Below are 61,457 nucleotides of genomic sequence, written 5' to 3'. Positions count from 1 at the left end.
TCAAGCACGAAGTTGAAAGTTGTCAAAGAAAGACGATATTACTTTTGGAGGAGAACTTCATCATTCTCCCATTTGCCTTAATATGTTTCCTTCATAAAAAGCCTTTGCAAGAAAAATATTATTTTTTTTACTTTGCTAATAAACACACATTTGACATATTCCTGTTTGAAAGGTCTTTCTGTTTGTGACAGGCTTCAAGATTTATGGCTTTACATGGTCCATCACATCATCCATGGAAGTGCCACTGAAGCGCTCCCTGCTTTAAAATCAAGAGTGTACGACTTAAAAGATCTTCTTTCCCCCCCCCAAGTACAGCTGAGGGGAATAAGGAAACAATTGCATTTGGAATAAAAACTACACCTAAATGACTTCTACACTAGACCAACACCTCAGTATTAAAGCTTCTCATTCCCAGGATTCTACATTTGGAATCTTCACACATTTCTTTTCCACTTTCACCTCCAATTATCCTTGTTTTTCCAACAATATCTGCATGGGTTCAGGCTTGACCTCCAGCTAAATACCTTCAGGGTTTGTCCTGTTACCCTATTCATTTCACTTTTACTATTAGACATGGGCTGCATTAGCAAACACAAAATATTTATTCACTTTAACAAAAGATTTTTACTTATATTTCATATATTCTCTATTTTTAAGGTTTTGTGGGCCCTAAAATATCCGACATGCCTCTGAGTCATGGTCTCATGACTCAAATTTATTCCAAAAAGTTCCCTTTCACAGACCAATCAATTAGGTCAAGGTATCTTTTGATGACACTTTTATATCGACCCTTGTGAAACAATAACACCCACTGTCCTTTCATGCGCCTTCGCCAAATAAACCGGCTGATTTGCATATAGTTTTGAAGTTATTTTAATTTGGTTGTTTACAATATAGTGGTGGGGATGCCTCTGATTTGGACTATATCCAGGCTACTTGCAAGGCCTATTTAGCCTGAAGAATCAGAAATGTGACACATAATGTTGTTTTGTGTGTATAAGCAGTCTTCCCCTTTCATCTTGTCTCGATGCCTGTTGGGTCTATTTCCTATCCTCCACAGCCTCTTTAATCCAATGCTGCAATGCATTCCTCACTGATGTAATTATTTTAGCCCACTGCCAGGATGTAACATAATTTTCTGTCCCAGAATGATTTTAGATGGCAAATTTCAAGTTTTCCTGCCGCGCTTGATCTTTCTTTAAACGAGCTTTGCTAAAAGATTTTTCTTTTTTGCCCTCTCAGATGTGGAACATGTGATTTCATAAATCACTTCTCGCTTCTGCTCCGGTTCAGTTTCTAGCCTGAGGGGGTGTACGAGAAGCTGACCGAGCTTGATGTGTAGTTTTATGGAAGACAGATGGAATGTATTTCATTACCCTTTGTATGTTACAGCGCCATGGTTATTGAATAGTGGGGCCACGCTGATATTTGGAGGGCTGGATACCTGGCACTCTGCTGAAAGAAAGTTGACACAATGGCTGCCTCTTGAAAATTAAGTGCAATAGTTTGAGGTGAAATGTGTTACGACTCCTTGCCAGAGTAGCTGATTTTTTTTTTTTACTGAAATTGAATTTTTGTGCAAGCAGAAATTAATTAGTGTGACATTTAGTTATTCTTCCTGAATTTATGAAGCATATGCATGGTTTTCAGATGCATATTAACACAAAAAAGAGCTGTATTGCAGTTGCGCAATATTTAAATGAACTGACTCTGAATTAGGGCTTAATTAGGGCAAAATAACTGTGCCATAAAAACTTATTTTCTTTGCACTTTTTGCATCTCCAGCAGCTTCAGATACAAAACCATACTGTACGATGAACATATTTCATGTACACAAACCAGTTTATGTGGGTGGAGGAAGCAAGGAAAGATACGAATAGGACGACTAAAAGAAGCCTAATTTCTCAGCTGTTTAGTTTTAATGAAGTAAACAGTTGTGTAGCTGAATGCAAGGTTAACACACTTAGTTACTATATATGCAGTTACTAAATAAAACTATATTAAAATGTTCATCTCTAAGAGTGCGGCCCCTCTGTAATTGGAGCACACCCTATTCACCCTTTTGAATAGGGAGAACACCACCTAGGTCATCCAGGGGTACTTCCCCCAATGTCCATGCAACATTGCAGAGTCGCGTTAATCATCACAACCCTACAACAGAGCCCAGAGGAAGCCTGGGCGGATTTCATCCACCCCAGGGCCCTGCCACCGAACTCTTTAACCACATCGGCAACCTCGTCCCCAGAGACTGGAAAGCCCGACCCAGAGTCCCCAGGCTCCACTTCCTCAATGGAAGGCATGTTGGTGGGATTCAGGAGGTCTTCGAAGTATTCTGCCCACTGGTCCACAATGTCCCGAGTCGAGGTCAGCAGCACACCATCCCCACTATAAACATTGTTGGTGCCAGACTGTTTCCCCCTCTTGAGACGCCAGATGGTGGACCAGAGTTGCTTCGAAGCCGTGCAGAAGTCTTTCTCCATGGCTTCTCTGAACTCCTTCCATGCCCGAGTTTTTGCCTCATCAACCACCTGAGCCATATGCCGATTGGACTGCTCATCAGCTGCTTCCAGAATCCCACAGGCCAAAAAGGCCCGATAGGACTCCTTCTTCAGCCTGACAGCATCCCTCACCGAAGGTGTCCACCAACAGGTTTGAGGGTTGCTGCAGTGACAGGCACCGACAACCTTGCGGCCACAGCTCCGATAAGCCGCCTTGACAATGGAGGCATTGAACATGGTCCACTCAGACTCAATATCTCCCACATCCCCCAGAACCTGTTCAACGCTTCCTCAGAGGTGGGGGTTAAAGCTTCGCCTCTCAGGAGACTCTGCCAGACGTTCCCTGCAGACCCTTGCAACACATTTGGGCCTGCCAGGTATGACCAGCCTCCTCCCCACCACCGGAGCCAACTCACCACAAGATAGTGGTCAGTGGACAGCTCCTCACCTCTCTTCACCTGAGTGTCCAAGACATGTGGTTGTAGATTGATGAAACAACAACAAAATCGATCATCAAACTGCATGGTTCTGGTTTGAGGCAGGACCAAAATCCAGACAAGAGTGCAGACAAGAGCTTGGGAACCTACTTGAATGAATGTTTAGTAGAAAACATAAGAAACCCTTACAAAATATAGAACCTAGAACTAAAGGAGAAAAGCCTTTAGCAAACAAACAACAGGGACAGGGCAACTAATCTAAAGGCATTCCATATAAATGAGCAAATGAAGAAGAAGAAAAAGAACCAGCAGAGAGGAATAAACTAAAATTATATCAAAGTAAAATTGATCAAAACCAGAAACACCAATTTAATTAAAAATCCACACACCTGAGGATTATGACAGATTTGTTGTGTCCTCTGCAGGGCTTGTGGCAAAAGGCAAACAAGCACTTCTATGGCTTTCAATGCAACATTTGTCCTGTCAACAGACTTTCCCACTAGAGCTGTGGATCTCTGGTATTATCCTTAGTCTTCATGACAAACCTCCGAAGCCTCAACAAAATGGTTGAACTAATACTGACACAGAGGCCCTATATTTACTAATTAGGTGACCTCCAAAGGAGCTTATGCTTTGGATATCATTTAAGTATATCAGAGTAGACAGGGTTGAACACCAAGTTTTCCACTAGCTGAAGGAAATTCAGTGACAGCTTTTAGATTATGACAGATTAGACAGTCGAACCTCTTTGGGTGTTATATAAAAACTGCAGTGGGTTATAAAAGGACCTGAAGAAATATTCAAGAGGTCCCATAAATTTTAATGTGATATTAGGCAGAGTTAACAGGTTGAGATATTTCAGCCTGGTGTTTCATCCTAAGTCCTAAAGAGCTCTGACTGTTGCTGGGACTGACGGGTCAGCTATGATCAACTGTAAAGATTTCAGAAATAACTGATATGAATTTCATGTTACTGTATTTTAATAAGCTGTCTATCCCTGCTCCAAGATCTGTACTCACAGCAATAACAGCCTTAACTATTTCAACTGACTGCACTAGGAAAGGTGCCTAAGATCTCCCTGGGGAACCTTGCAGAACATTTTCACCTCTTTTGCTTCTATAGAAAGTGTTTTTGACCCACCATCCTGTGCAGTCAAGGGAAAAAGAAAGTTTCCACTCAGCACTAGAACTGATTTTAACAGATGTAACTTGAAGTAATCTTTTGGTGTATAACAATCTCTCATTTTCTTTTGAAGGTATTTTTGTTCACTGTGTTTTAGACCAGTGTTGTAACCTTTGCAACCTAGTTTTCGACAACCATTATTTGGCAAGTTGTTTTAACATAAAATTGATTCTGTCTGAATACTTGTAATTATATTCCTCATATCTTAAAATGACTTTTAAACACAACTACATTTTGACGAATTATTAATGATAATTTAAGATGTCTGCATTTACATTTCTGACCAGACAGAATAATAAAACAAGATATCTTACATTTTAAAGGATCAAAATGCCTTTCAAGATGTCTCAAATGACATGACGAGATTTGCTAGTTGAAGGGTCACACATCCGTAACTACAGTTCAAGATATTTCAAATTTAATTATGGCTTGTCAAAAAACTACTAAACTATTTCAGCTTTTACTCAAGCTGAAACGGATTAGTCTTTTTTTTTATTGTTTTGCCATGAGCTTTAACATACCATACCTACCAGGGACTGCAGCTTTTCCCACATCTCCTAACATTGCACCTCCACACTTCAGGGAAAATCTGCTGGGATGAACAACCTGAAAAGACTGAAAGCTGTTTTAAATGTTTTCCACTCACTGTAGAATGATGGACTTGAAATTGTTTGAAAATAGCCTCCTAACCTTTCCCAGACTGAAAGGCAGAAACAATGACTGCAATTCTCTAAGGTTATTGGTCATGTCTTGCCTTCTTGACATGGTGTTGTTAACACACATGCAAGTTCAGGACCAGCCAGTCATCAAAACAACTCTGTTTAAAGAGGTGGTCACACCTGCTGATCATCATTTAATCAAATGCATTTGATCAGGAGTCTCTGACTGACACTTTACTTTTCATTAAACACTTTTAGTCATTCTTCACCTCTGACTTTCACCACAACATCCAACATTGTTGTGGTGAGTATGTGGTGTATAGCTAAGACTCTTTTTATGTTTCCTTGCAGTGCATTCTGCTCAGTCTCTTTATTTGGTTATCTTTTCCATAGTCTTCATAGTGATCCCTAGAGATAAACAAAAAAGAAAACATCTGAGCTTCAAGATGTAAATTAAAGCTCCTCTGCACTGCTTTCAACATAATTACTACAGTAATGCAAGATATAATTCTAGCAGAAACATCTGCAATTACATTTTATGACGGAAGTATATATATACTGTATATATACTGTATATATATATGTGTGGAGAGCTGCACCAGTGAGAGCTTGTTTTTCCATCTGTTATTTATTTGCCATGTTTTGCCTTTAACTGAAAGTAAAATTTTTCAACTTGTCTAATTTTTAGTTTTTCTTGAGTTGAATTGAATTCCTCAATTCAATTCCAAGTTTATTCATATAGCACAGTAACAACAATCTCAGCTAACTAAAGTTAGCATCACAGATAGAAATAAGCAAAAATAAAATTTGATTACAAAATTAGCAATAAAAATAATAGTAATGCATTTTCAGTCTAGACTAAAACTGACCTAAAGATTGAGCTGGCTTAATATAGAATATAATGAGCACAAAAGTAAATTTCACTTCCCACTTTTGTCTCCCAAGCAGCGATCCCCTCAGATACAGATAATTATTCTAGTCCAGGCAAATAGATGAGTCATTATGTTATTGTGATATGTTCCATGTGGGAACATGTGATATGTTATTATTATGTTATTGTGATATGTGGGATATGGCAGGCAGGATATGAATTTGAAAGTATAATCTTATTTATCACAATAGAGTCAAGCATGCTTTTCATGGTGCTTGATCACAACCAGAGCGGAAAAAATGAAAAAGACACACTAAGATTCTTACCCTCAGTGAAAACACCCACTCATACCAAAAAAAAAGAAAAAAAAAAAGAATTCAATGTGAGAAAAGCATGTACTGAAGGATCACTCCTGACAGCCCCAATCCGCTTTGAGCAGCGCTTTAGAAAAGGACTGCCTTCTCCTTTTTGGTGTTTTGTGAAAAAGCAATGATTGTGCCAGTGATGCAAATTTATCCAAAATGTATACGGTCAATTAGTGAAAAGAACCTTATCTGTGACATTAAATCAGAGGTCAATTGGGATAAAAACTTGCTTGTTATAATTTAATTTCCCCAATTCAAGATGTGCCCCCCTGTACTCCGAGAGCTTTTGCTGCCATATCCATTAGCTTTCATTTTAGCCATGCCAATGTTGTTTCAGGAGTCTCAATAAAGCCCCAGCTCCATCGCCATGGAATGGCAAATCTGATGCTGTTGAGAGACAGTAGTAATAGCGTGAGCCTGTTTTAGAAAACATGTTTCGCGATCATTTCCATGCCACATTAGTCTTGTCAAACCTTATACTTTAGCAAGATTAATGTGTTAAATTCTCTGAGACAGATTATAGGATGTCAACATGTCTGATTAAATATTGGTCACACCTTAAAAGTTTTTTTTCTTTTCAGTCAACACTACCAAAATAGCAAAAGCAATTCATAATTTAGCTTCAATAAGCAAAGTTTGATTGTTTGATAGTTGCTTGTAGTTACCATTAGTCAGTAATAAGACATATTTTAAGAAAGACACATCTTAGTAAATGTGCTTTGTTAACCATGCAGACATTTAATTACATTCCAAGGACTAAAGTACCAGATAGAGGTAATTTGTGATGAATCTAGTATCTTAATGTGTTAAAAAAACCCAGTCCCTTATAACTCCTAGTAATAATCTATGATTTACAAAATACATAAATCCCTTCAGTACCTTGCAAATATTTAGGGATCAAATATTTGATTTTAATTGATTAAAAAACCCAATATGCCATCTTTCACTGTGTTGTTACGGTTCCTTTATTTGATCAGAAATCACAGTCTAAATTCTGAATCAATAATGCCAATTTTATATACATAGTGACACCACTTTTCTGTCAAAACACAAAAGATTTTGATATGTCCTGAAGAAGATTTGACCTTTTTACTCTAATGTGCTATTAAAGATTTATTACTTGTCACTAAGGAAGCTGCTCCCTGTTTAGAATAGCCATAAACTGCTAATAATTCAACACCCTCCCTTTTCCGCTCTCTGGACTGTCGATCATATGACTGCAAGAGCAGTCATATGTCTTACAGATGATCAAATGCTTCAAATTGATTTTGAGAACAGAAATTAAAACAGCTTTTTAACAAACCAGTTCTAATAATCAGTATCAATATTAACGTTCTAATTCATCATTTTCGGATTTACAGTTGTTTTTTTTTCTGTTTTGTCAATCATGTATAATGCTCAGGTCTCAAATTATTTGCTTCTCTTTATTTATTTTTTCTCCCTTTCACTCTCAAGATTAAACAGCAGCAACAGTTTCTATTTAAGCATGGAAAAAGTTAGATGAAATTATAAATAATGAATGAAGTTATTTTATAATTGACATACAGGTAAAAGATGTAACATTTTTACTTTAATTTACCAAATAAAATCATATGATCTCATACTAAGTCATTATCAAGAGTCAGGCATTCGTATCTTAGTGAAACAGGTAACATCCGAGGTTTGGTGGTTGACCAAATCTACTGTAAATAACTCAAACAACAAAAGTACCAGGCAGACATTTACTAAAATCTCTGTGTTAAGTCAGCTCCAAAAAATACGCAAGCCTTGGTAACGTTTTTAGAGGATGTAATTTTTGAATAATTACCAAGATCTAGTATTAGGGCTTCATGAAGAAAGTACCACTAGATGGCACATAGAGATTTAATTTAGACAGAAATGCAGATGAAAACAAAGGTGGGCAGGAGTTAAATAAATTACTTCTGAAAACAAATGGTGCTCCTGTAACAGAGAGAAAAAATGTAACTTATAAGTGTAACCTTCCTCGCTTGGAAGGCTACTCTCCACAGGAAGGACATTTTTGTTTTTAAATTAAAAATACAAGTTAAAATGTGTTTTAACAAAATAATTCCTGACATAGTAGGTGTACTAAATCGGTGATGTGATGAAGGAGCATCAAATACTAAATAACTAGAAAAAAAAAAAAAAAAGAAGCTACATCAGCAAATTGAGGAAAGTTTGAAACACACTGACTTCCTGTTTGTCTGAAGTGGGCGGAGTTAACTGGCCCACCGGTCTCCATGACAAACGAACTGCTGACGACACAATGTTTTTCTTTTAGCTGTATAACCTGCGGTGTTTTCCCCATTAACCACCTTTTCACCCACTTTTCCCGTGCGGTGTTGGCACTATGGATGCGCTAATAGCCGGACAACTTCACTGAGGCATCAACGTTTCGGACTGAAAGTCAAGTTTTGCGTTTTTCAGGTTCGTGTTTTCTGCCTTGTGAAGTCCGTTAAGTGGGAACTAAACATGGGGAATTTTTGTCGTTTGTCTTAGGAACGAGAACAAATGATACCATTTTACTCATAAATACCGTGAAAAATGATCGTCCTGTAGCTATCGTGGCTTTTTTTCTGTGTACAGTATCGCTGAGCTTTTTGTCTTAAACTTTAGCACGGCTTTTGTAACTGGCTGCCATGTTTTGATAAACTGTGTTGTGACTGTCATTCAGCAGAGACAGCAGAGTTACAGCCATGGTGCAGCAGTACCAGTCCCCTGTTCGGGTCTACAAGCAGCCGTTTGAGTTAATAATGGCGGTGAGTATTTGGTTTTCCTTCAGGGCCATATTGGCTCTAACAGAGGACATCTGGGTTTATGTTCTAGACGTATTGCAGCGGACCAAACAGTTAGTAGGACATGTTTGTAGTCTTTTGTGCCTTCAGGGATATTAGTCCTAACCACTAAGTAAATGCTGGGAGACGAGTAAGTACATATGATTTATTTTTAAACCTTAGTAGCATGCCAATGTGTGCAGAGGATACTGCCTCACATGTACACATGGCTCTTTAAAAACTTGGCACACAAGGTTTCTGGTGACTTCATAAGTGGCTAAGATAATTGTTTCTCAATCAGTTTATCCTGAAGCCAGATGTTGGTTACAGAGCGTCCCTTCAAACTGGACGCTCTGTTTCCTAACTATGAAGAGCTGGCAAAGTGCAGGTGATGCAAGACTCAGATAACCAAAGAACAAGTCATAAAATCATTGATCAGGGCAGTCCTTTTCAGGTTTCATTGTGTAATGAGTTTTAGTTTGTTTCTGGAGGATTGAGGAGTATTATGTTGTATATTAGTATATTCAAATAAGAATCATAATATATGTTTTATAGTTTGTTGTTTTTTGGGGGGAAGAGGGAGGTGGCATACTGTTCCTAGTTTAAAATCCTAAAAGTCGACATATAAGTGTAGAAGAGGCTAGAGTTTTCTCCAGTTGGATGTAGCATAGTAACACAGTTTACAATCTGTTACTCCCTCCCCACCAGACATGTTGATGCACACTGCTTGTCAGCTGGCTGAAGGAAAGTCGTTAAGCCTTTCTCTCACATACAAGAAAGACAAATTCAGCGGTCTGAAATTATTTAAATCAACAGTCCTGATACACCCTACCTAGATTTAGATTAGATTTCAGCAGTTACAGCATTGTGTTGCAGTTACAGAAGGATATACCAGCATTCGAGAAAACTTGCTCTCAAATAGAAAGAAAACTCAATAGTCTTTCGACTGAAAGCTCATTACACTTTTCTCTTGAATACAAGAGAGACACAATTTTGTATGGAGAAGTATTACCAAGTTTAAAAGCATAGAAATATATGGTGTGGATACAAAAAGCCGTTTGTTTCTATTTTATTCATGTGTTTTTTCAACTAATTGTCCAGCAAATACATATTTTTACACCGTTACTGTCAGATCTGGTTTAAGGTTGTATGGGGTTTAAAAACCATTTAATTAGGAGGCCTTTCAACTGCCATCAAGCTTAGCAACTAAGTTAACATTTTTACATCATCCATTATAAATCTTGCATAGAATTATTCACGTTTACAGCTAGAACATAATTTCAAATGCATAACAAGCCAATTGTGTGTATATGTTAAGTTATAGAAAAGTGGAGCATGAAGAGAAATAGGACACTTCAAAGTTTTAACCTGTTCAACAAAATACTTTTCCATGAAGAAACTTCTTCACACATTGACTTTACTTTTAAATGCAAATAATTTCCATCTTTTTCACTGATGTGTCATGTAAGCAAACAAAAAAAGGACACATCTGTGATAGCTGTGAAAAAAAATTATTTTTACTTAACATATCTCACATCTATTCTGATTTCTCTACCTTTTTTCCCCCCCAGAGATTAAGCTTCTGTTTCTTTTAGCAATGCAAAAGCAGGACAGATGTTACAAAAATTTGGATTTCAAACTGAGGCAATTTTGTATATTACCCTTGTTTTACAGCCCGTTCTCAGTGTTTATGTTTTCTTAACGTTATATATTAAGCTGAAAGCTTATGTAATGTCCACAGTTTTGGAGCAAAGCCAATGTTGCTGCAGTCACCATTTATTCTGCACCTGCTGTAGGACTCCTTCGATACGAGTTAAACTTTAGAAATACAATTGCATGGTTACCATTTGCAAAAGGTGATTTTGATGCCTTTTCAAAGAAATCACTGCTCTAGGGTCCTCAGTGTGTCAGGTTATTGAAAATAGACTCAGTAGAAGCCCTTTAGAAAACTAATAACAGCTCCTACGAGGAGACAGCAGAAAAGAGAACAACCCGTCTACCACAGTCCACCGCTCCCATTTATCTCTCAGCTTTCTCATTATCCCCTGGCTAATCCTGCCACTGACAGTTATTACTCTAGCTAACAGGCCCAATCAGTGTCCTGGATATTACTGAATGTGCACACAGTGACATCCTGGTTGTCCTTTTCGTGACACCTCTTTATGACTCTCCCAGGCCTTTATAAAAAAGGAATCTCACTATTGTGGCCTTTTTTTTTTCTCCCACTTTTACAAAGATTTATACAAAAGGTTGGCACTTGTAGAATTGGATTTAATCAATAACACCCGAGGAATGAAACACTGTTTCAGGTCTTCAGTTAAATTCAGTAGATTATTTAGGCGGCTAGTGCAAACAATAAGAGAGTGAAAGATGGAGGCTGTTGTTGCTGAGAGCATTATAGACGTTTGAAATGTGTGACCTCTTTATATGTTTGTGGTTCGTAGTCTTTTAGAGCCTTGCAAAAGTATTCAAACCTCTTGATCTTTTTTTAAAATGTTCCATTTTTTCAGCATTATATGTGACTAGCCAACGCAAAGCAATTATGAAATCAAAGGAAAATTGAACTCAGTTTTCAACATTTCTGAATAGTAAATAGAAATCTTTAAAGTTAACTTAACTCTGATACATCAAGCTAAAATGAAGTACATCTAATTTCCGTTAGAAGTTGGTGAAGCGGAAAATAGACGTCATCTTTGTGTGATTTTTAATCTTGAATAATAATAAATGTTAATAAAGTTGATCCGAAGCTGTTTAGTTTTGGTGCATTTCTGAACAGATTTGTGAGCGTGGAGCTGCTCTGGGTCACCACACAGCAGAAAAAAAAATATTTTCAAGTTTTAAGGACCCCACGTTGGAAAGATGTCTGTCGCTTCACGAGGCTCCGGGCGTCTCTCTGCCTCTCAGTCATCTGTCAAAACTTTGTCGTGAGAAGCTGGACAGACACCTGCAGCTGTTCCCTCAGCTCCTGTTTCTGCTGTGACTCGATCAATATCGACAGGTGAGCCCTGCTCCCGTCGGCCTGGGCAGATGGTCGTGTGCTGCAGGCCCGTAATGCGTAGAGCAATCATTGCTTGTAAAATCTGGCACAGCTGCAGGTCGTCGCTGTGCACAGTGCATAAACTTTTATTATGCTTTTACATAAACGGTTAAAGCTACTTGCTGTTAAACGAGTCTGCACCTGACATTGGAATCACATGCTACCATGCTGTGCTGTCAGCAAATTGCAGCCCAGAGTGGAGCGCAGCGGGCAGACCCGGGGAATGATGCTACGTGCAAAAATGCAGCAATTGTCTTGTGTTTTAGGCTTACGCCAGACGGTTCCCAAAGTGCCCGCTGATCCCCATGTTTGTGGACAGCGAGAACCTCAGCCAAAGTGAAAGCAAAGACGGCTCTGTGGTGGTTACCGAGAGACGCTGTACGATCGACGTGGAAGCCCCTCGACTTCTCAAACGAGTATGTGTAATTACTCCCTCAACAGACCCGGCAGCCAAGAGTTAAGCACAACAGTTGATGTAATCGGATTGTTTTTCTTCAACAGTTTGATGCTTCTCTTTGTTCTGCATTTAGATTGCAGGTGTAGAATATCTGTACTTCATTCAGAAGAACACGCTGAATCGCAGAGACAGGACGCTTCACATCGAGGTCCACAATGAGACATTTTCCAGCAGAGTCATCGTCCGGGAATGTTGCAGCTACACGGTAAGCCGACCGAAACGCCTATTCAGGTCAACAAGAGCTTTATAAAGCCTTTTTTTTTTGCCTGTTTCACCTTTTTCTCTCTTTTTTATGTTTTGCACTTGAGTTTTGCACTACATACACTATTGTGTATGTAGCTTTGTTTTATGTTCCAATAACAATTCTGATCTTTATTGGCACAATCTCAGACCTCGTGGTCTTATCTCTTAAGGAGTTTGATTGAGTTACCTGCAGAAAAAAATAAAATCTTGTTAAATTTACTCCATCATCTAAATTTTTCATGTCTTCTAATTAACATCATAATTTCATTCAAAGTTTTTTATTTGTCCTCCTCTGCAGGTTCATCCCGAGAATGAGGACTGGACCTGCTTTGAACAAACAGCCAGCCTTGATATTAAATCCTTCTTTGGTTTCGAAAGCACAGCAGAGAAGATAGCCATGAAACAATATGCTAGCAGCATTAAAAAGGTTCGTTTACAAAACCGGCCTATGAATATTTGATCAGCCTTCTGTATTTGCTTCAATTATTTAATTATTTTGTTCTTCAAACCTAAACAAGCTCGTGTGCCCTCCACTTGTTCAAGGGTAAAGAAATAATTGAGTACCACCTCAAAGAGCTGGAGGAAGAAGGAATAACTCGCATGCCTCGCTGGATGCCCATGGTGGATAGAGGCCTCCTCTCTTCTGGCAAATCTGTCCCAGTGTGTGGCACCACTGTTGGGCTTCCTGGCAAAGACTTGGCCAATCCCACAGAGCTGATGACCAGTTCAAATGATGGTCAGTAAATGTGATATCTTATTAGTTTCATATGAGTGTGTCCGATTCATATGTGTGGAAATTATAGATCCATCCATTGACTTGTCCAGATCACTTTTGTTTGTTTGTCCATTGCTCCATCCCTTTTTTTTAACTGTCTATTTGATTAAAGTCTAATATACTTTTTTGACCTCAAAAGGAAATTAAATATAGCTGTAACAACGTTAATTGCAGTTATTATAGATGGTGATTGCTGTCGCTTGGAAAGATCTCCTGTAGCGATATGCATTGCAGCAAACTAGAAGAAACCTCTGACTGATTACACTTTATTTTTAATGAAGTCTCTCATTTTGTCCATCAGTTCATCTCGTTTTTCATCCATTTATTCATAAATTTGTCTCTCCATCAAGCTATGTTTTCTACCCGTCTGTCCATCCATCATTATGTCTGTACTAAAATCCTTATGGTTTTTCAGTTTTTTTGTCTTTCTTCTCATTTTCTTAAACAAAGAGAGAAATGAATTCATTCTTTTAAATGCTGGGATTTAGATTTGGGGCTGAGGACAAGCTTGGCTGTGATGTAGTTTAGACTTTAGACATGAGTAAAAGCACAGCTGAATCATGCAGCTTCTTGATAGAATGAATTACAATCGAGGGATTGCAGGGGTTTTAATAAGCCGACAAAACTGACCAATTACCTGTAAACTGTGTATGTAGTGCCTGGCATTTCTCTTTGATACATGCTGTATGTGCTAACTCGGTATTGTAAATGCGTTTTGACTTTTAGACAAGTTGGATGCAGACTACATCAGACGTTACCTTGGCGATTTAACGCCTCTGCAGGAGAGCTGTCTCATCCGACTGCGCCAGTGGCTCCAGGAAACCCACAAGGGCAAGGTCACATAAACACGAGCAGATTGTGCTGTTGTGTTTACACTTGAGCCAGTTTTACTGCTGACAGACTTCATTTAAGCATAAGATGTCAAGTTTTGATTTTGTGTGTATTTTAACAGTTTGGTTTCTGTCAGGTCTAAATACCTATTAGAGACAATTAAACAAATACAGGAAAGACAAGAGAGTTAGATTCTTTGTTTCTCGCGAGGAGAGCAGACAGAGATGTGTTTACAGTTACAAATCTCCGACCACTCTGCCACACATCTGTCTGTTCCTCTCTTTTATTGATCTTTAGGAACCCTGCCACAAGGGGCGCTGCAACTCTAAAAGGGTGGAGTCAAAGCATTCATCACATGGTTGCAGCGCTAAATAACATTCACTTCTAGACACATGTTATCTATACTCTAGATCCCTTTTGCTTCCAAGAACGGCGTTGAATAAGACACGTTGCATAGCTTCAAAGCAACGGCTTTGTATCACAAAGAAGCACAGAGCAGAGTTTATTGTCAGGCATGTAAAACTCTGCTGGGAGCAATTAACACCTCTGTCTTGTAGGAAGTCCTGCAGGGCAACAGCTGCTGAGAGTAGCTGTCACCCCTATTTCCCAGGGAAGTCTCAGGATAGAATCAAAGTTATTTAACACACAGAAACATTATCTAAATGTAACTACAAGGCTACATGATACAACAAATATTTGATAATTACTAATACAATTTACCTAACAGTTTCATTTGGCAAAAATATGAATAAACTGGTATCTGGTGTTACAGAGAACTTGCAGCTTTAAAAGATCTTGCAAAACTTTGTATTTTGTACAGGCAGAATGTTGACACAATAATTTTGATTAAGACAGATGAATAGTAAAAATATCTTTTTACACTGTAGGTCACATTAACCAAGTAACAGTATTATTTTGATGTTTTAAGCATTTTTTGTTTTTATCAGTTACTGTGTGCCCATTGTTGAAGTTGGTTTTGACTTCTGCTCTCTGTGTGCAGATCCCGAAGGATCAGCATGTGCTGCGCTTCCTCAAGGCTAGAGATTTCAACATGGACAAGGCCAGAGAGTTTCTGTGCCAGTCTCTGACCTGGAGGAAGCAGCACCAGGTGGACTTCCTGTTGGACACATGGGAGCGCCCACAGCTGCTTCAGGATTACTACACCGGAGGGTGGCACCACCACGACAGAGGTATATGGTTGTTAAAGAGTCGGCAGTTAATATTTAATTAAATTCGAATTCTATTATTTTTGCTTTTGCAGTAAATTCTGAGGCGGTGCATCATTTAGGCTGCAACCAATTTCATCTTCAAACAGTTCTGCTAATGAACTGAACTGGAATTAAATATCATATTTTGCACTTTTTTTATTAAGACAACTTCCTGCTGTCTTCAATAGTTTCTAACTGAAACAAAAATAAAATGGAATTATGAAAGGCGTCTTCTGTGTTTTACTAAATCTGTTCATTTCAAACTAGTTTTAGTTGGTGGGCTGGGTTATTCGCCAACACTCCAATCTACTTTTTCAAGGAACATGTTCAAGTGCAAATCAGAATGTTTTCTGCAATATCCATCCATACTTCCTTATTTGTTTTTTTTTTTCTATGTTTAGCTCTTTCTTTTGCACTTTAATGCTTTATGTAGTTTTATTATCAAATATACATTTTTCATCTATTGTTTTTGCATGAACATTTTTTCTTTACAAATTGTTACTCAATTCAGGCAGAGGGAGGTTGATTACTTTTGTCTCATCTGCAGTTCATTCGAGCCTGAAAAACATTCTGGGCAAAAATGATTCCTGTAGATGCTTATTGCTAAGCACTCTTGTTTTTCCACTTTTTATGTGCACATATTACATTTCTATTCATTTAGTTCTGCTCCTTGTGAAATGTGTTGTTCAGATGGCCGCCCTTTGTATGTTTTGCGTCTTGGTCAAATGGACACCAAGGGCTTGGTGCGAGCGTTGGGGGAAGAGGTTCTGCTGAGACAGGTAACAAGAACACACACACACACACACATATATAAGTTAAATTTAGACAAAAGCCGTTTATCAATACATGTTCACCGTGTAAACAGGTGCTTTCCATTAACGAGGAGGGACTGAAGCGTTGTGAGGAGAACACCAGAGTCTTTGGTCGACCCATCAGGTGTCCAAAAGAATAATTTATTCTAACATGTTGGGTGTCTCATTTGTTGATAGGTGTACTTTAGCTTGAATAAAGTTGCTAACTTTTGTGCGTGTGTGTGTGTGTGTGTGTGTGCGTGTTAGCTGCTGGACATGCCTGGTGGATCTGGAGGGTCTAAATATGCGTCACCTGTGGAGACCGGGAGTTAAAGCCCTCCTGAGAATGATCGAGGTGGTTGAGGCGAACTACCCTGAGACTCTGGGCCGCCTGCTCATTCTGCGAGCACCCAGGGTGTTTCCAGTCCTGTGGACTTTGGTGAGGAAAAAAAACAAACTTACTTTTGATGTGACTGAAGTTGTTAGCTACAGATTTAGAGTTTTTGTGAGCTGAAGTGCTTAATAGTCGGGTGGAAGCAAGTGACACAAAAGAAGAACAAAGAAATAAAATATTGTCAAATAAAGATAATTATAGCCACAGAATATGCAGGGACCGTGGCGTTATTTCATCATTGCCGAAGCAATATGCAGTTGAGAAGGATAATAATAGCACTAAACAAAAGAAACACCCATGAATATAACATTACACAAGAAAGCTGTATGATAATTTAGCAGTTTGGTTCATGTAAATGATGCATCCAGTTATTGATGAACAGATAATGAAATTATAAATGAGTATAGAGAATGCGCTACGATGCAGATGTGGGTGCTTTGTAACGCCATCATCCCACTAACTCATTTATTCCTCCCACATGAATTATTCATTGCTTATTGATTACTTTTTTTTCTCCCCTGAGTTCATAATGAGGGACCCTGCTGTTTCTTGCATATCCCAATACCTGTTGTGTTCTCGTTTCCAGGTCAGCCCCCTGATTGATGAGAACACTCGTAAGAAGTTTTTGGTCTACGCTGGGAGAGACTACCAGGGTCCCGGAGGTTTAGTGGACTACATAGACAGAGAGATCATCCCTGACTTTCTCGGGGGGGACTGTTTGGTAAATTTCTCTCTTGAATTGAATAGAACTCCCAGTTTAATTGAAACAGATTATAAATTGAGACTTAAGCTCTTTTTAGTTATAAAGGAGATAATTGGTGTTTTACCTATTGAACATATTGACATTTTGTCACATTTTAGTCCTGAAACTTTATCGTAGCTTCTTGCCAAACCAACTCCAGCTCATAACTGTTGAGTGAAAAACAAAAAGAAGTTTTTTTTTCAAATTCTTTTTGCACCACTTTGTTATCATTCGTCTTTGCAAAATAGTTCAGACCAAGTTTGCGATCGTCTACTCACTCTGTTCCACAAATTCTCAATCAGAATGTATGTCTTGACTTTGACTATGCCATTCTAACATGGGGATATACTCTGATCTAAAATATGTTGCATTTTTGGCTGCAGGTTGGGGTATTTGGGTTTCCCCAGACAGGTTTTTCTTCAGGATTGCTATATATTTAGCTAAACCCATCTTGCAGCTCTGACTAGTTCAAACAAGTCAGCATGATGCTGCCATCTTCATTTCTCATAGTGGAAAAGGTGTGTTTAAGTTTTTATTTGCTGCATACACTCTTTTCCAAGAAGACAAAAAACACTTCATTTATATGTCACCTCTGACCAGAGCAATTATCCAGTGCATTGTGTTGTTTGATCAAATAAAATAAAATACATGGATGCTTGTGTTTGTAGTGTTGAATGGGAGAAGGTTAAAGTTGTGTGATTACTTTCACTAAGTACTGCAAGATTAATTAATTATCATTAAATCCTAAAAAACCTTGGCTCTGAGACAAGATTGATCTGTATTTATTAGTGGTAATAAATACAAGTAGAAGAGGTTGTTCTTTTTTTTCCACCCAATGTTGATTTATAACTTGAGCTTCTCAGTCTTTTGAGAACGCCTTTGATTTATTTATCTTTTCATATTGAGCTAAAAGCTGTCAGTGGGTAGCAGGTCTGGACTGGGAGTTGCTCGCTTTTTTTTTTTTTTTACTATGTAGTGATTCTGTTATATTATCTGTCTGCATTTTATCCTACGACGCATTGCTTCAATAAACTACAGCCCCGGGCTTCAAAAGATTAGCAAACTGCATCTACAAAGTGTAGTAATGCAAAAGAGATGCTTTTTTTTTTTTTTTACTTTGTCCTCGGTAGAGTGACAGTATTCATAGATCAAATAAAAATTAGCTTTTTATTCAAAGCACCGCAAGATAGCTTTCTATTACTTTTTAAAATTAGCTTAGGCGTGCAGAAGCTCATTAGTGTCTAATGGCCTTGATTTTTATATTGTGTTATGTATTTATTTTTTTATAGTAATAGTTGACGGCGTTTTACCGAAACACCTGCCTACTTGTTTCTGCAGTGCACTTAATCTGTGAATTTCATCTATTTATGCCATTCAAACATTCAGACATACTGACCTTTTCTTAAATCAACCTTCTGAAACCTGTGAGGTGTTTTTTCTTTTTTTTCTTTCAAAAGCTCAACTGAATTGCCATGACTAAAACCCCTTTATTTGTGAGCAGCAGCATTAGCCTGAAATCACCTTGTGATTCTAGCTTTTAAGCAATAAGATAAGATTTATTTGTCATTGTCATCAACAGATTACAACAAGATTGAGATTTGCTCGACTCGAGTTAAAATGCAGGTTATGTGTATATACATAATATACAATACAGTACAGACCAAAAGTTTGGACACACTTTCTCATTGAATTCAATGAGAAAGTGTGTCCAAACTTTTGGTCTATACTGTACATACATGCATAATAAAGATAAAGAAATAATACGAGCGGCACCGGCCTCAACAACTTTGTTCTGAAGTATTTCGGAACAATAATGCTGCAGACAAAGGGAGGGAAGCCTTGAATCATTGAACTTACTGTTTTCGTTGTTGTATTTTATATATTTTCCACCAAGTAAAATACTTACAAACAAGCCACCACATCACTGTGTACTTATTGTGTTTTTATTTTCTTCTCTACTGTCTAGTGTGACATCCCTGAGGGCAGCGCTGTCCCCAAGTCCCTGTACCGGACAGCGGAGCAGCTGGAGAACGAAGAGAACTGCCTCTTGACCGACTCCATCTATAAGAGCGCCAGCATCTTCAAAGGAGCGCCTTATGAGGTGCACTGGCAACTTCTTCCACTTCCTTTGCCCAGCTTGGGTCCTGCACATTAAAGTTGGAACAATTCTGTTCATTTAGTTTGATTTGTGCATTTTATTCTAGACTACACTGCCACCAAGTGGAAAATAATGTACATTGCACAATTCCAAACCAAAAAAAAAACAGAATCCCTTTGCGGTTCTCATCTTCCACATCCTTTTTCAGGTGCTGATCGAGATCACAGAGGCCTCGTCTGTGATCACCTGGGACTTTGATGTGTGTAAAGGAGACGTGCTCTTCAACATTTATCATTCCAAGCGGGCCCCTCAGCCTCAGAAGAAAGACTCCCTGGGAGCTCACGGCATCGCCTCCCTCGGGGCGGTGAACGCTCAGCTGATTGATAAGAACTGGGTGCTGGGAAAAGATTACAGCATGGTGGAAAAAGCCCTCACCTGCAGGGAGGGAGAAAGTGTGCAGGTAGCAGATTTTCTGATAACTAATGCAGTGTTACATTTGTTGCATCACAAACCCACCACCAGCCAAATCCTCCTCCTGTCGAGACAGGGCTCCCACGTAACGCGCTGGCCCGGTTTCTACATCCTGCAGTGGCGCTTCCACAGCTCCGCAGCCTCGGCCGCCTCCAGTCTGGCTCGGGTGGACGACGTCCTGGCCACCCTGCAGGTCTCCTCCCACAAATGCAAGATCATGTATTACACCGAAGTACTGGGCTCCCATGACTTCAGGTAAACATACTTTGAACCTTAGTTGTGTTGTTTTACTTTACATTTTTATTTATCTTAGATGAACAAAAATAAATTTGGCTCAGATTTAGGTACTTAGGTACTTACTTTTGGGAAACCAAATAAATTTTCATGCGATTTGGTCTTATCCACACATAAACTCTGCTTATTATCACTTAAAACGATTAATAATAAAACCTCCGACCTAAGTGGAGATTTGAGAATTCTCATTTGTGTTTGTGTGTGTACATTGGAAACTGGAGATGTAGAGGTCCACATATTACAGTTTGTGATAAATATATCCACATACTTGCTTTGACATGATTCCCAATCAATATTGTCTTGTGTTTGATTAACTTTGTATTTTAATACGATCTTTAAAGGTTTTCCAGCCTCTCTTGTGTCCTCACAAATGAACCTCCTGGCACCATGTTTAATTCCTAACAGGAAGTCGTGGTTGTTTTGAAGCAATCTGATTGGCTGACAGGCTTTAGCTTTGCACTACACTGAATCGGGCCATTCAGACAGCCATGAAAAAGTTAGATATGTGTGGTATATGGGCAAAAACAAGAGATTTGGATTGCATTTGCCAGCTTTGTGAACGTACCCCGAAACACATTCAGTATGCAGGATTTACTGTTTATGCAACATTTAATGTTCTGGCTAATTACTTTGAAAGCTTTCTGAATATTTAAAGGATTTGGCCATGCAGTGACAGAAATTAAACTAAATGTTGAAGCTGATTGTTGTATCATATAAACGTCCTCATTTTAAAGGTGTATAGGAGGTTACCGTGGTGATTATGTGACTGAATTCTTCTTTTTTGTCATTTGCTGCTGTTTCAGGGGCTCCATGACCAGTCTGGAGTCTTGTCAGAGTGGTTTCTCACAGCTCAGTGCCGCCACCACTTCCTCTAACCGATCCTGTGCCAGCTCAACTGTTTCAAGGTAGCATCCATCCAAAGGCAAAAGGCACAAAAACTGATTTTTTTTTTCTACATTATTAGACCTGTTTCACATGTCTGTTTGACAGTAAAGTTTACTCATACTCTTAGATATTAATTATGACATGAATTTAACTCACTAGTAAATGTGTATTTACATAATATGACACTACAGGAAGGAGTTTTCGATGACATGACATGAAAGGCTGTTTGAACAGCTGGTCCTTTCGTGACGTTGCTGATATTGACCACTAGATGTCAGTGTTGTCTCTGACTTGGACGACACTCAGTTCTACGTTGTAGTAGCAGATCGCCTCTGCTTTTAATGTAATATGAAATAACTGTTGTAATAAAGCAAAAATTCATTCCCAGTGTTCTGAAGAGTGTCTGATTTAGTCATGTTGTGTTGGGTCTTATAATGTGAGAACAGGAATGAGTGTTTGGGGGTGGATTTCAAAGTGCATATAGCACACTCTACAGATTTCATGAGACTTTTTTTATGCTGCTTAGTGTTCCTAGGCAGCTCATTTGAATTCAGTCTCGCGCGGTCCCCTGTGATCTGGCACTGGGCCAGACAGTCGACTGATTTACATAAAACTTTAATTTCCATAAACTTATCAGATGCTTCCAGCTAAAACTTAATTGAATTTCCTTGTGTTATGTTTTTTTTTTTCCTTTCCACTTTCTCTGTTTGCAGCATTGTGTCATGTATCCACTCATCCTAACATTATTTAAAATCAGGTAACTCAGACTTTCTAACCACCCACTTGAACAAGATCCTTATCTAAGGCAGACATGACAGGAGATAAAGAAATAAAATGAACACATCATCAACTCTTTCTTTTAATATTATATAAACTTGTGTAACTATGTTTATTTACACAACAATAAACATTGTTGTGTAAATACAACCAAACCATTTTGTTATGTTGGTGAAATTTTATGACTAATCAACACACAAGAATTTATTTCTGAAAGCCTTATAGATAAATGTTGCATTCTTTATTCTGTTACCACTTAATAACATACATTGTATAAAACTGACTTTAGCGGAGACCTAATGTAAAATGTGATGTAAAGCATGTATCGTTTTCCTTCCACCTTATATTGGTGTGTCCCAATATAAATCCTAACAAAAGGAAAAAAAACCTTGATAAAATAAATGGTTGCTGGGTGACAAAATGTGGAAAAAGTTCAAGCAGTAGGGATACTTTTGCAAGGCTTTGCATACTCGAATATTTTTCACTGTGGTTTACTGGATACACGTTTATGAAGGAAAGCATTCAGACCTGCGTTGTTCACATCAAACATTGAGTCATTTCATTATAGCTGTACTCTGTGAATAGCAGTTGCAGTTATACAAGCGGGCTAAGCTTTGGTACCGTTATGCCTTGAGAAAAACATCATAATTAGCAATGTTTATAATAGTCATTCTAGTTTGTGTTAACATGGAAACACTAATTAGGGATCGCTAAGGTGTCAGAGACTAAATTCTTTTAGCTGTGCAGATTTTGTTGCAATCAAGAAATTAAAATGACAAATTGACCAAGTGGTGAACTTTGGAAAGAAGGGAGGTTCTTATTACTGTTTTGGATGTCTTTACTAACTTCATTAAAATAAGCCATATGTTTTTTTTTTCTTTTTGGTGATATTTTAGTTGTGTCATAGGAATATCTAAGGTTACCTATGTCTTCAGAGAATTTGTGAAAGCTTGAATAATATTATTATGCCTATTTTGTACTTAGCTGTTTCACAATTACATTATTTATCCTGGTAGGGTATTTTTGAAGAATTATGGAGATAAACACTGACCTTTTTTATATTGTATGTCAAAATAGCTCTAAAGAAGTTTGTTTTCACAATTTGACACCTTTGAATTGGTCTCTGTCTCTTTAAGGAGCTTCCTACCCTTTCCAACACGCCGCCTTCGTCACGTCATCATAACAAAGCTACTCCATTATGCCCTTTTCAACCATTCTTACAAACACTAGACTAAAAAGTAGTTTGTATGAGAAGCTCACTAGACCAGCTAATTGCTTCTGCCTCTAGTCGGGTGGAGCAGAGCGAGGAAGGGTAAATCCTTTTTTAACAGAACTGTATAGATTTACAAACAAAACTGCATAGGGTCCTTGAGCTATCAGCCATGTAGAAATCTCTCAGAATATCTCCCCGGCTCCTGCTGTCAATATTTAAACAGATCTAATTATCTGAACTTTGTTTCCTCAAAAAAAAAAAAAAAAAAAAAAAAATAGAACAAACCTGAAAATCCAATCTGCAAAATCTCGCTACTGTCCTGCATTAGCATTCCTCATAAGCTGCTAACTGAATAAACTTTCCCACCACAATGGGGAAAGTGAGTGTGTGGTGGAGCAAATTAAAATCAGTATTGAATAATACGGCTGTCGAGAATGCTAGATCTCTTAATTCTCTGCTGAGCGCAGCAGGCAGAAAGAACCCCCCACTGAAAACACGCTGCTGAAATATTCTCAGGCTCTTTGTTTCACATATAACCTGATATAACCTTCAGATTAAACACGGATGGAAATATGAAAATGTTTTCTGTTTTCTCAACTTTAGCATTGGGATTTGTCAACACAGGTTTTGTTTATTTTTATTTTTTTACATTTACAATCAAAACATACAATGTAACATGCAACATGCAAGTAAAAATGAAGGTTGTACTTTGCTAAACAGCTCGCCCTACAGGTGACCTCTGAACGGAAGCTGCAGCTGACCGATGGTTGCACTTAAAAGCACAAAAGGTCAAAACCAAGTTCAAGCTGAAAATCACTTATAAACTGCTTATCTGTCTAGTAGTTTCCCTCCGAATTCCCTCCATCCATCAAATGTTGTAGGGCAAATGGGATTATTCTAACTACATTTGATAATGGAAATGAAAATCGTGTCGGCCAGAAGGTTGTGGAGTCTCGCTGTAGTGTCCAGGCTCATTAAAACTTAAGCTGTGTCATTTGCTTCTTTCTGACAAACTTGACCTTCCCACTAATTGAAAAGGAGAGTTCTGGATTGGTGCACTAAATTATCTTTTGCAGGCTTGATACACTGGAGCTGAAACCATGCGCCACAGGACTGCTTCGCAGTTTAAACGCAAAACGTACAACAGCAACAAGTAAACGTGTGAGCCTCCTCTGAGGTCCAGTCTGTTTAATCTCACATCGTCAAGGCCGGAATTCATTTTCTGACTTGATGCATGGCAGGCTTTATTAATAAGTTCACAAACAAATAGAGACGGTCACATCTCTGTTTATTGCTGATGCTTCAAGGCATTCCTCATACCTTCCAACATTTTTCATTTTTCCCAACCAGAAACATCATCAATCTACTTTTGGTTTAGGGCATTTTGTCTGGTGAACTACTTTGCAGAGGAACTCTTTATAACTTGTTTTGATCTTATCTTTCTCAAAAGAAAATAGAAAAAATCAAACCTGATTTTATTTCTGTGGTATTTTCTCAGCTCACTGACCTCTACGGTTGACATTTCCATAGCTCTTTCTCTCTCTCTAAGTGGGTGCTGAGCTGTGTGGGTCACCGTGGGCCCTGGCCTCTTTAAATGTTACTGTGGGAACACACTCATTTATCCACTTGCTTGTTCGGACAGAATACCGAGTTTCACCAGCTTGTTGTGTGCCTTGGGTAATAATCCAAAATGTATTGCTAGGAAATATGCTTGTTCGATCAATCTAAAAAACTATTTTAGTTTTATTACGTGTGAAATGAAAACTAGAGAATAATCTTTCTGAAAGCTGAAGTTTTTAGGACAGGTTAAATTAATAGATTCTCTTTTATTTCCTGCAAATTCAGCTCTTTCAATAAGAAGTTTTTAAGTCACGGACTTGCCATCTTTTAACTAAGGTAAAATGCATGACTCGGAAACTTTGATCCAAATACAAACCTACTGTACGTGCAGGGCAGGCCCATCTCTGTAAATCTACATAGGGCCAAAAAGTTAACAAAAATTGTAGAAAACTGTAAAAGTGATTTTTCTAATCATTGTAAAAAGTATTTTGGACACAGAAATGTGATTTTATGATCAGAAGAATCAGGGAAGGCTGTTGACTTGACTGTCATTGACGACTTCCTAATAGCGGATAACCCACAAAAGGTCATTGCTAAATATCATGGCAGCATAGCACTGGAAAAATGGGAATGTCTTATTCCGTGTGTTTAATCACCAAATATTTCAGGAACATCTTCCCTGTCCTAAGAAGAAAAAGGACTGGACTCTGTAATCCAAACTCTGTGTCCCTTGTTTTACACCAGGGGTCTCTCGAGGGCCGCAGCCCTGCAACTTGTAGATGTGCCTCTGCTGCACCACACCTGAACAGAATAATTAGGTCATTAAGGCTCTGGAGAACTGATCTACACAAGGAGGAGGTAATTAAGCCATTTCATTCCAGTGTTTTGTACCTGTGGCACATCTAAAAACTGCAGGTCTGAGGCCCTCGAGGACTGGAGTTTGAGACCCCTGTTTTATACAATTGAATTAAATGGATTAACTGCCTCACTAGCACGCAATCAAGCTCTACAGAGCTCTGTTATTGAAAGACACCGATGCTAACCACTGTTCAGACCATTAAAAAAAAAAAAAATTAGTCAATCATATTCTAATTCATTGAGATGCACGTTACAACGTCTTATTCTTCGAGTGACATGGAAAAACCTTATTCCTGTCCATTACTGTGTTTCTTCCATAAGACAGTGAATAGTGTCGTTTGAGGCATCTCTCTTTGGTCCTCTCACCTGTCAAGCCTTACCACCCGTCAATGAACACAGGTTTGCCTTGCTGGAAGGCAGTGTTGTTGGCAGTATTCCCAGTGAGGTTGCCATGGCCTGAATAAAGAATAGTCTAACAGAGAGTAAAGAAAAACAGAAGACTGCAGAGTATTAAGGAAAGAAGATTTGGATTTTCAACAGCTTGGATGCCAACTTGATTGTCAGTCCCTTTTTTTTTTTTTATATTCAGACTTTGCGCAAGAGTGATGGTGTTCAAGTGGGATGGAACTTGTCCTCAGCCAGGCCAGAACAATGCAGAGATATTGTTCTCTGCATTCTTTTTTTTATGTCCCACTGCTTCCGAGAATATACTAGTGCATAATGTAATGCTTTTTCATTCACCATGACAAGCTGAAATTATTTATCGCCAATTCATTTTTAACTGCAGACTTACTTCATGACCAGACAGCATTGCTTTTGCTGGCAGGATAGTCAATCGATAAGCTTGCCTGACCCAAAACGACCCCTCCTAGTTCCTATTTTTTCATTGCTCATGTTTGTATTTTGTAACGTTAAACTGGATGTTTTATGTCTAAAGTTAGAGCCATTTTAAATGAGGAAGAAATAAGAAGAATTCAAATTAATTTATTAAAATAAGCCTCTCTAGTTAAGTCTGAGGAGTTCAGATGCATCTCTGTTCAAATTTCCTTTTACATCAGTGAGCAAATCTGGCATGAGTTCTGTTTTGAGCCTATTTGGCCCTGCATACATAACAGCTTCCTACCAAAGAAGAAAAGGTCAAGGCAAGTTTATTTGATACACATATTAATACAAGGCGAAAAATGAAAATAATATATTGTAAAAACCAATGTTTAAACATCTCATGGAAAGAAAGAAACAATAAAAGCTCATTTAAAGCATACAGATAGTAACCATGTGACAGGAACAAACCTTTAAAGTAATGCTGTCTGATATTTTTGTACAGGTAAAAAAAAAATAAACTTGACATGTAAATATATTGTAACAATCCAAACTTACAACAAAAAGCCCAAAAAGAAAGCCTTTTGTCTTTTTTTTCCACTAAACTAGAGGGAATTCTGACTCATCTACTCACAGGATACTGTGGAAACACTCAATCAGTGACTGTAAAGTTTTGGGTTCCCAGTATACTGTATGTCCTATAAGGAATGTTTTAAAATACCATAATTTGAATGAGGGGGAACTAACAGATGGTGAATAAAAATGACCCAAGAACAGAGCCTTGAGGAACCCCACATGCAATATTTGTTTGCTGAGAACTGTGACTTATAAACCACAAGGTAATCCCGGTCTAAGAAAATAAGATTTTAAATTGTTTAACACTGAACCCAACAATCAAAACTATTTTTTCAATACGTTATTCAGGACAAAGTGATCAGTTGTTTTGAACGCAGCAACTGGATCCAGCAAATTAAAAACCTATTTAGTCAGTGATCTTTCCCAAAAATGTATATATTCTTGAAATTACTTATTATTAAGGCATTTAGTTTAAGCTTGTTCCCTGGACCCTTTGTATTTACTGTCAGCGGTATTTGAAGTGCAATACAAGTATGAAGACTGTTTTTTTATTAAATGTATGGGAACCCCATCATGGCACCGGATTGTAGATGTCAGGTTGTGAACAGTTTCTGTCTTAGATACTTAACTGCAATCGATTTTGGAGGTACAGGAGACATGACCAATATTTCCAGAGGTCGGGCACATGCTACTTGTCTTTTTCTCAGAGTCTTGAAAAATAAGAGTTGAGGCGATACAGATGGGAAGGGGTTTGTCAGGCTGCGGCCGGAAATTATTATTATTTTACTGTTCTTTTTTCATCCCACCTACAAGCTTGGTGTATTGGATTTACGTTTAGTGAACTTTTGAAACAAGATGCAGAAAATAATTTTCATGGTTCTGCCTTAGAGTGGTAGAACAGCTCCGATGGGCATCTGGGAATATGAGTCTTGACAGGTTTGCCTATTGTATTTGCCAGAGGCAAACTCATCGCCTGTCAGAGCTAAAATGACTTTGACTGGTGTATTTCCCATGTTCGGATTCCTGATCCTGACGCAGAAAATGAACAGTCTCCCAATACGGCAGTCGCTGCAGACTGTACCCGAGTGCGGCCCTGTCACGACAACCCCTGCTTCTGCCATCTCTTCTCTGTTTGCTCCTCCTCTCTGTCTGTCTTCTGTGTGGGGCGTGAGGCATTGTGGTAGTAATTGCCTTCAAGACTGGCTCGGGTTCTGGAGCAAGGATCTTTCAGCTGTGATCTGTTAAGCCTATTACATACTTGTTGAGAGAAGACACACGATGCTGCGTGCGCGTGCGTGCGTGTATGTGTGTGTGTAAAAGCCAGAATGTGAGAGCCAATTTGTGGCACTTGCTCTGGCATCCACAAATTCCCTCTGTGTTGAAATTTAGTTAAGCCTTTGTTCTGTAGATTATTAGCACTTCAAAACAAAAATAGCAATAAATTCAGACAGCTGTGACTCCTAAAATCCACTGTTTGTTGCCAAATGAGCAAACCATTTAGCCCTGTTGTAAATTTGGTTTAAAAGGACTCACTTTGATGTTCATTTACAGCCCTGCCTCAGACAGTACATGAACCGTAGATTTCTCGACTAAAATGTTCATTAAAAAGAACGTAGTTTGAGGTTTTGAATACTGTTCGTGTGACTTTATTTCAAAAGTAAATGTTTCCCTTTCTTAAACTTTAAGAATTAATGAACTCTTCCTATCATAAAGTTCACAGGTGACTGAGCAGCTAACATTCAGAATCTATTAAGTACAGAAAACTCTCTTCACAGGTGCAAAGATCAAGAAGAGTCAGCTGAAACGACGAACACATTGAAGCATTAATTAAAGCGTTGCACTTATTGTACAGAAATATTGGACATTTTGAGACAAATCAAAGTATTTAAACGTGTCCAGAATTGCAGATGAATGCTCTACTCAAAACATTACCATCGTGCTAAAAGTTAAGGACTTCGCAAAATTTAAAGTAACTTTACTCTGATATGGTTGTGATTGGATTGAAGCCTTAGCATGTTAGTTGAAACGTCATGACTTCTATCTACACCGACGCCATTGATTTGACAGAGTTTGATTTGTACAAACGCCACATGCGGTCCACAATAGTGAAATGAGTCCAATAGATAATAACATGAGATGGAAAATGTATACCAACCTGAAATAAATAATTAGAATTAGTTTAGATCTTTCCTGTGTGCCTTATTGAATGGTAACTAAGATCCTCCCTGCTGCTTTTAATAATCAAGGCAGCTCAGAGACTTGGCATGCCTCTTGGCCACATCTAGCTACATGATAAGCTGGGAAGTTGTTTTCACAAAGTATGCTTAAGCTTTCTCTTGTACCGTTGCTATGACAACACAGACATGAATAAGCAGCTAGAAAATGAATGAACAAGTTAACAAATCTAGCGTACATATATCAGGCTCACACTAGGCACAATATTTTAGACTGCTACTGATGGTAATATTTATAGAAAGTGCCTCCATTGGCTTGCTGTGTTTTTTTTACATGTAGGTGGTGCAGGTGGTGGTAACCATATGTGAAGGAGGCGCTGTTGTATGCACGCTTGGACCCATATGATTAAATAAGGAAGCCTGCACAGTGTGGCATCTGTTGTTGCATTTGTGTAATTCAGTGTGGGAAATCTACATCTACGGTTTAGCCTGCAGGTCATTTATTATGCATAAAGACGAGAAGCATGTTCAGACGCTTGAGTTGCAAATATGTTTGTGTAAATATTTTCCCCTGGGGAAAAAAAAAATGAACTACTTTAAATTCTGTCCTCTACAGATATACATTTTTTCCCCCCACTGGAACCAGGCTTAGTCTGATTTTATCAATGCAGGACTTTGTAGTGACAATCACTGAAAGCTTTAAAAAACAAAATTTACAAAGCAAACTGGAACTGTTTGTAACAGACCAACACAAATGTTGTGTATACCTGTGTAAAGGAAGGAAAATTATGAAAGGTTTCCTAGAATTTTTCAGACATAAAAATCTGAAAAGCAAGGACAGGGAATACAGTCAGAGATGATTGAGCTAGATATCAGGCGATTATGAAAGAAACCTCAATCTGCAAAGGGACTGAAACTGGGGCAAAGTGTCACTTTTCACCAAGATGACCTTAAACACACACCCAGCGCTATAGTGGGATCTGAGGAAAATTAGATCAGATTAAGACTTGAAAATTGCTGTTCGCATATCCTATTCATCCTATGTGAATGAGCTAAAGACGTTATTTAAAGGAAAAGGGGGAAAAATTGTTACTTTTAATTTGTTGCAAACCTTGTGACACTTTTCCTATGTGTCCCAATATGTGAAATGTCACCCAGGAAGCAGGCATGTAATACCACAATAAATGCATTTCTTTTATTGGTGGTGTGGTAAGGGAATAACCTGATTTGAAACAAAGAAGTTATGTTAGGCTCTGCTATTTATGCAAGCACGAGAACAAGAGCGGGATTGGGGAATTAGAGTTTACCACAGGGATGGACTTCAGACTCCCTGTTTATAGAGCTTATTGTAAGCTGTGCTGATGTGCATGTAAAATGACAAATGCCTCTAAATAAAAGCCTCGGCTCTTTGTAGCACACGGCGTACACCACAGCTGGAATGACGATTCGTAAAGGACTAGTTATCTCACAGTGTCACAAGACGATCGGCCTTTGTTCCACCTTTTGCTTGAATCTGATCAGATAGATGGTTGTGTCGGCTTCAATCAAGTCCTGATCAAACAGTTTCTTACATCTGAATTCAGATTACCTTCCAGTCTGTGGATCAAAGGTTCCACCCAGAGCCAGGATTATGCAGCAGGAGAAGGTGAAAAAAAAAAACCCAAAGCCTTGAACCGTCGCAGATTTTCATTTCGAACTGATTACTCCCACGAAGGCGGACTTTATAGTGTTCATTTGCAATCCCTTATTAGAGGAATTTCTGCCTCACCATCTAATGGACAACTCCTCGTTATTTGATTTTTTTTTTTTTTTTTGCAAAGAAACATCACGTAAAAATGCAGTCTGCCCATTGACATGTGATGTCTTGAATCCAGCTATGATCCCTGTGATTATTTAAGCTTCGCTGCGCCTCTTTCACCTTTCCCACTTCAATGACACATGGAAATTATTCATCAGCTCCTTAATGGCCCATGTCTTCTCTCAAATCCAGACTCGTCGACTGTGCAGCGATAGAAATTCATTGTGGTGTTTTGCTGTAGGTGAGCTTAAATTCATTCTCACGCTCGCCGCGACTTCAACACGAAGAACTAATTGAATTCTCAACGGTTTTCCAGAGGCCTGCAAGGTGTTGGTGTGTTCTCAGAGATCTGACTCTTTTGCAGCATGCGTCTGGCTTGTACTGCAACGTTATGTTTACAACTTGTGCGGTAACCGTAGTGCCACATGTGCTGCTGGGAACGTGAAACCTGTACTCAGGTGCAAAACTATTTTACTGGCTATTTGCTGGGTAAGAGAATCTCTGCAACATTTTAACATAAAGTTTCACTTTCATGGAACATACTGCAAGTTATAAAAGAAAACAATGTAATGCAGAAAAGTAGTTCGAATGTGACAACAAGTGCTCTATTTGCAGTACAGGTGGGGCAACTTAAGTTAGTTGTCTGTTGTAAAAAGAAAAACTCAATTTACCTTTGAAAATAAATGGATGATATGTTTAGAAATGGGGTGTTTAAGAAACCTGTTTTTACTATCGGTGTTTAAAACTAAATTAGAGACACTGCTTTAGCGTAGAGGTCATGGTTAGTCTGGGGCTGTCCCAACCTCTCACCCAACCTGTCCAAAATAGATAGAAAAAAATCTATTTTGGAAAAATATTGGACTTAAAGATTATTAGTCAAAGATTAACACAAAGTATTATGTTATTGTGAAGTGGAAATAAGCTGATAAATGCATTTCAAATTCTAAAGTGGTTTTTTTGCTCTGCTGCTGGAGGTCAAGTCATTTCCACAAGACAGATTTTTTCATTTCAACTGAATATTTCCTGGTTGAATAAATAAACTATTTTATTTCAAGTGGCAATTCCTCTTAAAGATGATGTTTTCAGTACCCTTCTTTTCTTCTGCTGCATTTTCAGATTTAAGCAACATAACATTAATTTGGATTCTGAAAGTTTTTTCATCTTGCAAGAGTAATAACACTTTAAAGAGCAAACGTCTTGCTTGTTTTTTTCACCGTTCTTGTCAGACTCCATTTGTACTCTGCAGACTGCATCGCTCTGAGACAGTCAGCTGCACTTTCAGGGAAAGAAACAGAGGAAAGGTGACTAATGAGTCTCCGCTACTTCGTCACAAATTAGTGTTCTGGGTTCAGTTATGCACAATGGTGGTCACGAAGGCTCCAGAGGACAAAGGTAAGGTCAACCTCTTGACCTTCTGAACAGTTCAAGAGGCTGAGCACTAACCTACAACAAAAGACGAAACGGTTGACATTGTTGATGTAACACCAATTGACCTTCCAGACCTTAACCTTCACCAGAGTGCCTGTAAATTAAAATTTCTATAATAGAACTGCCAGTCATACTTGTCTTTCTATTGTTCTCCTTTGCAGTATTTATTTATTTATTCCGTTTCATGTCAGTAGATTATTGCAATATATCTAAGATCAAGATCTAATGAATTTCTCCACATACACACCCACACACACCTCCAAGAGCTCTCGCTCTACCTGACTTTAGCTCTATTTTAAAAGACAAGTGTTGTCGTGTCTTGATGTGATGAGCTTGTCCGTTCTCTGGTGGACTGAAGACATGTTTGATATGGTGGAAATATAAAAACAGCCTCGGTCACGAGTATAGCTAAAGTGAGAAATTGTTTACATTTTTTTAACTGAAAGTCTCAAACAGTGGTGTCTAAAATTCTTAAGGTCTGGTATAGTGAATAAATTGGTTCTTACTTAGAATCTGTCAACTATTAATTGAATTTTTAGGTTATTCTTCAGGTGATATTTTCTTGTTTGTTCCCTGTTCCATTTGTAGTAGCAGATTATAATCATGAGTGCTCATTTGTTTGTTTAGATGTTCATATCGTTTCCTTTGTCATTCTTTAAAACATAATATACATTTTTATTGCACTAAAGAACTCATCATAGTTTTTTTATCCTAATTTAGAGACTGATTGCTTCCTGCAGTGAACCATTTAATCGATCTCTACAGTTTCCCTCTACCAGAGAGCCATCAGAAAGCTGGTAAAAATCTTTTTTTAAAGACAGGTCAACCTTTTCAGTTTTTCTACTGTACTTTCCTGCTACTGTTCTTCTCTATTCATCAAAACAAAGAAAGCAACTCTAGCCACCTTCCTAAAACATGAACCCATTCTGCCTACCACCTCCAGTAATTGGTCCACATTCAGTACACTTGTTCAATTTTTTTTTTTACATTGCTGGTATCATTAGATGCAAGTCTTGTTTGCCGCTTGGAGGCAGCTGGAAGAAATAGGAGAGAAAAAATAGGATAGTTAGTAAAAGAAACTGAGGTCCAGGTATGCAACAAACAAAGAAGAGTTCTTAGAGAACCTAATCTTGATCTCTTGCAGCATCTCAGTCATTGATGAGTTAGAAATGTTGATATTGGCTTGATAGATAGTTGGAAATGATAGAAAAAAGGTGATATGAAAAATGTGTGTAAAAACTAATCTAAGAGTTTTAGCATGTTTAACCAGAACACTTTCAATTGTTCAATTGTTGTCTTCCAGTTATTGGGGAAAAAACTAGACATCCTCTTTCCCTAGTAGCAATCTCCAGTTTATTCTGGTTGATCTCTAGATGTTGTACGGGCAAAATGGATGTAGAGTCCAGCCAGCTTTGGGTTCTCCTTTCAGTGGAAAAAAAAAAAGAATCCAGCTACAGCCAAAATTTGCAGTTTCCATCATCCTCACTAAAACCTCGACACTTTCAAAAAATCCGAACTTCACATATTCTCCTGATTGTACCTGTAAAAAAACAATGACCAGTGGTAAACTGTTAAACATAGTCTTATTTATTATTCTGTGTCCAGTTGTGAACTGGGAGTGAATTTGGACACGTTTTGCTTTGTACACACTTCAATAGAACAGAACATCAGGCATGAACAAAAAGGGACATTTGCTGTGGGGCCTCAGAAAGGTGCTGGGGGTTTAGAGTAGAGTTCAGTTTGCAGCTATTTGTTGCAGCAGGATGTGAGGTAAAGATAAAAAAACGTAAGTTTTCCTGGAAGGAATCATTATTAGATGTGAAACTATTGATGTGTCTTCGAAGTGTGGGGCCAGTAAAAGAAGAAGACTTGTATTGATGATGAGTGTGATGATGTTTGAAGCTTTACAAGGTGTCCGTTCCACATGACTGATTCAGGAACTGGGTCACCAGTTTGCCTTTAAATCAAAATATGAATGCTACTCATTTCCTCTTGGGGTTGCATTGCATGTGTTTGGAACTTATTTGAGATCCTTTATTTGTGATGGACCCAGCAAGAAAAATGAGGTTTTCCCAGTCTGGTAGCATTTTGATCTCACTTCTCCTAGGTTTGCACATAGTAATAAATCATCACCAGTAACAACCGCCTGAGTTTCAAAAGAACACCATAGATTCAGATTTCTTTCTTCTAGTCCCTGCTGTTTTAAAAGCTGAAGTGTGTGTTATGTTCAAAAGAACTTGAATGAGATAATAAAACCTCATCTTTGCTGAGACATTATAGAGATCTGCATGAAAACGAGCTCACAAACGAAAGTAGACCATGGTCAGCTAAGTCATGTTTGTATGATGAAGCATCATACAAACATTTGGTGACATTGGAAGAGTGGAGAATCTCCTAGAGTATTGGAAAGGAAAACATGTTTATCCCAACTTGTATAAACTTGCTCCCTCCCTACATTTGTGAAAGGGAGTTTTCTAAAGCAGGCAAAATCATCTCAAAATAGAGTAAATGCCTGAGGCCTCATGTCAGTGGAAAAGTCTTTATTTTTAAGTAAAAATAAATAAAATGCCCTCTCTACTGACATGGTTATAAAGTAAGACATGCACATTCACACCACAACCCTCTCCATCCAGAACGTTTTTATGTTTTGTTTTGATCCAGCCGCTGGAAGATAGGGACAGATTGAGATCATAGATCATAGTCATTGAGATCATACAAAGTTTATGTATTAGCATCACAGACATCATTCATTCATTTGCTCAATTTAAAGAGTCGCACACCAAAGTCGCGTCATTGTAATCACTCTGCCTGTTTTGCAATTAATGTAAAGCATCATAAAGCTTTGGCTCATGAAGGGACCAGTAACATGGACAACTTCAGTTCTTCACAACGTTTCATCTCGGCATCATTAGTAGAAATCCCCTTAATTAACTCAATTCAGCGAGGATAAGCAGTGACTCTACTTTCACCCTCTCACCAGATAACAGCGCTCTCAACTCTTTAAGGCTCAGTCACAGAGGAAGCCGTCTTCAGTCACTACTCTCTTGGATCGCGTTCATTTGAAGACAGGAATGTAGCTGGACTGGTACATCAAGATGTGCTCTACAGAGCATTATGTATGTTTTCTATACTAGTCAGGAGATAAATTTTAATATGTAAAATGTCAGTTGTCCGTCAAAGAATAAAAAAATCCCACTAACAAAAGCTTAATGTGCTTTTGTATTTCCTCCCACCAGTGAACTGTGTCTTCTACAAAGTAAGGTGAATAATTTATTCGCTTACTGTGGTGTAAGTTGCTACTGTGATGACATATTAAATCACAGACAAAATGCCACACGATAGAAAAGAACAGACTTTTTGGGTTTAATAGACGAAGCGATGCTTTTTATTGTGACTGTTAACGTAATACAATACATTTTTGCTCATGATACAATTGCATGCTATGTTAGGACTCTAATTTCATGGACAGTCTTAGTACTTTCCATAAGTATTTCTTAATGGTTATTAAATCTGTTAGCATGTCTCAAATATCATCCATGGGATTTTCATTAGCACATATTTGTGTTTCATATCTTCTTTGTACTTGTGGGGGTTTTCCGTACATTTGTAGCATTAGCAAGAGTTAGAGCAAAGTGTGAATGACGTTAGGTGTTCCCAGTAATGTACTGTCATTTTCCTCTATACGTGATGCATCTCACTGTAACCCAGTGAGGCACTCATGTGTTTTAGTTTTTGTATGAAAAGAACTAAAAAGTGAAAAGTGAACTGAGCTTAAAAGAGATCTTCAGATGAAAGCTAGGTGTAATCTTCTCTTCCAGGGATCTTTAAGAGGAATGTTGCATCAGAGTCTTTTGTGAAAAAAAAAAAACAATCGTTGCGAGTCTCCTTTAACTTAGTACGAGATGACAGCTTGAACAGAAAGGAGGGCACTACAATCCAACTGAAGCAATAATGTGAAACACACCGTTTTCTAGTGCTCAAATAAGATAATCATGACCCGTATGCATGTGGATATGAAGTATTTTTGAATTATCTTTTGCTGTATTACATGAAAAGAAAATCATCATGCTATCTATAATACATTTCTGTAAACTTTAAAATTAAAATATCAAAGGACACGATATCTTTACAGTTTGTGTTAATGGAAATAAAACTCGGACATCAACAAATGTTTTTCAATTAAAAAAAAAACAAGTCCTGTCATATTTCTACCATCAGGTTGTTTTTTTTTTTAGAAACTGTGTTACAGTTTCTAAAATGTGAACTATAATGTGCATATTCACATTTAAATACATAACTGCTATGTATGGATAGAGGGTTTTCAACCTGTTCTGTCCTCTTTATGGCTTTGAGTATTTATCATGCTGATGTTGCTAAGACCCACATTCACACCATTTTTAGGCTTATTTAATAATCCGTAATCCTCCTCATACATTATTGAATGTACATGTAGACAAATACTGTAATTCACAGAAAATATTCACACTACTGTTGAACATATATTCACAATTCGTAACTATTATTATTCTTAATGTTGGAGATTCAGATCTGTTCATTAAAGTCTAAAAGATTTGCTGCATGTAAAACAAATTATAATAATAACTAAGGGGATTTATTTACTAATAGTTATCCTGATCACAAGTCAGTTAGCAACAGAAGCTAACAGCATGTGTTCAAACACAAAAGGAAAGCTGAGCTCAGTTTTATTCGCCACACCATTTTATAATTGGATTTTACACATCAGGATCACAAAAATATCAATGACTGTGCATCTTTCAGTATTGGGAAGAGACTTTGTTTCACTTTTCTTTCCAAAGTTGCCTCAGCTCAGTTAAGTATGCAGATATCAGCTTCCCTGTTGGGTAAAGTCCCACCACAGCATTTCTGTCAGGTTGAGGTGCGAACTTTGACTGACAAACCTGTAAGAGTTCCTGTGTATTACCAAATCAACATAACTTAAACTGGCAAAAATGCTGCAGAAGTAGTCACACTTTCTGCTTATCAATAAATCAAGAGCTGTTACTTCCTTCCTTATGCCCAGTCTCTCTTTCCTTTCCTGTGTCATTTCTTGCTTCATTCCTGGAGTCTTTCCATTTATGTGTCCTGTCTTCCTTCCTGTCCTGTTCCTGTTTCTTTTGTTTTTTTGTTTGTTATTTTTTGCATTTTTTTTGTCTTTTTCAGATATTTACACTCTCGCCAGCCAACAGTATCTGCCATAAATTGATAGTAATCACTGATAGTTTAAATTTTAAGATTCCACTCTTCAAAGTTATGTCTGGAAAAGCCTGTTATTGCTTTCGTTTTTTAACAAGAGCCGTACTGGAATATAGACTTCATCAAAAACAACTTCATTCATCTGCATATTCAACAGCGCCCAGATTAGACTACACTCCCAGTGCTCCACACCTCGCTTTACCCAAGGCACTTGCACAACAATAAAGAACCGCACGATTCACAAGTAGAGTAGAGCCATCATTACCATTGTTGGCCAACAAAAAGCTCATGTTTTCACAGGAACTGAGTCATCTATTGAATTAGAGCCACAACAGCCATGTTGCCTCTCTCTCTCGGGACACTCTAATGCTCTTTTCAGCAGCGTATTTCTGTCTCATTCTAAATTTTTCAGGCTATTTTCCCCATATGTGTGCCTCTCTGCTTTGTGGGTGGCATTGTGATTTGTTATGCTGTGACTCTCTTTTATCTGCCAAGTAGATTAATTTGTGAAAGTTCAGTGCCCATTTATTAAAAGAGAGAGCATATAAATTAAACTTAGACGGCAATAAACGGCTGAAAATGATGAAGAGCCCAATGAAGTGTTTATGAACACGGCTGTTTCATCAGCGGGTTGTCTTTGTTTGAACATGAGGCGCTGGACCCTCTTCTGTGCGGAGTGTGAGAGGCACACAGTACAGTACGGTTTGTATTATTCCTGAGTGTTTTTGGAGATATGCACTCCAAGCTGTGCAAGCCGTCCATATCATTTAGAGCTGTGGTCCAACAGTCCCAATTTTTGAAGGTATGACTGATTTGTTAAAAATGATCCGCCTGCAGAAGTATTGAAGGAGCAGCAGAGAGAAAAAAAATATAGTCAGCTCTGATCACTGAAGCTGTCTTGTTTACATAGAAGCAATTTTATCTGGAGTTGCACAAAGCATCATCAGAAATATATTTTTTGATTGAAAGACAGAAAATTATTCATGGATTTCAATATTCTTTACTGATTAAAAAAATCTGCAGTATGCTTTGCAAAGCCGATGTAGTACCAGTGTTGGCATCGGTTACAGCTGCAAGTGTTTTGAGGTGTTTCTACCAGCGTTCCAAAATGCGCACTAATATTTTTTCCCATTCTCCTTTGCAAATTCTCAGTCAGATTTGATGGAGAGTGTATGTGGACAAGAAATAGAAAGCATTGCTACAGTTTCTGAACTGGACTTATAGGTTTGAACTGTAACGGGCCGTTCCATAACATCAATGTGCTTTGAGCTAAACCAATTTATTGCAACTGCGAGAATGTGAACCTATGTAGCCCTCAGGTCTTTTGGAGAAGCTCAAAGGTTTTTCTTCCTGGATTTCTTTTAGCTTGTTCAATTGCTGTTGACAAAACTGTGGACTGATTTGTAAAGCACAACAGATATTCCCCATGTTATTTAAATGTTTGTAACATCACCCTGCTTTGGACTTTACTCTTTTTTTTTTTGCAAAATCGTTTTATGGACCACATTGTGTTAGTTTATGACTTGCAGTATAGTAAGAATTGTAATGGACCAGAGCTGCTGACAGATCATATTCCTCAGAGGATGGAATAAGTCGGTCTTCCCTTAACTCTCACCACAAAACACTTATATGTACGCCAATGGGTCCATGACAGTTAAAATGTTAATATATGTTTTAAACAGGTTTTGAAGACAACTGATCAAAATATTATAGTCTAGTGTATCAAATATAGCACTTCATTTTAAAAGGATAAGAACAGTAATTTAATTTTGTGCAACATTTTGACTGAGGTCACTAATTACTTTGGAAAGAGCAGCTCCGGTGCTGTGACTGGATCTAAAGCCTGACTGAAATTACTTCAAGATGTCATTTTGTATTAGAAATGCCATTATTTCCGCTGGCACAATCTTCTTATGCACCTTTCTAATGAAGGAGGGATTTTATACAACATCTCAAATCATTACAATATGAGTTATTGTTTATAAGTATATACAGTACAGACCAAAAGTTTGGACACACCTTTTAATTCAATGAGTTTCCTTTATTTTCATGACTATTGACATTGTAGATTCACACTGAAGGCATCAAAACTATGAATAACACATGTGGAAATATGCACTAAACAAAAAAGTGTAAAACAACTGAAAATACCCCTTATATTCTAGTTTCTTCAAAGTAGCAACCTTTTGCTGTGATTACTGCTTTGCACACACTCTGCATTTTCTTGATGAGCTTCAAGAGGTGAAATGGTTTTCACTTCATAGGTGCCCTGTCAGGTTAATAAGTGGGATTTATTGCCTTATAAATAGTCATGAAAATAAAGAAAACCCATTGAATTAGAAAGGTGTGTCCAAACTTTTGGTCTGTATTATATATAATGAGAATTATATATATATATATATATATATATATATATATATATATATATATATATATATATATATATATATATATATATAATTCTCATTGAATTCAATGAGAAAGCGTGTCCAAACATTTGGTCTGTACTGTCTATATATATATATATTGTGGTTTCACTGAGACTGGTCTGGATGGCACGACTTTGAAATACTGCCAAATACACACATAAGAAATATTTTCAAATGTGAGTTGTAATTGGAGGTATTTGACATTTATTTATTTAAATAAAGCCCATGTAACTTAAATAAGGTGAGTGGACTTCCACAAAACTCAAAGTCAGACACTCTGCTTATTAATCTGTACAGGAGGAACACCTCTCAAGTCCATACGGTTAAGTCCGTCAGTTCTCTTCTAACCTGGTGAAGATATTAAAGGTGACTTTGAGAAGCAGCTTCCACTCCCAGGGGATCTGCATGCCTTTCCTCCGCTGCTTGTCTGCACATGCTTCACTGCTCCATGGAAGTACAAGCTGCGTTTTGTATTCGTCTTCTGTTTCTCCTCTCTTCACCGTTCCTTCCTTGTGCTCTAGATCTCCTTGAGGGCAGAGCTGCTCATGCTGCACTGATTTGCACCCGTGTTTTACATCTCCTTGTCAAGCCACACTGGTTAAGAGGACCAATGGTAACTTACTTCAGCTGCCAGCCTGTCAGAGGTGAGGTAGTTGTAATCGTTTTCCTTCAAGTTATTTCTCGTCGTTAAATCTCTGTTTTCTTGTATTATGGAAACATCTCACTTAATCTCAGGTTTTTGGTGACCCTCTGCTCTGTTCCTCCACTGAATCAAACCCTGAACGTCCTAAACCGACACAAAACCCCTTTCATTTGTCAACTTCATACCACCTAAGGACAGGCAGTGAACCATGGAACTTCAATATTATCAGCCGGTTCACTCACATTCAGGCTAGACCAAACCCAGCAATTATCTCTCATCTATGGAAATCTCATCAAAAATAACACTTCACCCCGTTATTAAGCATGAATCAACTGCCATCATGAGCTGTATTCATTCAGTATTCAACTATTATCAATAAAAGCTATTTTTTTTTAGAAAATTTAGTGTCTGGTTCTTTCATTTAACTTAAAGAACAACCCATCCATAAATGAGGTAATAAATTAATCTAGAAATAACAGTTTTGATGTGTGTTAATCGAGTCAGAATCAATTCATCAAATTTATTTATTTTTTTTTCTCTGGCCAGACCTGTTTAAGACAACTTTTTTTCACCTGACTTTATAAATTTGTGCTCACAAACAACACTCCAAGTCACCTTGATGGTCTGGCTACTGACTACCTGCTCAAGATGTCATTTGTAACTGTATCTTATTGTTTTACTTAAGAACTGTTACTCAATAACAGTAATGAGTTTGCAGATGATGTAAAGATATACAGTAGTCTAGCTACCTCATCATCCATTTATGGAAGTGTATACCCAACTTTCAAATGTTCTTTTTGTGTTATAAAATGTTTTTAAGTTATCTATTGGCTTAGAAACAAAACACAACGGCCGATTGTTGCTTACTGATTTGTCATACTTCCAACTAGTTTATGTTTTCAAAGACCTTCCACCCTGAGAGAGAGCAAGAGTTAGCTTCCTGCCATCTCAATAAAATTCTTAATTCCTGCTGTTATGTAATCCACACAAAGTGAACAGTTGTTTTGTGTCAAAACAGGCAATTTAACATGTTTTTTTTCCAAGCTGGTGATGATGCTTCTGTTTTCTGTTGTCATTCAACTTAAGTCTTTAGATGGAGACTTGCCTAAAAAGTACTTATGCTTATGCTTTCCATCCATTAAAACCATCAATGATGCATGAACGTATAACATTACCACAGTCAGTCCCATTACTCATCAGCAATCATTCGTTATGATGAACACCATGCGAGTAAATGTTGCTTTATCTTTTTCTGTTGACCTCAGGCAGCCAGTCCTGTCAGGCTTGCTGGCATATGAGCTACACACTGGGACTATGTCGTCCTTTTCCACATCCCATGAATAATCCATGACCTAAGAGGCTCCGGGAGCAGAGCTGGGTGCTTCGTGAGAGGCTTCCTCTAAAGCAAACTGTCAAGACAAAGACAACAGTGTCTGCATTTACTCGCCAGAAGGTAGGAGAAGTTGGACAACAACAACGACTGCAACTGTTTTTCTCAACACCCAGCTTTTGTTTCTGTATGAGAGTGCGGATTCAGGGTGGATTGAATTTTCCCCTCTCTTTGTGTCTTAGCAAATGAGGACGTGTTTGTTGGTAAAGGAAGACTACAAGAGCAAAACCAAATATGCTTGGTTAAATTTTACAACACACGCATCAGGTGACAATTGCAATGTACAGATCTTTGAGAGGAAACAGTTTTCTGAAATGGATGAGGAGCAGTAAACCTCTTTTTAGTTGCTGCAGAGGAAAGAATAAAACCTCGAAGTGATGCGATGTTCCAGATATAGGGTCTCTGACAGGCAGACTATAAGAGCAGGAGCATCTGCCTCACCTGCCGCAGAACATTCCTCCAGTGACGACTGCCCCATCTTTCTAATGTAGTCTGCACCACAGCGGTGCAGATTAGGGATCACACACCGTCTCTGTGTGGCATAACTTGCAAACTTTGAGTTTGTCTTTCTGCCACTTACCTCGGTCACTAACTCTCTAGCACATTTCCTGGTTGTTTGCAAACTGTGTCAGATCATTTAGCACCGTCTGTGTTGATTTGTGAAATGGTTGTTGAAGAGCTGCAGCTCCTTTAGCGCAGTATAATCTGAGTCCTGTGTATGTTCAGCTCATAATGACTTTTTAAACACCCTGACACCATATAATTGATGATGGTTGGTTGCCTTATTCAGTAGACGATATGTTTTCTTATCCAAAATTTCAAATTCTGTATATGTAAAAAGATTTGACTGATTCTACTTAAAGCAGAAAAGCAGGAGTCATTTTTACTGCTGTTAAAACAATATTGTGTTATAATAGAAACATTATCTTTAGCATTTATTGTTTTCATTCAAGTGCATTAACTCTGCTATAGAATAAGTGCCTATTAAATGCATTAGTGGTTTTCTAGTGTTTATTTATTTGCCTATGCTTTGAGCTGTTTTATTATTTAGGTTTAAGTAGAGGTGATATTTCAATATTTTTAAACAGCTGAATATGTTTCTTCTCAAGTAAAGAAAATAGAATGCATGCTTTGATGAGCTTTAGAAACCTCTAATTTCATTTACATGACTTCAAATCAAAGCAACGGTATTTAGAAACTGTAAATGGTTTTAAAGTGCTTTCTATTTAAAGTTTGGTAACCATTTGTCTATTACTGCTACATTCATTGTTAAAGCAACGTGAAAGTTTAGACAACTGTGTAAAAAAGGATTTGTAGATACAGGCTTTCTGATTTTCCCTCCAACTGCGAATGCATTTTACACGGACGGAAAGTTCAAAATCTGATATTTATTGAAGACTCACAGTGAGGGAGTGAATCAGCGAAAGACAAACACTGGGCATATAAAATTCTGTCTGATCAAGAACAGATATAAAACTGAGCTGCAGAACTTAAGTGAAATAGATAAGATAAAAGGGAAAAAAATTCCAAAACATGAACAAAAATCCTGACAGACCATTATACCAAACTACATCTGCCTGCTGGTCATGGCAGATGTGCAACATTAGAGCTACGATCTAGCAGCAGTGACAATAAGTGACAAGGAAGAGTAGAAATTTTATACATGAAGCTAAAATGAATACTCACTCAACATTTTTTTACATTCTGAACATTTCAGAAATTGCTTGGGCTTTTGCTTAGCAACACTAACCAACCTTCATCCTTTACAAACAACACATGTTGTCTGGTTCAGACAAACCACATGCAATAATAACAGCACTTGTATTATCAGTTTTGACTATGCCTTGTGGTTGATTGAGAAAATAACTTCTATTTAATGTGTGATAACAAGTCTAACTGTTCTGAATCGCTGTGATCTCGACAGTCTCTGTGTTACCCGACACTCAGTCTTCATTATTACTGGGCGTTAAGCTGAAGAGATCAATGTAACTGCAAATATTCCATGCGGACCAAGTGAGACAATTTCACGCTTGAGACAATGATTGCTTTCAACACTAATGGGCAACAGACAAGACTGTCCCATAGATGTAGATTTCCAAACATTAACTTCTTGTCACAATGACAGGCTGAAGCCTCAGATGCTTCTGGTCACTTTGGGGTTGGGCTTCGCTTTTACTTTAATGTAAAAGTGGAAAAAAACTATGTTGTGTCAATAACTATAGCTAAAAATATCAACTAGTATACTAACATAATTAACTACCTGCTACACAAATATATAATTGAGTTCTGGCAATGAGATTACTCTTATACTCATCGGGTCTGCCTTGGGCTTTAAATCTAATCTCTAGAAATTACCAATGTTATGACTCTAAGGGGAATAAACCATAAAAAAAAAGACTCACACTATGGTTGACAGCATCCACCACCGGTTAAAATTGTGAACTTTTAAAAAGTGGCAGTGTCCTTCAATAAGATCAACATACTTAGTTTTATCCTTTCCCTCCACCGTGACCTCTGTCTGGTTTCTCCATTGGGGGCAACTAGTGACTTTGTCAAGAAAATGTTAATGAGAACGGCTTTTGCTGAAGTCTGGTCTCAGGTTCCCCTGAGTCTTCACGCTATTTGCCAAGGATAATATGTGGGATTCTCAAAAGTTCTGGTTTCTGCACAATTATGGTCCCTCTGTGACAGGAGTGGAGATGCAGAAATACCTTGCAGAGTAATGAGCTATTCAGGGACATGAAGTAATGCGGAAATGAGTAGTTCATAGCCAAATGCTTTACCATATAGTGACCTTCCTGCACAGAATATGACTTTTACCATGTTACAACATCCACAGTAGTGCTTGTTTTGTATTGTAAAAACAACCTGCTTATAAAATTAGCTTTAAAAGAAATGATAAGAGAAGATTAGTTGAGATTAATTACTTGAATATTCAATTTGACTGCTCATTTGACACGATAACACATGATTCATTTTTTAAGAAATAATTGCCTAAATTATTTGGATATCTGGTACAACTCACAGCACACAAACTGAGTGAGTAATTAGCAGATGAGAAAGACCAAAAAAAAAAGGATCAACTGTTTTAATTATGCGCACCATAAATACTGAATATCTGTGGGCTTATTACCGCTCTAGGATACCAATGCCTCCACTGAAAGATTTAATCTTTATGGTTAAAAGATTAAAACTTTGAGTTTTAATCTGAAGACAAAAATCTATGCCTGTAAAAGAGAAAACAAAAGCAGAAAACATAAAAAAATACAGGTCACTGCAAGTTTCAGTGGTTTACCTTGTTTCCTCAGTATTCAAAAGGGTTTACCCAAATAATATCTCCGGTACAAAGTTAAAGATTTCAGCTCTATATGCTTAATCCAGCAGCTACACCAGGAAGTCTGCATCTCTACCCCCAACTCGTCTGACTAGAGTCTGAAATATTATATTACGTCTGCCAGGGTAAACAAGAGAAAAATCCAACTCATAATTAAAAAAACTCAAGAAGTGGGATATGATTAAAAATGCATGTAGTTAATTAGAAGGATTTACATTTATTAATCAAGTTTTATCTCCTAGCAGTAATGGACAAAGTAGCAATATATATTCTAAATCAAATTAATATTGGCTCTGAATCTGTTCCATGACTTTTGTCCATTATGTGAATTAAAAGAATAACCATAGACTAAAAGTACTGCATACTCATGTCGTTGAATTAATTCATGGAAAATGCCGTATTAAATTAGAGAATGTTTTACAATCTTTTGACAAGTTCTCTGTGTAAAATGACAGTATCACAGAATTAGCACAAAATTTTGAAATAAAGAAAAATCTTTAACAACTTCTGGATTTTATTTATAATATAAAAGGAAGAATCATTCCAATTTCTAAAGCATAATAATTAATTTGCCACTAATTTAATGATTTATTATTAGGAATGTTGCCCATAACTATAAAGTAAGCAATCTCTAAATTCGGCAGTTTTCAGGTCAACATGCTTACCGCTTGGAATATCAACTCACTCTTGATACAGTATAACATAACATTTTAGCAGTTTTTAAGTTTTTTAAACCTTTATGTACCTTCAGACCACAACAGGTGATACATAGGTTAATCTTACAATATATAAAAGCATTATGAATTAAGAGCTATTTTTATTCCACATGAATGTGTAATCTCAACAATGTTCACATAATAGATCTCACTTTGACTCATTCAAACGTGCTACTCTGCCTTGCTGACATGAATGTTGAGAAATTGCATTACTTGACAAAAGTGCCCTGGAGGAAATTAAATGCAGAACAATAAAGCTCAGCTTAGCGCCTGTGCATCGGTGATCTTAAAATAATGAAATAAAAAATAATGATGGAGTGGCCGTTGTGTTGGTTTGGAAGCCTGGGGATGTCGGGTGTCTGAGTCTGATTCGCCCAGTGTGAATCGGAAACCTTGCCAGATACACAGACTTGAACTTATGCGATCTTTCCTGTACAGATAACGCACTATCAAATAACACTGTGTGCCAAATTGAGGAGTGGTGGCTTTCTGTAATCCCATGAGATTGGCTTTAACCACAGGTCAATCTGGAGGGACATAATATCTAATCCAAGGTCACTTTTTCAAACTCATCGTGTTACGTAATGTTACCATTTTAGAAATCACTAGAATGTCATATTGTTAAATTGTAGCTTGATGAAGGTACATACAAAGCCATGAATAAAGTACTTTCTCTCTTAAAGATCCACATTAACCTGTCCATGTATGGAAATGCAATTTTTCTCCCTAAAAAGTGGCTGATTTTCATTGGTGACAATTACTGTCATCAGACATCTGTGATAAGTGGCAACGAGTGGATGTTTGATCCACTCTCCTTTGCTTTCTGTTTTACTTAATCCACATTAAAGGGTTTTCAAATGTTATTAGCTTGTCTAAGGCCAAGACAAAGGATCTCAATCATGTTTAAGTTCACATTAAACTTAATAATAAAGCTTCTTCAGAACCAGCATTTTTACTGGGAGTTGGATTTGTTGGCATGATGTGGATTATTGTCCTCCTCCCTGACTCAAGTGTAATTCAGATGATGGCTAGACTCTGTCCTTGAGGATTTTCAACCATGCTGCAGAATTAATTATTCTATTAATTCACAATTAGTTCAGTTGTGTGATAGGCCTTTTGTGTTCCTTTTGATCAGTAGGGGTTTTGAGTCTGATCTTTTTGGCGAATTGATGTTCTTCCATCCTAACTCAAACAGGTAGGGTCAGTGCAGTGCTTGCTCCAAGCACACTCTTGTTTGTATTTTCTTCTTTGGTTGTGGTGTCCTGGATGACTATTTGATGCAAGCATCGCAGCAATGCAAAGGTTTGCCAGTGTTGCATGTTTTCTCTGTTTTTAGATAATGGCTTTTGCTGTGGTGTGCTGACGTCCCAAAGCCTAAGAAATTACTTTCTACCCATTTCTAGACAGATTCTATTTAAGTGGTTTCAATAAGTTTAGTTCTCTGCTTTCCAAATAAACAAATAAGTCAATCACAGTTATTTTATGATTAAAGGAGGGAGCAGTTATTTCTGCGAAAGATAGCTTTATTTCTACTAATGAATAAAATAATCATTTGTATTCACTTTGGTTACTTTTTCCCTCATTTTCAAATTTTATGTGCTGAAACGTTTCATTCTAGAAAGAAATTCCTGCCTGGAGAACTTTGCTGAATGTTTTCCCCTTCTGTCACAACCCACTTTCCTGTCCACTCACGGCCAAATAAAGGCCTGTAGAGCCAAGAAACAAAGGTCAAAGTGGACAACGTATTAATGCCAAGAATGTGATTAATTGTTTCCTCATTCATAAACTGCAGCTTCAGAATGGAGATATCTTTAATGTCCGACTTGTTATACTGTCTATAGTGAAATACAACCTTCAGATTGAATTAATTCCCATGAGTGTGCTCAATAAAATCAGACCTTAAGGAAGTGTGACATGCAAACCTTCCCTCGTTCCAATATCTTTTTTTAAAACTGTAGCAAATTTTAACCATAAATTTACTCCTAACAGGAACATGCTTTTGCTAAAGGATCTGTACAATAAAAATGCTAATAGGAATCCATTACATTAACCTTTGCTTTCTCTTAGCTTGCTCTTTACTTAATTGCTTTATGACTATTTTTCAGTTTTTCAGTCTTCAAGCTATGATGCTACTGATGAGTACATGGAGTGTAATGCCATCATTCACCAAAAAGGCTAGAAAATCTCATATCCCAGCTGTTTCATTCAAATAATTGGAAGGTGAGTAGATGACTAACCTCAGTTAGGGTTTCAGTTATCATGACATATTGTTTCAGCAAAAATGAATAAACAGCTTGCTATAGGGCTAGTTTCTCTTTCACCTTCTTTAGTCCTAAGACGTGGACTTAGCTCCGTAAAAGTGAAACGTTTCAAATTCAACACATGTTGTGTTCAATTTACCACAAGAGTTGGCATTTTGGGCTCAGAACAAACATCATAATCAAGATACATATGTTTCAGTTGCAAGTTGTCAACCAAGCGTAGTTTGCTCATTTTCATGCTCAGTGGCCAAACTGACTGAAGTTAATGGATTTCTTGCAAACATTGAAACGACTTGTTGCCTGATACGGGTTGTGCAGACACATGAATGTGGCTGATTTAATAAGACACAAAGAATCGCAAGTTCAAGTGAACTGATAAACTGATCATTATTGTAATTACTTTAACCTTATGGATTGCTTCTATACGTTTTACTATCTTTGCTAGGGATGTTCTTATTTTGTGTCTGTGTTGATGTTCTTTTCATTTGATTTTATTTCTCAGTTTCTCTTGACAGTGCATGATCTGTTTTTGAATCTATCCCAAACTTTTCAGTCTATTTTACTTCACCGACAGACTGGTCTCATTAAAGTAGACTCTTTTAACACACTGTCATGTATGACTTCTTAATAATGAGTTCTTTTATCTCTTACGGGGTTTCATGCAATGTAATATTAAAGGATAACAACCTGCACTTAATCGTCATAAAATGCAAGCAAGAAGGCTGCAACGTGTTGGTATTGGAAGCAAAATGTGCGTTTCATTGCTTACTGTAGCAAATAATTAATTACTTTTCAGGTAAGACAGCAAGACTGTGTTAGTAGCATGAACTGTAAGTTCAGCACTGGTTTGCATCTGACCTGGGTTACGTTTGTCGTCGCTTAATTCAGTGAGTTGACCTCCACGCCGAGCTCCACCTGAAGCGTGCTGAGGTGGATGTTGGGGGCAGGAGCGCTGTGATGTGGGTGTTTGTGTCTGACCTGATTATGGAAAACAGACTCTGGCTCCGCTCCTAGAGAGAAAGAGAGACGAGTTTGTGCGCGGCATCTCTGTGAAAAGTATCCCTGTTGTGCCAGCTTCTGTCACAGGATGCCTGTGGATAAAGACCAGCCTTGGCAGAATGCCAAGAGGGAGTGTGTGAGAGGAACAGGGATGAGAGGAGAGGAAAACATTCTGCAGCTTTCACACCGAGACAGATTTCTTCATTATTATTCATGTTGGTAAACTGGTGTTTAGAAGTCAAGCCGGGGCTGTTGCATGCTTTTCTTTTCCTTCTTTCTCTTAAGGTACAGCTGACGTGTATCAACACTCAGTTTGACAATCTTCCATGTGACCCTGAAGGGAATGAATATGAAAATATCCAGGTATATCTACTTCCAAACTTTAAGATGTTTAAGATCAGACTTCAGATGTTAATCAAAAACTGGTGCATTGGTGTGCACCGTGAACAATTTGAACATTGAACCCAGTTGGAGACTTAATGCTCTGTTGTTATAAACACATTGTCACCAGTCACATGATAATGTGACATTCATTCATGGCCGCAAAGGCTCTTTTTGTATCAGAAAAGTGCATTCAAAATTATTTCATTAATTTTGAAAGATTTGGGGGAAAAATATTCAGGTTCTTATTTCGTAGTGATTTTTATCTACTGACTTAATTTTGTTTTGCTTGCCTTTTGATTTAAAAAACAAAACTTTTAGCATGTTTTCTTGTGGTATAAAACTATATTTTCTTAAGGTTTGTTTTGAATCAGGAGCCTTCAATATCTTCCGATCATTACTTTAAGACCTTGAGTTTCCTCCAGGAGCACTCAGTGGGTCACCCAAGTGAAACCGATAGAGAATTCAAGATCTTAAGAAGCGGTGACCTTTAAACTTTAGTCTTGAGACAATCCAGAATAATCTCTCCCCCTGAGATGTGATTATGTACCAACTCCTTTGACAAAGCATCATTCCAGCTTTCACGTTTCCCCTGGAGAAGGTACATTTATGTGTACGTTTGAGCTGAGAACACACTGGGTAATAATGCAGATGGAAATTTCCCGTGTTGGATTGAAATCAATTATTCATTGAGGACTACTCACTGACTGCTGCTGAAGTAGCTCTGAGATTTAAGGACAGCTCTATGTGTTTCCTCTGAACGTCGTGTTTCATAACACTCTTGTCTGACTGGTCACTCAGACCCTTTTATAAACGAAGAGGTTTGAGGACAAATGTTAGATAACTCATCAGAAATGATGGTGAGAAGTAATCTTGATGACATTGAATGAAGAGGGGGAAAAAGCAACCCCGCAATAATGAATAAATATCGTTAGAGTTTAAACACCAGACCTTCATGCATCAAAGTTTCAGCAGTCTCAGTGATACTGCACTCAAAATAGCCTTAAAAGAGCTAACGGTTTACCCAGAATGTAAAAAAAAAAATATATATATATATATATTGGGTTTTCAATATGTGCAGTAAATCTCTTGGCCATGAAAAATGTTTTCCTGCAAGCAACATTTATCAACAGATGGCCTACGCCATCAGCTTTATACATTTTTTATTAGCTTATTTTTCCAGTTCAGTATCAAACGAATATTTACAATTCTTTCATCCCTACTTTCAAGGTTTGCTTTATCCAAATTCGTTTAGCATTTTGGAGAGACATTCTACATTTTGTACTCACTCTGGTGAAAATATAACCAACTTATGTGATTCATTCTAATTTATCAAGCACAATGACAGATTTTTCTTGAGACTGCAAATGGAAGAAATGCGTACAAATTACGTTGCTTTATTTTTTAAAATATAAGTAATAATAATATCTGATTCTTACACTCATTTCCAGAACCAGGCTTATCTATTTGTATCAAGCTTCCACCTTTTTTCCCCAAAGTATAGCTTATTGCCAAACACGTCACATTCAATTTCATCAGACTGAGTCCAAGAAATTAAGAGTTTGTCCCTGAATGTACTTCAAACTGACTTTTTTGTGCTGCTTTTGGCTTCTTCCTCTCTGAGTGGCCATTCAGCCCATGAAGTGCAAGAGTCATTTTACAGAGGATAATAAATTTCTTTCACCAGCTTCAGCAACATCTTATGATATGTTCTACATGTTCAGTTGTTGATTCGCACATATTCTCTAAAACACGTCCCAAATAGTTCCTGGAGAAGGAAGCCGCCCGGTGAGAAGTTTCCTTGTAGTTTATATTTGGTTTTAAGCGGCAAAAAGTAAATTAATTCATTTCAAACTGTTTTTTTTCCTGCGTGAAGTCATCTTTGCGAGATGTTTCGGTTTTGTTTGGTGCGAATGAGTGCGTGAGTGGCTGATTATTTTTGAAATTTCTCTTGAAACAGCTGATTTTTGTTTATTAGAGCGTGCCTCACCCACTTGCATTTCTAAGCTGATGCGTCCAATCGTTTTTTGTTGTTGTTGGCTTCTTTTTTTTTCCTTCTAAATCGTTCTTTCTGGTATTAATTACGACAGTTCATTAATACACTCTTATTTCTAACCTTTATAAAATAATTCAACGAACTCTCTTGAACGTGTGTCTCCCATTTAGGGCAGAGGTTTGTTGTGAAAAGCCCCTGGATTAACAAGAGAACTTGTGCAAAAAGTAGAGGTCAAAGATTTCTCTCTGTATTTGTTCCAATCTTGTGAAATGTTAAAGTTTCTATCATTGGATTTTTCTTCCCCAAGAATAGAAACATTGTCTGTATCACTGGTAAATAAATAAATGTTTACCAGTCATTCCATTAAATGTGGCTGGCAATGTAAGGTTTCCTTTTGCTTCTCTCCATTCCCCTTAAAGATGCCCTGCTAGGACCTAAAAATCCCTTCAAGCCTATCAGGAGATTAACTTATTTACAAGAGTTCATAAACATGCCGTAAGATCGTCTGAAAGTTCAGCTGGGTGCTGAGATTATTAAAAGAACATCAGAAAAAGTAGATATGTACTTCTCAGAGCTGAAAGCAACTCTGAGTCATTAAAAGTGGGTGACAAGCAGCAGCATTCCCAGTCCCCTGAGTCTCCCCCTGTCTTTTATTTCATGTTGTTATCAAACATTGTTTGTTTTCCGTCTTCGTTGAAACAGCTAATTCCTGTCTGTGTTCCCTATTTGTCTTGTCATATAAAACTGAATTTAAAAATCTGCATGAATTGATGAACATACGGTATTTTAATCATCTAAAATGATATGCCAGACACTGTAGACAAACGTAAATGCATATTTAGACCTGTTCTTCTGAAAGCATTTTAAGCAAAGCACGTGCAGATTCAAACCAATTAGAGTAGGAATACTGAGGCAAGGTCAAAGGACCGGTTATTATGAGACAAGTCCAGGTGAGTACTTTGCAAGATGGGGGGCAAGATTTGGGTCAATAAAAAGACCTTAATCCAGCAAAGCTGGCATGTAGGTCAACAAGACTAGATAGAGAGGAAATTTACTTCCAGTAAAGACTAAACCGACCTATTAAGAAGCCTCCTTACCCTTTGCATGTATTTGTGCATTGGTATGTCCCAACATGATGTTGTGAGGAACTGCAGGCTATAAACAACATGAGAAGCCATCCCCAGGTGGGTTCCTGCACCTATACCTCCTCTGGTAATGTGATATCCATGAGCTGAGATGGATTTGCTGTCTGGGGAAAGGTTTATTGATTTGAAGATGTAGAAGAAAGGAAAACCAATTTGTGGGACATATGACCCGACAGCTGGGGAGACCTAACAAGCTGTTTAGCAACAAAGGTGAGACCCTCACACATGGGGCACGTTTGTAGAGCTGCTGACTTTTTCAAAAAGAAACTTTATGGATTGTTTCCTCTATGCGGCAGTCCTCATTAACTTATTTAATGAACCAATAGAGAAAGAGGGTGTGTGTATGTGTGTGTGTAAGTAGTGGAAAAACCAATACTTACACACACTCTATCGTATACTCTACCGTGCTGTAGAGTACAGTATATGACCTTGTTGACTATGTATGTGTTCTAAAAGCATTTTTGTGTATATATATACAGTACATATACTGTATATACTATACAAAGTGGCTATATTTTATATTTTAAAATATTTTTTATAATCTTAAATTGTGCATCTATTAATTTTTCACCCATAACATTTTAATAAAATCAGTTTGTTTCATGAATTTAATGAAATAAATTGTATTTCATGTCGAATGTCATCTCAAGACATTTGACAACAAAAAAAATCAGTTTCTATACATTCATTCATAGTCAATCCAATCACATATTTAAAGTCACTTGCAACCATTAAAATTTCATATTAACTATAAAAAAATTCACTCACAGTCAGTTCATTATGTCAACTGGTAAATGTTTTCTACATGAGGAAATCCTCTAGTCACCTACTTTGCAGCAATCCCAAGCTCGTACGTTCAGCCTGAGCATGAGGCGACGAAGTGGAGGCCAACTCCTCTTCCAGAACATCCGGGACACTCTGGCTCAGTGTGAGCGGCCATCTGACACGACAAACTGGAGGTTTGAGAAGACGGAGTAGGCCCGCAGAAACACAAAGGCGCTTCTGTGGGTGTACTTTCTCTGTTAATAAAAAAGTAATGAGTTCATAGCAGGAACAGCTCCTGAGAGTAGCTGCTTTAATGGCTTCATCCAGCAGAAAAACAGAGCTAAACAGATACTCTCTGAGCCATTAGCGACAAACTGAGTACATGTGATTAGTCACAGAAAAACTCCTTGTATTGTGTTGTGTATAGGAGACGGGATTAAACCCAGAAACACATTGCCAAGTGCATCGTCTTATACAAAGACAACAGAAAGCTATTGGCAGCAATAGCTCAGTCGATAGCTCCCTGCAGGAAGATGTCACAACTAAACAGGAGCGCCAGGCCAGATGAAACTTCTGTGAAATAAAAAAAATAGAAAAAGAGGGATTGAACATAAAGTTAATGGCAGCAATTACTGCAAAAATCCATAACTTAAGAGATGTAGGAGAAAGTGGAACGAGGAAAAGTGGTCAGTGTGTCTTTCACTAGCCTCAGTCCACCGCAGCATATAGAGATGGTTTAGGACAACATAAGCTGGTCTAACTATATAAACTGTATCCAAACTGAACATTTTAAAGCTACTCTCAGTATTAGACAGGGTTCCACAGAGGAGGAGCCTGATAATTAAAATCTGTATCCCGTTATACTTTGAAGGAATCACCAGTAGAGCTGTGGCCCGAGAGTGAAGTGCTTTGTTCGATACGTGTAGAACAATCACATCTCTAAACTAATTAGGGAATTTTAAATTGTGTTTTGCATTTAACAGAGAGGCAATAAGAAAAGCTAAAATTGATTGTAAAGAACTGCAATATTCCATTTTTACTGCTATTGTCCATATCTGGATTTGTCATTCAACTGAAACATCATAATCAAAACGAACCTAAAAATATAAAAGAATATCTTTCTTGTTAGCAGCAACTGCAATCACATCTTTAAGATAGTTGAGTGAGATTATTTCACAGAAGTGTAAAACCTGATTAAAATCCTGCTACTGCATCTCAGCTGAGCTTTGACTAGGCCTATCAAAAACCTTTGTTTTGTTCCCTTGTTGTTTGGTTTTGTATTTTTCATCATTCAGAGGACTTATTGGTGTGTTTTCAAATCATTGTCCTGCTGCAAAGCTCGAGAGTTCTAGAGATTTATTGGTGGATTATAAATCTCAAATCCTCTTCTTCAGGATTTTCTGCCAGAGATCAGAAGTCAAAGCTCCAGGAGTCATAAGATGAAAACTGATCCACAGACCATCACACTACCTGCACCGTGTGTGAATTGTTTTTTTTTTTTTATGAGACTCTGTGTTAGTTTTACACCAAATAGGATGCAAACTTTGTATAAAGGTTGTTTCTGGAAAATGTTAGTGTTTCAGTCAGCTGAGGCTTTTCTCTTGGTACTCATACAACTCATGATTGTTGCTCATGTTCAGCTTCTTTCTCATCACTGAGTCTTGAACACTGACCTTGGCTGAGACAGCTGAGGCCTTCTGGGCTTTGGAAACTGCTGCTCTTCCTTTGACATCTTGAATGAACACTGTTTGCAGTCGTAGGGTGATTTTGATAGGCTGGCCAGATGTGGTAAAGTTTAGCACTGTTCCATGTTTTCTCTATTTGTTGATAATACAGAAGCTCTGACTGTGGTTCTCTGGTGTCTAATCTCTTTCTAGATGGATAGATTTCAATAAAACTGCTATGTGTTTTATTTTTTCTAGATGTTTGACTTTTTAAAATAGCCTACTTTGAGGTGGTCAGACACATTAAGTGGGTTGTTAAGCCTTAAAGTCTGAAACCCAGTTTTCTGAAAAACCGAAATGTTATAAATCTCTTATTTAACCACGGAAAGGCGATTACTCTTTCACTTAAGGCCAGCTTTTCCTGCCATAAATCATCATTGAAATCTGCATTTGGTTTTTACTCAGATTCTTTTTGGACATTTGCTGTAAGTTTCTTTGGAAATCTGGGCGGAATTGAGCTGCTTCCTACTAGGGATAGAAATTACAACGATGCCTCCTTGGACTCTCCCCTCAGAGGTTTAGTGAGGAAAAGCAGCTGATCTGATTCCTGGCTTGCCCCAAACTGGCGCTCAGTGGAGGAATTATTTCTCCCAGCTGGCTGGAAGGATCTGGCTATTATCCAGCCTGAGCTGGAAACACAGAGCGTAACTCTACTCCCATTTTCCCCCCCCCACTGCTTCCCTAAAGTGGACTTAAATGGTTCAGAGAATGGAAATCAATGAGTTTGATAATAACTGTCAACCTTTGCGTCAGTAACAACTTTATTCTGTTCATCATTTTTGCACCAACTGTGACCCAAAAGGAGCTCTGACTTTGTCACATTTGGTCAACTCATTTGACATACCAAACATGTGCAAAAATAATTATATATATACACCTGCCTATGGTTCAAGTATCACAATTTATTACAAAAACTAGATTTTTTTTGTTTTTGTTTTTTCATCCATCTGTGTTGCCATGCTTTAAGCATATAACAATACAGTATAAAATCTCAATTTAAAGGTAAGGACATTAAAAGCAAAGAATAGAGATGATGTTGCAGCATCGCAGAAGTTAAGACATGCTTGTTACTGTACAAAAAGAACATTTCCACTCTAATTCGAGCAACCAGTCAAAAAAAAAAAGAAACGAAAAATGCAAACCAAATTGCATTTTACAGCATTCAATCTGGTCCGACTGCATTTCAAAGTGTTACAAGAAAGACTGCTTTTGAAAACCTTTTACAGGAAAATTAACACAAACACTCTGCAAATGATAATGGATATGCTGAGATGTTTTTTTTTTCTTTTTTGTCCACAGCCCAAGGCACTCAGGCTCACATGTTGGCAATAATCAGAGTCGCTCTTTGCACAAAAATCACGTCAAGCGGGTGGTTTTTAGAGAAAGGAGAGTGGTCGAGAAACGGTCTTGTCTTTTTCAAAGCCTCCAAAAGCAAACCTTGCTGCTAGATGAGTACACCTGCGTGTTCTCCACAGTGCAAACCTCTGGCAGTCGAGACAGAAAAGACCGCTGGAGATTCATTTGTTTTCTTTGAATTGTGTGACATCAGTTTTCTAAAAAACCTATGCGACCTTTTCCTGCTGCACGCTTGAACTCGGCCCGTTATTTGTTTGCCTTCATGCTGTGACTTCTTCCTTTCAGAAGTGCCATCTCTTACTTTTTTCCCCAAATGAAACCACATGTGCTGACAAGCAACGCCGGATGCCAAAAGTTGACCTCTTCAGTGACCTTCTCCCACACCAGAAAATCACGTAAGAACCTGCAGATCTCTCACAAATAAAGTTTTCAAAATACCTATGAGAAAAATTCCAGTTCGCCTTCACTGAAAAAGTCTCCTCCTGATCCTTCAGGCTGGCTGACTAACCACTGTGGCAAAAGTGGCATTTGCAAATGTTTTATTCTTCATCCGCAGCTCAGTTCAGTTGAGATGGCGGCAAGCTTCGAATGTCCACTTCGAGGCGCCGCCGTAAATGTCCAGGCTCGTCTCCATCCATGCAAACACGTTGCCCACTTGAGCTTTGCTGCTGCAGGTTGCCAGATTGTAAATCTCCCCTTCGGAGAGCTTCCGATCCCAGATGTGGAAATTCGCCAGGTCTCCGACAAAAGCCTGTGTGGCATCGAACCCCCCGCCATAAGTGTCCTGTGGCAAGGAGAATCCATTTTTAATGAAGCAGACCAAGCGGTTGCATGAACAGAAAGTGAAAGAAAAATGTGCATCCTAAATGAATTTTAATTGCCTCTTGTTTTTTGCACCAGTGTTCTAATGCTAATTATGGAGTAAAAAATGTGCTGCTTTCATAGTGGTAAAACTTTTGAATCCAATGAAAAATTAAGGTCACATAACCGCATTTCAATTCATCCCTGAATGCACAATCTTTATCAGAATTTTGTTAAACTTTAAGTATCAATGCACATGCTGCTGTTTGACCGATGCTTTCAAATCAAGAAGATAACTTGAATCATTATTTAATAATATCCAAGATGACTGCACAGGAAGAGCAGGAAAGCATTAAATCCACACCGCTTCTTGTTTACCTGCTCTTGGCCAAGGATTAGCAATCCCTGGGGTTTGATAGGATGATACGGCGCCAGATTCTCTCCGCCTCCTCTTTTGACGCCATCCTGGTAAGCTTCCCAGACCCCGTCCCGAGTCGTCCAGGTTACGCATATGTGGTGCCACTTTCCGTCATTGATGAGAAAGGGCAGCTTTGCGACCTTCAAGGAGATGCAGTATATGATATCTCAGAACCATGCACAGTAAAAAAAAAAAAAAAAACTTTGGAGAGCTTTCTGTTAATCAAGCAAATGTTTTTAAAAATGAAGTTCAAAATATGCTATCAAGTATCATTCTAATGCTACTTGTGTGGTTTGCAGTAGAGGACAGTAAGGCTTTGCTTTCTAAAAGTAAAAAATGGAAAAAGTTACAAAAATATGAAACCATTTAAGTTTTTTTTTCCAACTTAGCAACAGCGCTAAGGCTAACGTCAAACTTGCTAACCAACCCGGCTTTATAACCCTTAAGTGGTGTATACTTCTTAGCTGTGTGTCAGGTATACAATTAGCTTATTTTGCTCGTGTACAAGGAGCATATATTTGACTAAAATCTGTGAAGGTCGAGAATTTGACTTCCGTCGAGCCATACCTTGTCGTTTATCAGTATCTCCATGGGGTTGTTCCCCCATTCTATGAGGACCAGCTCATTGGCCTGACCCGGTACTGCATAGGAGAAAGGTGTCCCCACTCCAGGTGACGCATTCGACTTCAGCCACATGCACACGGTCAGGGCGTACATCTCAGGCAAGCTCTTCTTCACTTTTGCATACATGTAGTTGGTCCTCAGAGGGAATGTGAGCTGGAACTTATCCAGGGGCCTGTTTTCTCTTTGACCTGTTGGCATCAAACACGAATTGGTGACCATTATATATGCTCCCTAGCTCTCTCTCTCTTTATTTATTTATTTTTTTTTTATTTACCTTCCATTAAACATTGATAATTTACTCAGTTTGCACACAACCTCGGGATTTGTATTGGAATTATGCATTACACAACAAATCCACAATAGTAGGGCTCCAGATTTGCTTTAATCTCGTTGCAGGATAAACCCATCACTGGAGCAGTGACGTTGGTAACTAAAACATGTCTTTGCTATACGCCATCATGCATGCATGTCATCATAGGGCTCCCAAACAGATGATGCATGGTAGTATTACCTTAAAAAAAATCTAAATTGGAAATGGAGGTAAGATACTTTTTTTCAAAATTTTGATCTGGAAAAAGTGGAGCAGGATGATGCGGGAAAGTACATGAGATTCTGCTCTGATGGCAAGACTTAATCATCTACAGAGTTCATTTCAATGTACTATAATCAAACGATATAAACCGATTAAATCACTTTCCATCCTATGCGTGGAAAAGATCAACCCCCTCGTCCCATGTACCTTTTTCTAAATCCGTGATCCTTTGGTGTAGGGAGGTGAGCGTGGACTCCACTTTCCCACGCTGCTCGGTCTCATTCCTGAGACCGGGCTTCCCTTCCTCGATGCTGTTCACCCGGGACAACACCTGCTTCTCCAAGTCGTCGATTTTACTTTGAAGCAGGTCCTTCAGGCTGTTGGTCTGCACCGAGTTGTTGCTCCTGCTGAATTGCTGTCAGGGAGCGAAACCTCGTTAAGTTCAGTTATACAATCATTTTTAAAAGTGAATGTCTAAGCACAAACTGTATTTTTTTTTATACAAAAACGTTTGTAAGTTACAATGATTTGTAAGTTATTTTTCTTAAAATTGAGCTTTGCGCAGAGTTGAGGCGCCGAAAACGACTCCAGACGCATCACCCTACCTCCAGATTCTCTAATCTCTGCTTCAGCGACTGTAAAGTCTGAGAGAGCTGCGTCAAAGTCTCCGCGGGGCCTCTGGACACGTCCCCCATGGTGTTTTTGGTCCCTGCTTCTTTCCTCCTGCCCCCGGGCCGCGCGTCCCCAGGCTCCACGCCGCCGCTCTGACTCTCGCACCGGGCCAACTTTGAGGTCAGCTCCCGTATGGTCTCCTTCTGGTTGATGATCGTCTCCTTCTGCTGCAGCACGGTCTCCCGCAGCTGCATTACGGTGGTCTTCAAGTCCTCCCCAGGCACGCTGTTCTGTAGCGTGGCCGCGCATATGTCCACATCCTTGGGCACGGACGTGCATATGAACTGCGTCTGTCCGACAAAGTCCTGGGATAAACTCCCCAGAAACACACAGGAGAAAAGCAAAAGTCTCCAGGAGAAGCCGCTCCTCGTCGCCCACATCCTGCCGTGGTGTGCGCCCGCTTTTTTCCCCCCTTTTTCCTTTTTTCTTTTAGTTGACGAGCCGCAGTGAGTGTGCTCCTGTTGTGGTACTCCGCCTGTGCGAGCGCAGCCGCTTTTATACGAGACGTGCCCGGTCGGTTCTGCGCAGAGCAGCTTCACTGCATCACAACCCGGAGGGGCGGCGGGAAGCGCGCTGCCCCGTTTAGAAAGAGAGAAAGGGAAGAAAATAAGAGTGGCTTTGGATTCGAGGGATGAAACCCATTTTCTTTCCATGGTGCCACATGTTAAATCTTTGATCACTTAGACTGTTTGTCATTTCTTGGCTCTGTATTATTCATCTGGAAAAAAGCAAAACAAAACATGGATTTGTTGGAAGGGAGGAAGGCAGGGGCTTGTGTGTGGCGCTTGGCCAAAAGGAGCCAGATGTGTGTGTGTGGGGGTGGGGGGGGGGGGGGGGGGGGGGGGGTATATTTTGTTCTGCGTGCTCTGGGAACTGTAGGTGGATGAATCCAACACACAGCAGAAGTTTGCGTTCAGAAATCTCAGCAGCACCAAGGACAGCTCCAGCCACCAAGAGCGGATTTTCTCTTTCTTGCCCCTCCCAGTTCTCACTGTTTGTCCTCTTTGTTTCCTTCTTTGTCAGATCATAAAAGATAAACTGCATTAACATAGAGTACTTAGCAAAAATATGCGTACTCCCTGAACTCTTCAAAGTATAGTCCATAGTCGTGTAGTGGAAGCAAAAGTGTGAGGCTTTCATTGATTTGCTTAGAAAAAAATCCAACACGTGTTCCGCCCCCTTACTCTGATACATCTTAATGAAATCCAGTTCTACTTGTTGCCTTTGAAAAGTCACTTATAAAACTATTGCTTTTATACTTGTTGCAATCGAAGCAGAGTTGATGCACATTCGATCATAAAATGTGAATTATTGCAAAGATTGTATTTTTTTATAAATCCAAACAGGCCTATTCATGGATTCAAAACCCCAAAACAAACACACACACACACAAACACCCACGCCCCCCCCCCCCCCCCCCCCCCCCACACACACACACACACACGAATGAAGCCAGAATTCCTCTGACGCAAGGTCGACTAGTTCTCTCTAACACTCTAATATTTTAATATGTAATGAAAGCATGCCAGCTCTCAGATTAAAACTGGCTCAGAAGATAAAGTACGTGCATGTGGGGGGAAAAAATAGGTCTGCATGTGACTGTTTAATAGTAGGTTAAAAAGTTCTCTGGATAATTGCTCCCATCTACAGCAGGTCAGTGAAGTCGAATGCTTTGGAACGCCTAAATGTGGAAGTGAATGATTAAATGGTTCTCCGGAGGGATTATCTCACATGAAAGCTTTGAAATGTACCAAAATGATTATTTTATGGCAAAAATACCTTCTATCTGCTATACTGTGCTGGTTTCTAACCTGTCTCACTTTTCTTTATTTTCAAACCTGT

General features: G+C 38.3%; 2 protein-coding genes across 3 annotated transcripts; one reads left to right on the top strand and one right to left on the bottom strand.

Moving 5' to 3' along the window:
• The first annotated feature begins 8,235 nt into the window (after positions 1–8,235).
• Positions 8,236–21,400, top strand: LOC102218715 (SEC14-like protein 1). Of its 2 annotated transcripts, none has more exons than XM_005807023.3 (16): positions 8,236–8,439; positions 8,690–8,771; positions 12,090–12,239; positions 12,354–12,485; positions 12,822–12,950; positions 13,067–13,259; positions 14,025–14,134; positions 15,130–15,319; positions 16,028–16,116; positions 16,203–16,273; positions 16,396–16,567; positions 17,109–17,243; positions 19,231–19,365; positions 19,571–19,822; positions 19,910–20,088; positions 20,931–21,400. In XM_005807023.3, the coding sequence occupies exons 2-16, from the start codon at positions 8,709–8,711 to the stop codon at positions 21,034–21,036; spliced, it is 2,106 nt and encodes a 701-aa protein (XP_005807080.1). In that variant the 5' UTR covers positions 8,236–8,439; positions 8,690–8,708; the 3' UTR covers positions 21,037–21,400. The 2 variants fall into 2 exon arrangements, with proteins under 2 accessions (XP_005807080.1, XP_023205286.1); XM_023349518.1 differs by having other exon boundaries at positions 8,687–8,771.
• A 34,555-nt stretch (positions 21,401–55,955) lies between these two features.
• On the bottom strand, positions 55,956–60,117 carry LOC102218466 (neuronal pentraxin-1-like). The gene is made up of 5 exons (XM_005807022.2): positions 59,549–60,117; positions 59,151–59,358; positions 58,355–58,599; positions 57,748–57,927; positions 55,956–57,352 (listed from the first exon to the last, which is right to left on the bottom strand). Exons 1-5 carry the CDS (start codon positions 59,993–59,995, stop codon positions 57,131–57,133), a joined length of 1,302 nt encoding a protein of 433 aa, XP_005807079.1. The 5' UTR covers positions 59,996–60,117; the 3' UTR covers positions 55,956–57,130.
• Between the last annotated feature and the right edge of the window lie 1,340 nt (positions 60,118–61,457).

The sequence above is a fragment of the Xiphophorus maculatus genome, chromosome 16 (assembly GCF_002775205.1).
Source record: "Xiphophorus maculatus strain JP 163 A chromosome 16, X_maculatus-5.0-male, whole genome shotgun sequence".
Taxonomy (NCBI): domain Eukaryota; kingdom Metazoa; phylum Chordata; class Actinopteri; order Cyprinodontiformes; family Poeciliidae; genus Xiphophorus; species Xiphophorus maculatus.
Note: the sequence above shows the minus strand (reverse complement) of the source record. Positions and strands in the feature narration are given on the sequence as shown.

What these genes read in the sequence shown, in the direction of transcription:
- LOC102218715 (XM_005807023.3), top strand. Translation starts at nt 8,709, where the DNA reads ATGGTGCAGCAGTACCAGTCCCCTGTTCGGGTCTACAAGCAGCCGTTT. An exon ending in GATGACCAGTTCAAATGATG is followed by an intron (nt 13,260 to 14,024) that starts GTCAGTAAATGT and finishes TTTGACTTTTAG; the next exon opens with ACAAGTTGGATGCAGACTAC. An exon ending in GTGGCACCACCACGACAGAG is followed by an intron (nt 15,320 to 16,027) that starts GTATATGGTTGT and finishes TGTGTTGTTCAG; the next exon opens with ATGGCCGCCCTTTGTATGTT.
- LOC102218466 (XM_005807022.2), bottom strand. Translation starts at nt 59,995, where the DNA reads ATGTGGGCGACGAGGAGCGGCTTCTCCTGGAGACTTTTGCTTTTCTCC. An exon ending in AGAGATTAGAGAATCTGGAG is followed by an intron (nt 59,359 to 59,548) that starts GTAGGGTGATGC and finishes GCTCCCTGACAG; the next exon opens with CAATTCAGCAGGAGCAACAA. An exon ending in TAATCCTTGGCCAAGAGCAG is followed by an intron (nt 57,353 to 57,747) that starts GTAAACAAGAAG and finishes TCCTTGCCACAG; the next exon opens with GACACTTATGGCGGGGGGTT.